Below are 63,549 nucleotides of genomic sequence, written 5' to 3'. Positions count from 1 at the left end.
GGCTAGAAATTGGCCTCAATGATTTGGGATCGAGGGGGATTATCCCTCTTTATCCTGCCTCATCTCGTGTAGGCCTGGACAGCCTTCGTAGGTGGGCCCCATCTGTCGTCTACCCCGACCGCAAATGCGGCCGGTGTAGGCGCTTTGTGGGACCTCCTTTTGTCCTGGCTGGGCCCCGCCGGCAAGGCCCTTTCTTCTGGCGCTCTTCTTGCTTCGCTGGCTAACGCGGGAGGGGCGGGGAGGGGAAAGGAGGGTATGGGGAGTGTGTGTGTGTGTGTGTCGTTGTCTTCGTTTCTTGATCCTGGCGGTCTCTGAAACAGAAAAGGTTAGCGGGCAGGGGGATATCTCTGGTACTGTCCCCTGTTGAAGGCCGCCGTGATGTGCTCGGTAAGGCGAAGGATTTGGAGTTCAGTGGAGTGATTGGTTCGGAAGGCGAAGTGCTCGTCGGAAATGACTCGCAGTTCTTGGGAGAGGGTTCTTAGACGGGTTAGGATAATTTTTTCTACCACTTTGCTCATAGCCGAAAGCAGGCTAGTGGGCCGGTAGTTGGATGGGATGGTGTGATCTTTGTTGGGTTTTGGGCTAAGGATTAAGTTTGCTGTTTTCCAGCGGGAAGGGAAGTGTCTTAGTCTGAGTGTCTCGTTTGTTATGTTTAGAAGGGCCTTGAGGCCCTTGTGTGGTAGTCGTTTAAGAGTCGTGTTATGTATATTGTTGGGTCCGGGGGCTTTTCTGTTTTTAAGTCTACGTATTGTCAGCCTTAGTTCGTCAGGAATTGCGGGGTGAATTATGTCATTGTCTGGCTCTCTGTCGACGCGTCGGGCCGCGCACTCAGTCACTATTTCGAATTCCTCGTCTTCGTTGGGCAGCTGAGGCAGTCTACACTGCAGTTCCAGGCTGTCGGCGAAAGCCTCGGCTTTTTCCTGGTTCGTGTAAACCACCCCCACACTACCTTAGATTGGAGGAAGTTTACGGCGAGCGGATCGAGGCTGTTGTCTTGTGGATCCAGCGACTCCAGGTGCCCAGCTCAGTTGTCCTAGGCCAGTTCACACAGAGCCGCCTTCACACGTCTGTAAAGTACGTTTAAGTCATGTCTGTGTCGGGGGAGGCGGGTGCGGGTGGCAAACCGTTTCACACGTCGTCTGTCACGTATTAAGTTTTTTATGTCATCGGGGAGGGTGCCCCGGGGGTTTGTCAGTCGGGGAACAATAGTCTCCGTCGTAGTCTGAGTCAGGGCGTTTTTAATGTCAATCTCATGGGAGAGGATTGCCGCCTCCAGATCATGGGTGGTCCTGATGACTGGGAGCGCCATGTTTCCTTGCATTACTGTTCGGAAACGCTCCCAGTCAGTGAACCTCCTCGTGAAGGTGCCTTCATATCTCTGTCTTCGCCCCAGATCCAGAAATATTGGATTGTGGGCGGAAGACCCTTCGTATTGGGTGGATATTTGGGCATTTAACGGTATAGATTTTAAGAGGGCAATGTCGATAACGTCGGGGCGTCCTACGGGTCCGTAATGTGTCGGTTCTGTCGGTCCGAGTATAGTCAAGTCGTCGTGTCTGTCTTGGTAATTCAGCAGGACGCGACCTCTTGTGGTCGTCGTCCCGCTGTGCCATATGGGGGACTTCGCGTTGAAGTCCCCGATGGCAATTGTCTGGGGCCAGGAAAGGATTTTGTCTAAGTCATTGTCAAGTAGTGGTAGTCTGGGTGGGTGGTAACAGGACACCACCGCAACGTCTCCATGCCGTAGCGATCTCACCGCTATCGCCACGGCCTCTGTGTTTTGAGTTTGGAGCCGCTGCAGCGGATAGTGGTCGATGCACTTCTTTACTATGAGTGCAACACCACCCCCGTTACGGTTTCTGTCATGTCTGTATATGTCATAGTCAGGGATGGAGGTACGGGATGCCTCGCTGAGGTAGGTCTCCTGGACAGCCATAACGTCTATGTTTAGACGGTTCAAGATGTCCACGAGTTCCGTTTTTTTGGCCCGGAACCCGTCAAGGTTCCAGGACGAAATTCTCAGCGAGGAGGGTTGGGAGGGCCGACGAGCCATTAGAAGTCGAATAATTTTTGCATATTCGACACCATGGTCGTCAGCTGGACGCAGAAGTCCTGAAGACGCTTTGTTGCGTCAATCAGGGCCGCCGCGCCCGGTTGGGAGGGTGTCGTGTCTGTGTGTGCGTGTGGTGAGGTGTTGTGTTTTTGTTTTTGTGTGTTTTGTGTTTTTCTGGTCATGTCAGCGTATGTGAGTCCCGGGGTTGTGTTTGGGGTGGGTAGAAGTTGTTGTCTGTGTGTTTGTGTAGTGTTTAGTGTCGTGTGTGTGTGTTTTGTGTCGTGTGTGTGTGTGTGTTTTGTGTGTTTGTGTTTTTAGCTTTGGGGTACAGAGGTCACCCTCTATAGCTGGCGGGGTGTGGCCCGGCCCAATTTACACACCTGGCGGGCGTGTCTTTGGCCTTTTTGCATACGTGCGTGCTGTGGTTTTCGCCACATTTTACGCACTTTGGCTCAGCTGTGCACCGGGTCTGGCCGTGGCCGAACCGCTGGCACCGGTGGCACTGTGTGACAACCCCCTGCTTTCGCTGCAGCTCTACTCGAACCACGAGCGAGCAGCAGCGGTTTACCTTCAGGATGTCCTCCTGGCCCTGTGGGGTTTGAACTAGAACCAGGGGCATTTCCTGTTTATTTTGCCTGCTCGTCATGCGGTGTACTATTGCACCGGGGAACCCTTGTCTTGCGAGGTCGAGTTGGACCTCACTTGGCGAAACACCCGCAGGTATTCCGCGTATCACCACCCTCAGCGTTTTTTCTTCGCTGAGGATGAAGGTGTGGTATTCCTCGCCTTTTCCTGTCAGTGTTTTTGTCAATAGTCTGTGATATTTAGGTGTGTTTGGGTATATGGCTATACCGGCTTTAGTCAGTTTGACTTTTGTGTAATTAATGTTAAGTGTCGTGAGTATTTTTTGTAATTGCGTCCACCGTTCTTGCTTTCGCAAGATTACCGGTGGGACTTGTTTGGTTTTGTCTGTCTGTTTTTGTGTGTTTTGTGGGGTGTTTTGTAGGGCGCTTGTGGGTTTAGGTGTTGAGGGGCGCGTGTTTGGTGTTTGTGGTCGTGTTTTGTTTGTTTTGCCTGATTTTTTATGACTGGGGGCTTTGTCCTCGCTAGAGGATTCCGCCGTGTTTTTTTGCGTTTCCCTGTGCGTATGTGTGTGCCTGTCTGTGGTATATTATTTGTCATTTGTTTGTTGATGAGTTTGTCGAGTTTTTGGTGTTATTTAGTGGTGTTTTGGTTCGAAAGTTTAATTGTTTTTTGCAAATCGACGATTTGCTGTGTCATGGTTAGTATTTGTTGGTATTGTCGGGTGTTTTGCTCTGTGAGTTCGTGTATTTGTTGTTTTAGCGTTTCGTTTTCTTGTTTTTGTGATAGCTGTTCGTATAAAACTGTTTTAGTGGTCATGTTTTTTGGTGAAGCAGAAACCCTTGAAGTGGGTCTTTCGCTGTCTCGTCCATGTATATGCATATGTTCTCCTCGTGTTCGGAATTCGACATTTTGTGTGTGTGTGTTTACGTGTTAGTCGTGTGGGGATGCCTCCTTACGGAGGCGTACGTGTATTTTAGTGTATTTGTCTGTATGGTATATTGTTTGTCGGGGATCGCAATTTTAAAGAAATGTATTCTAAAGTAATGCAAATAACTGATCAATAAGTTAAAGTGGGACTTATCTGAGCATAATCCCGGCACAGGTACCTGTAACAAAGATTCCGACGGCCTCTATGCTTAAGCCGGGGATTAGGTCGGTGATTAAGAGAAAAGAAAGAGATTCTTTCCAGGTAACCTTAATAAAGGCAGGTAGATCTTGCTCCTTGCACTGCATTTCTCTTCACGAACACGTCTGCTCAGCTCGGATGCTCGCTCGGAACAACTTTTTAACCCTGGCTGACCACCCCAACGACATCCCCCCCTGCCGCTAACCTTTTCTGTTTCAGATACCGCCAGGATCAAGACACGAAGACGACACACACACACACACACACACACATACACACCTCCCCATACCCTCCTTACCCCTCCCCTCCCGCGCTAGCCTAAGGGCCACCTTAGCAAAGCGCATTTCAGGCTGCATAGCCGCACTACCCTACCCAACCATAGTACACATAATCATGACACCACCCCCGGGGTTTACACAGACGAGCCGGCGAGGCAAGAAAAGCGCCAAAAGAAAGGGCCCTAACCGGCGGGGCCCAGCCAGGACAAAAGGAGGTCCCACAAAGCGTCTACACCGGTCGCATTTGCGGTCGGGGTAGACGACGGATGGAGTCCACCTACGAAGGCTGTCCAGACCTACACGAGATGAGGCAGGATAAAAAGGGAAAATCCCCCTCGATGCCAAATCATTGAGGCCAATTTCTAGCCATGGAATAATGGCGCGGTTATAACTTTCAAACGCTTTGGAGTATGAAGTTGAAATTTTCAGGACCTTGTAAGAGAATTCTACCATCATATTTAGTTGTAAATTGAAGAGGTTCCCCATTGGGGTTTGTTATGCTAGGCAGATTTCATTCTTTCTTCCCCCAATTTTTTATTTTCAACTCTGCAAGAATCATCTACATAAAATTTTCAGTTCATATAATATAGGTAATCTTGCTCAAAATTGGTAAATCGAACCATTTACGACTAATTTTAGTTGTTTAAAAGCTGGGTTTGCATAACTGCATATCAGTAATATCTCATTGTCGAGGTAGCCATGAAAATTTCTTCGTAAATAATAAAAATAAAATTGTAATAATTGGGCAAATTTTGACAAGGAAACTAAACTATATCTGCTAACAACAACATTGGCATTGGCCCAGCATTAACCCAATATTAACAACATATCTGTGTATTTCTGCAGTGTATTGTCCCAAATTTCCAAAAGCAACGATATTTTCAGATCCTTAATGACTTTAAACACAAATATCTTAGTATTGTTTAAATCCTATCAGCTGCCTCGTCAATACATTATTCCGCAGCTATGCAAACCTAGCCTTTAAAATCAGTTACTGTTAAAGGGTTTACTTTACCGGTTTCGAATAAGAATATCTAATGTAAAACTAATGAACTAAATTTAATGGTAGCACACCCTTAACATGTCCTCATTTATGACTCCAAAGGGTTTCAGAAGTTATAACTAAATAAGTTTCATCCTCTATTTTTAATTTTCGAAGTTCCGTCACCTCTTAAAATATTTGTAGGTATTGCATTTTGAATCATTTTGTAAACTACATCGTACCATTAGATAATAGAGTTCAATTATGAATGTAACCTAACAAAATGCATACACATACATCTAAGTTTACATCTGTGGCTTTAAATTAACAATACTAGAACTATACAATTTTATTCAATATTTAAATATAGATATAAGCTAGATTTTCTACATTTTTGTAGTAGTTAATGATGATCTTCTTTATAAAACCTCAGTCCGCAGTAACCACAAGCGTGATTTCCGGGTTTATCCTAAAATATAGATTAGAAAGAGTAACTTATTTAATAGTTGTTGTCTATTGACTTACAAGATTAATATATACTTTTGGATGGCCTGTTGGGCCACTTCCTCCATCACACCATACGACACGCTCTTTACAAGGTTTTGGAGGAATTTCATCTATAAGACTTATGGCAAAATTAGGATTAACATGTTTTGGTCGATCAACAAATCGTGCTAGTCGATAATCATCTTCATCCCATTTCTAGAAGATATTGTTACAAAAATTTGTTAATTCATTGGACCAGACAAAGTATAATAACTGCATTTAACAATAGTCAAAGAACAAAATTTACTATACTTTATATTACAAGTTAATAACCTGTTACATATGCTGTTTTATTCAGTTGTCAATTCTTTCTAGGTATAAATAATACAGATAGATATATTTCTTTTATGTTGAAAGTGCACAATATGATCAGAATTGGTGATTATACTTAGCATTGTCTAGGGGTCCACAATTACAATTCCCTTTTTTATATACATACTAACCTGACCAGTGTGAGTTTCTTTTTCCTTTGGTACCCAGTCTGATGCACATCTTAAAATATTAATTGATTTTACTTTCTTATTAAGGTCTTTATAGACTCTTAAGAACAATATACTCCTAGACATGTTTAATTTTAATGAAATAATACCTTCAGCCTTCAGATCCCCTGTTGGTAGGTACAGGTAGGTATTTCGATTTCGTAATAAAATAAAATAAAATAAAAAATAAATAACCATAGATAATATCCTGCCCAGAATAAAATTTCTAAAGGTTGCGAGTTGCGACATCTATTATATAAATTTAAAATCAATCTAACTGAAAAACTCGTTTCATCGGTTTATACATACATACATACATACATACATACATACATACATACATACATACATACATACATACATACATACATACATACATACATACATGTCACTTTAAATACAGAAACTGTAGGAATAGATTAGTTGACAAAAAATAAGTATAGTTAAAGTAATATTAACCTCGCGGCATTAACCAGTGGCGTGCTACAGGAGGTACTGCTCCGATTTCTCTAGAAAAAGATAGGCCACAGGTGGTTTTTTTGTATGTTAAATTCAGATACTGTTAACTACATTAAATAAATGAAAAGTATTTCTTTTATTTGCCGACCATACATGCTCAAATTTAGTCGGCGATGTTATGCACAGTCAACCAGCAGTTTCAGTCAAGGTACCCCGCAACGTTCGTCAAAACGAGGGCGATGTTATGCACGGTCAACCCGCCGCCAGACAACGCCGCTGCCGCACCACGNCACAGGTGCTGTAACAAAGATGCCGACGGCGTCTATGCTTAAGCCGGGGATTAGGTCGGTGATTAAAAGGAAAGAAAGGGATTCTTTCCAGGTAGCCTTAATAAAGGCAGGTAGAATTTGCTCCTTGCACTACACTTTCACAGAACACGTGTTCTCTGGTCGGCTGCCCGCTAGGAACTGACTAAATACAACTATGCCTAGCAAATTGTAATACTTACTCTGTTAATGTTTTTTTTCTTTCATTTAAAAAATCAAATAAAATATTTCGCAGCAACAACGCAATAATAAAAGATAACATCTCAAAGATCCACACAAGAAATAACTACAATCGCACCTGCTCTAGTCCGAATCCATATAAGTACTAAAATGTAGAATATAATATGAAATATGTAAAACTTTTAGTTGGTTGCAAATGTTATAAATTTGTACAACCACTTGCCATCCTCCTTTTATGTAAATATATACATAATAATATGTAGAGGATAGAAAATAGAAATATTTTCAGAACAAAAAACCGGCGACTGCAAATTAGAGTTTTTATTATTTTATTACCCTTCTTTTTTCGCGTGCAATTATGCGATGGTAAGAGAGTGGGATGGACGTATAGGTCAGACAACTCATCATCGTGCACGTGCACATGACGTCCCGTCATTTTCTCATTTTATTTAGGTGTATTTTGCCGGAATTAGAATGAATGAAATAATTGTACTATTTTTCTATAAACGTATTTCCCGTAGCGACATCTATATGAATATTGTAGTACTTTGTTATATGAAACGGGACTTCAATTTCCGTTCTTAAGAAATTATATATAAATTAGCTGAGTACTCACAAACGCGGGAGAATATACAGTTCTTATTATATATTTTTTAAAAATACTTACATTTTCCTAATGCAGCATCCGTGTGTAAAATATTCTGAATAATTTATATTCAATAAAAATGTAGTATAATATTTTTTTTTGATAGGATAATTTGATTTTAAAAATTTATATAATTATTGTTTGAACAAATTTTGAATGTTTAAACAAATTGAATACAATGTACGGATAAAAACTATATAAATTTGAGTAATATTCATTAATAGAATAAAGAAAAATACGAGATAAGTAAAGCAAATTAAAAAGTAGTAATTATCAATATGTTAATAGGTCGATAATTAACAATAATTCGCATTTGAAAATGCACTATTCGGACTTTTCAGCTCGCGAGACATCGATTTAAAAAAAAACATCAAAATCGGACCACTAGAAGAAATTTACTCCCGGAAAGTACTCGGAATGACAAAGGTATTTGTTTAAAAAAAAAAACAGCCTTCCAGACCTCGTATGCAGATGCCGGTCAACTTTGATCGACTATAACTCTGGAACCAATTAACGAATCACCACGTTTTTTTTTTAAAGTAAAGAAGCGTCTTACCGAGTACTTTAAAAGCAATAATTATAATGAATTTCTAAAATTATTCTATTTGTTTATAAGCGCAAAAATTACGCATATCTTTAAACAATTATCACGGCTCTCCTAATTAACGGATTTAAATTTTCCTGGTTTGAGTGCCTTTTTTTATGTGATAAAATTTTCAAGTGTCTAGAAGTCTTAATTTAGGCTCTGTTAAATTTGCAAAAATTCGTTTTTTTTTCAAAAATCTGGATTGCAAAATTATTACTCGAAAACTATAGGACCGATTTTAACGAAAATTGGAGTGATGTTTTATTATATCAAAGATTTTTTTGGCCTACTATGAAGATTCTACCTATAATATAAGTACTTTTAAAAATATCGCAAAAATATTGTAACTTTTCCACTTTTTTTTTGTTGTTTTTGCTATATTTGCAATAATTATGTTATTTTTGAACTGTGCCGAAAAAAAGAGAAAAAAAAATGGATTTTTTTCCCATTTTTTCACTATTTGTTTAATAATAAGTGTAGCACACGTTTTGAAGCGTGCGCATAGTGAAATTATGTTTTGTTATATCATTTTAGAGACATTAAAGCAAAAGATAGCGATACTATATAAAACATCCATACATGGGTGTTTTGAAACAGATCCCGCCTGGTCTACATGAATTCTTCCATGATGAAAGCTGCTTTCTCACAATTCAAGGTATAATGGGAAAACGTGAAAACTATCTCACCGTCGCTGTTAGATACGAACTGAAAAACAAATCTTACTAGGTTTATTATTTGTAAACTACTCCACAATATTCGAGGTAATGAATAACGAATTTGTAATTTTTTCTCGGTCGAGGCGCGATGCCAGGTTCTGGTAACTTGATTACTTTAGTCTAACGGTTCACCAGGATCGGAATCTGACAGTACCCTGTGTGCGTTTGTTTAATGATTGATTTTTTATGTGTTTATATACGTATGTATTATTTTGAAATTATGCATATATATCTATATAGTGCTTACTAGAGCAAGGTAAAAGAAAGTTATTTATTTTTAAACGTTGTAATGAACCACTTTTAGGTTTCATTTTTATGCAGGGTTTTGTCATTTATTTTCTTTAATTAGTTTAACCCGGGATGTTGATTAACAGTAATTATTAAAACCGCCCTACTCTGGCGAGTACCGCGCGCACAATCCCACCACGACTCCTGCTAGTCAGGCGAGGATTGAAGCGACAAAACTACGTTTCCTGGACGAAAATCCTCAGTTTACAACCAGAACTCAAAGAGCTCCAGCACCACCCTGAGGAGTACCTCGGGGACCTGAAACCGCCATCGGAGACCAGGAAGGAGTTAGCAGTCGGGCACAGCGATCCGGAATAAGTAAGCAAGTTGTATTTTCCTATTTCTACTTATCCTGTATTGCTATAAGTCCTGCCGAGTTTGAACTCTAAGTGCGGCGACGGGGTTGTCAGACGGGCGGGTTGACTGTGAATAACATGGCCCTCGTTTTGACGAACGTTGTTTGGACACATTAACTGAAACCGCTAGTTGGCGGTGAGTAACACCGCCAGTGGAAGATGTTAAGTGCTGGTCGTGCCGACGGATAGACTCAGAAAGTTGGCTGTGAGTAACACGGCTTCCAGAAGAAATCTGCGACCGATCGCACTACAGTACGTACGTCTCGAATAGACTTTGCTTCCCTTTAACCCAAAATATTCCTTTTCCTGGTTGCCGTTTGCTTATTTATGCTATTTGTGTACTGTGCTGCTACGCTTTCTCTTTCGCTGGTTTCAACTCCGCTTAATTTCCATTGTTTGTTAAAAACTGCCGACTAAATTTATTTGTAGAGTTAGAGTAGCCCATAGGTATTGTTTTTTTATGTTTCAGAGCCGTTTGGAACAGGTATATATGTCGGTTATTAACTACTCTGCATTGTTAAACATTTTTCTAGCATCAACCGCAACTAAAACCGAATATATTATCACTTACCGATTTTTGAGTATTAGATTGTTTATTAATAAATAAACCTAATTTCTAATATTGGATTTATTTTCAGCACCGAATAAACCGAGTAGAATATCAAATTTATTATTAATTAGCGTCTGTAAGGATGTAATAAATAAATGGCTCTTGTTTATTTTTAGAACCGTTGGTGATTATTTTGTATTTGTTAATAATAATAATAAATAGAACTGATTTTATTTTTGATTGTTTCAATTTCTGTAGGCCTTAGTAATAGAAATAAATCTAGTAAAATATATTTCCAATTGTATTCATTTTAAACACATACAAGATTGATAATATTCCGATCAGTAAAAAGTCTTACTATCTCTTTGCGGTATACATTGATAATTTCGTTCATTTGCGAAAGGAATTTGCACTACACGCAGAAATCTACTTTTGGGTATTGTTACAATGGAGAAAATAGAACATACACCTGGAATTAAACTTTCTTCACTGTAGCTGCCCGAGTACTGACTAAACCAAGGGTAAGGTTTACGTGGAGTTTCCCCCACATAAAAGATAGGGAAACTGGCGCTCGAGACTAACCGAACAAAAAGAATATAATCCGGAGTACGTTCCTGTGACGTCACTCACCGCCACCGGCTGCCGAACACTGCCGCTGATAAAATAGTAGTCAAGGGTCGCCCCGAGCAGAGACGTCAGTGACGCCTATAATGCCCGATTGCACCAACTTCAGTTTAAGCAAAGATTACCAGAGGAATTCATAAAGATAAGTTGTCCTTAATTTATTGTTTGGTTGCACCATCACTTCTTCAGGTTTCCTTAGCTAAGTATCTGTTACACTTGGCAACGCTGTAAAAATCTAGTAAATCTTATCTTTTTTAAATTCGTGTTGAGCACACTGGTGAGAAAATTAACCCCACTTTTTTGTTGTTAATATTTGTCAATATTTGTCAAGTTTTTTCGGTTTTCTATATTTTGTGAAAAAGTGGAAAAAGTATCTTACATATTTCACGATGAGTGAAACTGAAAATGAGGCAAGTTGCAGCCAAAATAAGAGAAAAAAACGAAGTGCCAATTTCACTCCCAACGAAACAATGTTATTGATGTCCCTTATCAGTGATTTCAAATACATTATAGAAAATAAAAAACAGATGGTGTGTCGGTACAAGAAAAAAACCAAGCTTGGAAAAAAATAACAAATGCATTTAATTCAGCCTGTCCTGAGGGTCGGCTCCGAACCACAGAATCTTTAAAAAAATTATATGACAATAAGAAAAGGGAAACCAGAAAGCAAAAAGCAGAAGACAGAAAAGAAATTTTGTTAACTGGAGGTGGAACAATAAAAAAATGTATTAAAGATCCGATCCAGGAATTGATTTTGTCTATAGTTGATCCCCTTTCTGTGGTTGGAGGTACCAGCTTATATGGTTCTGACAGCTTACCATTATTGCCACCTAGTAATAATCCCAATGACGACTATTTCACATTTAAGCTCGAAAATCCAAATGACCTTAATGAAAATGTAAACAAAAATAACAGCAAGAATATAATTGTAATTAATGAGGTAGGTATGAATACACTGCAAATATATATTACTTTTTGTCCAAACTAGCTCTTTTTTGTCATTTAAGTCCTTATTTAAGGGCGTAAAATTATACTACACTCTAGTCTAAAGCATTAGTGGCCTACCTACTATTTTAAACTTAAATGTATTTTTCATTGAATTCTTGTTGAAACCAAAATTTTGATAAAATATAGTATGACATATTTAAATGTTGTAGGATACGAGGAACCAACAAAAACTTGATGTATGTGAACGTAAACAAACTAATTGGAAAAAAGGGTCAGATTTGCTAAGACCCATATCAACACCTTTATGTGGTCCCAGAGAAGAACTAGTAAGTAGCAGTATGGTTGAAAAAAATGTTTCAATTTAATCTGAATTTTAATTATGTTAATTTTTTTTTAGCCATCACATAATCTTGGTACTAATGATATCAACTTGGATATAAATAAAAATGTATGCAATACAACTCGGAGGCCACTTAATAGAAGAAGACCAACTGAAACTGTTGTCTGAAAGTTTGGCCTCAAACCAGCTAGCTGAAAAATACAACGTACTTGCAGACAAGAAAAATGTGATTGCAGGTTACACACTGAAAAAACTCAAACTGGATATAGAGCATTCAAATGTAGAACACAATCTCAGAACTCAGGCTCTTAAATTAGATATCGAAAAAAAAACTGGAAGTTGAGATAAAAAAACAACAAATAGGCTTGCCAGCGATACAAAATAATAATAATAAATACTTTTTATTATATGTAAAAAATGTATAGGACTTGTTCAACTTACAACCAGACACTGTACGATATGCTGTTATACAAGATTTTTGAAAACATTAGTTGACGTTACAAATTTCACGGAAACATAAGGCTTTTACATATTGCTATCTTTATCAATTTTAAATATATTGATTTTTAAGATCAATCACTATCTGGTGAAAGTAGTACTTTTGAAATACTGTTTACTATTTTTTCAAACTTGTTACCTTTAATTTTGTTTATTTTTTTGCCATTTAGTTTTCACAAAAAGTGTTTATACATGTTACTTGTTCATTTAAATAAAAAATAATGGACCAAGTAGGAATTTTTGCAATATTGTTTATTTGTTTTAACTTTACACTACCCAACAGAGTATTCCAATAAGATAACAAATGATACAACTTTACCTAATACATACATATGTCTACATACATATTTTATCAACTATAAAAATCTAATTTTATCTTCATAAACCCCCAAAAAAGTGAATAATCTCTTGTTGGACATGATTTACATTCAAATTTCTAACTACAGGTATTTCAATATTCTCGGTTTCTATTAAATAATTTAGCTCATTTAAATTGATATTTTCTGGATGTAGTGGTTCTGGCTCATTCATTTGTCTGGCAATATTGTGCAGCACTGTTGTTGCAATTATTATTGCTTTTGTGGTTTCTAAGTTTAATCTCATTCCATATGCAACTATAGGAAATCTTCTTTTCTATATTCCTATAATCCTTTCAAATTATATTTCTAGATCGCACTAATGATTCGTTATACATTTGTTCAGCTCTTGTTATAGGATTCATTAAAGGAGTAAGAAGATAATTTATCGTTGGGTATCCACTGTCTCCTGTAATAAAAAATTTACAAATAAATACACATGGATACTGTTGGGAAAATGTCCTGCTTCCAAACGTATTCTTAAATTACTGTGACCAAATATTGTTGCATCGTGAGCAGATTCAGGCCATCTTTCCACCACATCCAAAAATTTTAGGTCTGCATTTCCGACAACCTGAACATTTAAAGAGTAATAACCTTTTCTATTTTCAAACACCTCGGCATTATCACCTAAAAGCAAAATAGTTTATTGATTGTACAGTCGGTAGAGCTTTTTGGTTGCGACGGAACAAGTGATAGGTGTAAACCATTTTTACAATTGTTCCGATCGTGTAAGTATGCAAAGTTAGTTAAGGAATATACAATTTTAAATATTACAGGATGTATGCCAAAAGCAACTGTTACGTGTTAGTTCTCTCTTACCAAAAATTAAACTAATTATCTTTATTATTTTGATTCATACCAGGAGATTGTATTCTGATGTGAGTGCCATCAACAACTCCTATCACACGGGGAAAGCGAGCAATGTCATACAATTTATTTTGTTCCTGTATAATCTTGTTTTGTTCAGGCATTTTAACGTAACGAGGAAATAAACTTGCTATTATTCCTGACACTTTACTAACAATTCTACAAGCTGTACTTATGTCCATTCCCATAAAGTCGGCTACCTGTCTAAGATGACCTGCACTGGCATAATACCGAAGACAGCACAAGACCTGGTTCATAGGTGAAACACTGTTATTTCTAGAATATGAAATTTGATTAATTTGTAATGAACCGGTATTAATTTCAAGTTTTATGCAAGGCCATTGGCCAGTTATTTATTTAATTAGTTAATTGGGTGAGAGCAATTAACCGCGAGTCGAGCCAAACCGTCCGTTTGCCCCACTTTGTCGAGGGCCGCGCGCATAATCCCACCACGACTCCTGCCTAGTCAATGGGGGATTGAAGCAATAAAACCAACGATCCTGGACTAAAATCCTCAGTTCGCTGCCAGAACTCGAAGAACTCCAACACCAGCCTGAGGACCACCCCGAGGACCTGAAAACCGATCAGAGACCGCCACCCGACCCAAGGAGTTAGCCGCCAGAAGCAACCGTCCGGAATAAGTAAGCAAATTGTATTTTCTTATTTTCACTTGCCTGCTATGGTATAAGTCTGGCCGTTTTGAACTCTGGCAAGACTGTACGACCACAGCGTTGTCGGCGAGGGTTTGGCTGGGTGCTCCACCGCCCTCATTCAACGAACGTTGTCCGTCACGTCAACCGAACTGCTGGATTGGCTGGGTGCTCCACCGCCAGCAGAAGACGTTGAGTGCAGGCTCGTACGGTAGCAGCGTTATCGGCGACGGTTTGGCTGGGTGCTCCACCGCCCTCGTTCGACAAACGCTGTGAGCCCCTTTACTGAAACTGCTGGTTTGGCTGGGTGCTCCACCGCCTAAGCTTGATAAACGCTGTAAGGCACAATAACCGAAACTGCTGGTTCGGCTGGGTGCTCCACCGCCAGTAGAAGACGTTGTGTGTCGGCTGTGCAGCGACGGATAGACCCTCGAAGTTTGGCTGGGTGCTCCACCGCTTCTGGGAGAAATCTGTCGGCCGCCCCGCATTTGAACTCGCACCTCGCCCAGTCTTTGCCTCCTGTTCACCAACAACATCATTTTCCTGATTACCGTTTGCTTATATTTATGCCCGTTGTAAACCGCTTTTTCTCCTAGCTGGTCGCATTTTCGCTTAATTTCCGTCGCTTTGCTAGAAACTGCCGCCGATATTTATTTGTAGAATTAGAGTAACCCGTAATCATTTTTCTGTTTCAGAACCATTGGGGACAATTTATTTATTGATTATTTATTGCTCTAATTTATTAACTTTATTTTTCCCTATCTAGCACCGACCGAAATTTGAAACCGAATATTATTTTGGCGTACCGCTTCTTAAAGTATTAGACCGTTTATTAAATAAACTAAACGCCAAATACTCCGCTTTTCTACCGTACCGATTTTGTGTCCTGATCTTTGACTATGTGCTAATTTGGTATTTATTTACAGCACCGAAAAACCGCATCGGCATTTTAAATCCGTCGTAATAATAATTGCTCTAACCCATTTTGATAATAATTGTAATTAGAATCTATTTTACTTTTGTTTGTTTGTTTCAATAGGCCTTATTAATAGACAATAAACCTAGTATAAATATAATTCCAGTTTGTATTCATTCTTAACGCCGACAAGTTTGATAAAATTCCGATCAGTAAAAAAGAGTTTTCTTATTTTTTTGTGATCTACACTGATAAGACCGTTTATTTTAAAAGTAAAATAACACTACACAGAGAACTACGTTGATTAAAATTAAGAGAAATAACAGACCCCTGGAATTAAACTTTCTTCACTGCAGCTATCCCGAGTACTTACTCTAAACCGAGGGTAGGTTTCACGTGGAGTTTCCCCCACGTAAAAGATAGGAAAACTGGCGCCCGAAACAATCCGCACAGAAAGATTTAATCCGGAGTACGTTTCTCTGACGTCACTCGCCACCGCCGGCTGCCAACCACCGCTGCCGATAAACTAGTAGTCAAGGGTCGTCATAAAATTAGACGTCCAAATAGGGACGTCAGTGACGTCAATAAATCTAGTAAATTAGAATTCGCAATTGTGAATTAAAATTCCATTTAGAGTTGGTAGTATACCGGGGGCGGCCACAAGTAACGTTACTAACCGTCACCACTAAAACCGAAACCCAGCGAAGTACGTTACAAATTCACTTCATTCATTAATTTCTATTATGATAAATTAGGAGCCAAAATGTTTCCAGCGCAGTATCTACTTTAGTACACTACCTATTATGTGGATATTCTAGCTGGTCTTCTATCTGAGGCAAAACATTTATTAAAGTTTCCTTAGTTAACCTAAACCTTCTAAAAAATCCCATAGGATCCATTTCTTCAAAATAATTTGAACGATCATAAATTTTCCTAGGTAATCCTGCTTCAATTATTTCTACAAGTTCCAAATCATCTCCAATGAAATCTAGTTCATCATCTAATTCTAGGTTTTCCATTATCACTATTTATAATTAACTATATTGTCATCCTGAACCAATTAAAAAGTTGATTCCTAATTGTAAAAATGAATAATGAAACATAACCTAACAACTTAAACAAGAATACTTTAAGTGGTCGCTAACGAAGCCTTGGTAAAAGAAAGCTTAAGGATACTATAAGCATTCCTTAATGTTGCAAGCAAAATGTTGATTTTATGGGTTGCTTAGCCGTAAGGATGCCTTAAAACCGTTGGTGCAATCGGCCATATAAATATTGTAAATTATAATTCAAATTTCAAATTAGTTATCGTTTAGAGTTGGTAGACCACCGGGGGCGTCGGGTACGTCATAACGTACTTGTCAAGTTATCCACTAAGCTTGCTATGAGTTATTTTGTAAGAAAACATTTGAAACCGCCAAAATTCTTGGACAATTTTGATATTGTACAGATGTAGTTTACTTCTTTATTTGTAGATCAATTTCAATTTTGAAAAAAAGTATAGACAAATTCAACCTCTATTCAAGTACTGAAAAATATATAATGTATTATGTACTTGCTTTATGTTATGTTATACATTTCTATAAAGTATAAACTCTCTTATATCCAATTCTTATCTGAATTTGTCTAACTGTGGTGACTGAAATACACCCAACTTAAACTGAAAAGCCATTTTAAATGTATTTAAATAAACTACTAAAACCTAAATTTAGTATGATGGTTTTCCGGGTTGTAATGCTGTGGCCTATGTACCTGGTTGCTACCAATTACAGAATTACCTTGTACTTTCTTAATAATAATAATAATAATAATAATAATAATAATAATAATAATAATAATAATAATAATAATAATAATAATAATAATAATAATAATAATATTGTCTTCATTACATAGAGTACCTACATAGTTTGAGCTCTTAGCTAGGAATCTTTGATCAGCCCTTGTTGTTCTCGGGCTAGGCTGTGTGGAAAGAGATCCGCTATCAGAACAGTTCTCGATTATTCTGATATTCGTTTCGGTTCTCTCAACAAGAACCAAAATTAACATCAGGGGAGTCCGCCTTAGCCTGGCCTAACAACAGTAAGAGCAGATCAAAGATTCCTAGGTTAAGGAAGTGCAATGTAATTATATAACTGGTGCGACGGCGACATAGGTCACGGCATAACAACCCAGAAAACCATCGTATTTTAAATATCAGCACCTAAATTTAAACTTGAAATTATATTAATAATTATTTTTCAGTATCCTCCTGAACATCAAAGTAATGTAGGGGCTCCAAAATTAGAATATCCAGGTCAATTACCAAGACTGACACCTCCTGAAAAGCATTTTGTTACTCAGTTACTATCGGATATACCTAAAGATGGAGTGAGTATATAATTTATTTTGTTACAAATGCAATCGAGCATTATTATTTTGGGAATGGATGCCTATAATTTTTTTGTTTATTCTGTACAGGCTATATTTAGATGAAGGAGCATAAATGGTACTTTGATAATATTGAGTTCAAAATATATTAATTGAATATTCACTTCAGTACATAGTTGCTTTATGTGCAAGTTACAAGGTGTTTAGTTTTTAAAAAACATATTTTTTTTAAAATGCAAATGTCATGGAAAATGTTTGACTTTTACTAATGAAACTCGAGGTGGCGACAACTAATATAAGTCAAGGAAAAAATTAACTGTAGCAGAAATACTGGGCGACAGTGTCAGTAACGTCAGAATTACGACTCCACTGAAAATATTGTAAATTTTAGAAGGTCGTTTGATTCCCAATTGTATATCATAGAAAAATATCTTTTTTATTAGTAAAATGACCAATTTTTGAGTTATTACTTATTTTGGTTTTAAATCAGCTTCTTACACAGTCGATTAAAAAGAAAGTCACTCTATGTGTCTTTATGTTAGGAGCAACACAGGAACTGATCCGGGAATTCTGACTTTAAATTCGGATTCAATAATTGTTAATTTTATTTATTATTCCATTACAAACGTATCTTTCAGGCGTCACATTGGATCCATCATGTTGAATATTTTTCAGAGGCCACGTTGCTTTTGAAAACACACAGATACATACATTTTGAGACCATACACACTTTTTTCGAATGTAGCAAATTTTGTCTGCGGAACTGTTCCGATTGAGGTGGAATCAATCAGTCATGTATTGGTTGATGAATAATAATCAGAAAATTACGTTCATTTAAAATTAGATAAAATCCAAACTGGCGTTCATAAAAAAAAATAAAGTTATTTTCTCAAGAATTATTGGTTAAAAAAAGGAAACTACTCTACTGCACATTTCATAAAAAGCAGATTTTCCAAAACGGCAATTTTCAATTTTTTCTAAATAAAATCCAAATGAATATGACTTCAATTATTTTTATAGTGGAAAGTTGATATATATTACATTCTACACTACTTTACCTATTTAATGATATAAAAAAATAGTTTACTTTTTATAAACATTTACTGTTATACTTTAACTTTTTCTAGCTTATGAAAAAAACAGCTTTACAGATTTTAAATTCTGATACTTCGCCTCATACAAACATTGATTTTTCGTTAATCCAGTTAAGTGTAGCTGAGAAGCAATCTGAATTGCCCCAGACTTATAAAACTGGAATTCCAGTCATATTATCCATCCCGGAAAAAACTTCAAACAGGTAGGAAGTGCATGTTAATTATATTTAATAACCATAAAATTTGTATCCTGTAGGTATAAAGGTTAAAAAGATAGTCGGCCACAAATTTTTGGGTCAAAGTAAGATCATTTAGAACAACCAGAGATATAGAGTAGGGAGAAGGCTCATTGACTTCTGCGCATCCCATTTTTGAGGGACACTACCAATGCCGTCATTTTGAACATGAATTTTGTTTTGTTTTGATTTTTGAGGAGTGAGCAAGGTTATATTTCGTGAATTATTTATTACTATTGTAGGATAAGAGCCGTGTCGCCTTATCGTTCATACGTGATGTTTATATAAACCTAATCCCGTCTGTCCTCAGATGTCGTAAATAAATATTTGAACGACGAAGACCGCAACCTTCAGTATACTATCATAACAATCAGCGTATTGAACTGGTCAGTTTCAAAGAATGCTCAACATTACAAAACGTTTGTACTGAGTGTACGCAACACTACATTTGATATATATTTGAAGTTAACATTTGAGGAAAAGGCCGCAGCTCCAAAATGTAGCGATTTGCGTCTTTAGCAGGTCAATATTAAGAAGTGCTCAGCTCCATAAAACGTTTAAGTATAATATTCTGTTTGAAATATTAGTACGCATCTCCTTTTATTGCTTTACATTTAAATGTTTGCATCAGTTCGTGTACTATAAGCGTATGCAACGCTTCATATTTTCATTTGAAGTGCATTACTTGTACTGCATATTTCATTTGAAGTGGAGTACACAACTCCTACGTTACTTATACTGCAAGCGTACGCAACGCTTCTCATTTTCGTTTGAAGTGCAGTACGCACCTCCTACATTTCTTGTACTGTAAGCGTACGCAACGCTTCACAATTCATTTGAAGTGGAGTACGCAACTCCTGCATTTAAACGTCTATAGTCAACAACTAATCGATGATCACCAGTCTTTTTCTTAACTAACATTATTGGGCTAGCATAAGGGGAGCATGACTCACGAATAATTTCATTGTTTAGCAACACTTTCATCATTTCACGCAAAATTGCCTTTTCTGACTGGCATGCGATATGGTCGATATACAATAGGTTCATCTGTTACACATTTTATGTTGATAGTTATTGCGTTTGTTTTGCCTAGACTACTCGTTGAAAATGCTACACAGTCTGCAAATTTGTTAAGTAACTTAATGCACTCAGTCTTATCGTCATCTTTGATGTCACCGAACACTATATCATTCGTTTTAAGAACATCACTAGCACAAACACTGATGATCTCCTGAGAGACCTTGTGCTTTAAGTCCGGCAACGCACGCAAAATTACACAATCTCGTCGTTTTACGAGTAAAACGTGTTTCTGATCCAAAAAGTCTCGCCCTATTATAACATCATGCAGAAGTTCCTCGTCATTCATGATAATTACACATTGTAGCTGCCACGTCCATTACATGGATATTTACATTGGCTTTTGTATCACTTATCGTGGTTGTTCCCATGAAGCTGCGTATTATGTTTTTTGTTCCGCGGACTAAATTCAAATTTAGTTTTTGTGCCACCGATAGTCTACTTGAACTACCTGAATCAATTAGACACTTCACTTTTACTTTATTGATTCTTGCTGACACAATAAACATATTTTTTATTGGCTCTTTATCTACTGCAGTTACATCTACTTCGTTTGTATTTTCTATAAATTTCTTTCAGCACTTTTCAGCCAAATACCCTAGCCTGTGACATTTCTTACATTGCAAACGTGGCCTTGGACAATTTCCAGCTTTATGTCCTGCTTGCTTACAATTGAAACAAGTAACTGGGAAAATTTCTGTTCCCTGGCGATCTCTGTAAGCGTCCCGGTGATTGACCTGTTACATTACCTTGTTGCGTAGATTCAATTCCACGCTTTTGTGTCAATAGATGTGGCACTTGTCCCATTGCGCGTATTCTGGAATACATATCATCTGTATCAACAAACTGCATTGAACTTAAAGTACGTGCTACATTTTCGTCTTTAATCCCCCCTATAACAGCATCAATCAATCACTCGTCACTAACATCACATCGTAGTGCTGTCCTCGAACGAGCGCTTTCTCGATGTAGACGGCTGTGGTTCAGGTGTACTCATTGTCAGGCACTATATTTACTGGCACGTGAGTTTACACAAACAATAAACAATCCCACTTCTGACTTTGTAGGATAATTGGAATTCTCCAATTAATAAAAGGTAGATAAACTGATATACATATATTACTTAATTGTACAGAAAACACATCTTATGCCAACTAATGCTAAGAATTCACTAACTGTTCTCGCGCTTTTTCATTGCCTCTCTATTGCCTCTCTCAGCCGTGACGCCTTATCGTTCATACGTGATGTTTATATAAACTTAATTTTGGCGGGTGAACACTATTCCTACATTATTTGTTTATAAACGTATAATTTACGCCTGGGGCGGCAAATTGCGCTGTGGACGTTTTTTAAATATTCAATACATCGTTTCTACACTAAAGAAAACATTTATCGTTTATTGTTTTTGTTATGTCGTGTGCTGTGAGAGGGTGCTTTTTAATATAAGGAGCTTTAAACCAAAAGGAATTACATTTCATCGGTATGAGTGGTTTTATGAATTTATTTCTTGCAACAACTGTTTAAATTATGTTATAGCTTTCCAAGGGGTGATATGTTTATAAAATGGGTAGAAAGTCTGAGACTTGATCACGAATTTAAATGGTCAGAGAATAAATTTGTTTGTTCATGTCTCTTTAAAGTAACATATTTCGTGAAAACTGGAAGTCAAGTTCGCCTAAAGTCTGATGCAGTTCCAAATTTAGAAGTCTATTTAACTAATAAAGCCGATTCTCCATCCACAAGTTCAGTTGAAATATTACATACCATACAAAAAATGCTCCATTGATATCATCATCAGATGATACGTCAGAGCGTTCTAAGCTTAACCGGAACCTTTGGTAATTTTATTTTTTTGTTGATACTTTTTTAAATAAATATTAATTATTTTCCCTGGCAGTCTATATTATTATTTTAGTGAATTGTCATCTAGTCAAGATACGAAGAGTGTTGTTTCTGCATATACGCGTATAAGATTTTTTAATTTAGGCAAAAATATACTGAAAAAATTCAGGGACATCAAATACGGAAACAACTAAGTTAATATTTAATCATCAATGAATAAAATATGTAAAATCATTATTATTTGTTTGTACTAGTTTATCTTTATATTTCAGAATAGAATAGGGTGTTTTCTATATACAAAACTTTGTCTAGAAATGTATTTTAATACAAAGTATAACATGTACATAAACACCTAAAAGAGTTTAAGTTACCTATTTCATGAGAATTTACTAAATATTTAATAATAAAAACCTATATAAAATTCAAATTTCAAAACGATTTGTAAAACATCATCTCATTGGTTGTGACATTGATTACGTCACTACTCATATAAATGGCGGATGGTCTATGTCAAGTCATATGACAGGTATATACCTGCCTTGTATTAAGTTTTGATTTGAGAATTATTATTATTACGATTATTCTTAAAAGCTTATCAGGTGTTTTGTGATTATCAGTGATTGTGTTGTACATTCGCAAAACGAGAAATGGCTTCTCAGAGTTTTGTTAAAGCGTCGACGAACAATTTGCCATGTGTTTATATTTTTATGGTTACCGAATTTATAAAGAATGACAGAACATGTGGTTTCGCCTGTATATCCACACTTTTAGCCTTCCCAATTGCTTTTGTATTTTCCACAATATATTCATCCCTTTCTAACCTGGCTTGACCTGAGCTTGTACTGGGCCCATCAAAATCCATTACTGTTGGTAAAAAATCTTCAACATTTGTTTCTCTTATTCTCTAGGTTATAGCTTCTTCTACTAACTGTTTTCTTTGTCATTTTAAAACAACAGTTCGCTGTGGTGCAGATGCAGCTCTTTTTCTGTCTTGTTGGCAATCAAATATATGTGGAACCACGTCCTGTTTTAATAAAACTTTTCCTCCAATAAGTTTATAGCGAACAAAATTTTCCATATCTTCTTGAGGCTAAAAAAAACAATAATAAGTAAACCAAGTATAAAATAATATATAAGATTATACATATTTAAATAATATATCATTAAAATATTTACTTTTAAATTTTAAAGCAATAAAAAAAGTTTGTTAATACAAATTAACCTCAAAATTTAGAACATTGTCCTTAAGGTACATAATTGATATTTACTTACGTTAAAATGATCCTCGCAACAAAAAAATGTTGATTTTGATTTAGGAACATCTCGCCTGGCTGCTTTAAACCATTTAACTTTGCGTGAAGAATTCTGCGGTACACTTATAAATGTTTTATTAGGGGCACTTATTGAAGTATTTTTACATCCGGGCACAAAACACCACTTATTTTGTGATTCATACATGTCCTACTTTTTGTATTATATAATTATTATTTAAAAAAAAGTAAATAAACTTGGCAAAATCTCAATAAAAACAGGAGTAAATACAATAACCTCAACAGGTACTTGTACTTGGCTTTGTTGATATGAGTTCCTACGTCACAATAGTCTAGGCAACCAGTCGTACTCGATTAGGCATTTTTCCTGCCAAATATTTTACTTAAATTTATAATTGTTTTAAAACTATTATAGCGATTTTTTTTAAACAAAAAAAGTTTTCATTAGTTATATATGGCTTAAGTACTTTCTATTTTTTAAGTAAAAAAAAAAATGTGAAAATACCCTATTGTTTTTAGATATTTACCAATTTCTGAAAAAAAATCTATTAAAATAAAAAATGTTGCTCATATAATTTGAATATTTATTTTTGGTATTGTATTTCAAATTTGCCTCTCCCTGTTCCTATTTAAATTTCCCTAAAATTTATCTTTGTTGGCAACCATTATGTTCAAAATGGCGACCATTGTTATTAGCCGCACGCGCAGGTTGTAAGAGAATTCTTCCCACTATATATCTCTGAGAACAACTTACCTATATTATAAAAGAAGTTTAAAGTCGAAGCCTATTGAGGTAATGTTATCTCTGAATGTGATAATGTGAAATAATACTTTTTTATTATAGCTTTTAAATGGTTTTAATTTTAAATAGAAATCGTATACCTACTTTGTACATGTCTTTATTTACTTCAATCTAACTTTTCTACAATTTAAAGATTAAGTAGGTAGTAGAATATGTATTGAAATATTGATTTTCTACTAAATATCCACTGTAAATTTTTTTGTCGAAAAAGAAAGTAAAAAAATAATATTGTTAGTGCTTCGCTAATGGTTTTTAGTGCTTCATTTAGTTCCAGCAATATTTGATTTTTTATATATCAAGGTTAATCCCAAAGGTTTCAGATTCGAAATGAAATTGCTTCAATCATTGCGACTTAGTTCGCTTTTGGGATATTATTTTTTTTCTATTTGAATGACAATAATTGTCAGTAGTGATTATTCACCGGTTCAAAAACGCCGCCACATTTTTTCACAGTGCCAGCGCTGATTCTATACAGAGAAGGTCCAGAATCGGTGGCCATTTTTAACACGTCGCTTCATAGAACCTGCGCGGCGACCGTTTCTAATACACTTCATATCAGGTGACGTCATACATTCTCGCATTGTCTCGCAAGTCTGCAATTACATATCGTAATTGAATAGTGATATTGATCATTGAAGAGATGTAATAGAATACTTATTTAATACATTAAGATTTTTCATAATCAAATTATTTATAATTGCATTAACATTGAACGGTTGCAGCATATATTGATATTGTTTTGAATATGTGATATACAGGGTGTCTCATAATTAGCTGCCAACCCTGAACAGGCCGATTCTATGATCAAAACTAAGTAAAAAAGTTCATATGAACATGGGTCCGGAAATGCTTCCTAAGGGCACAGGGACCCATTGAAGAGGGAGGAATGGAAATCATTTTTTTGCAATATCTCTCAATCGCGTTGTGATAAATGAATGAAATTTGGTATACACAGCTAAATTTTGATGAGCAATTTGATGGACTAATCCATTTATTTCCACAAGGTCCATTGGGGTGGGTACGGGGGGGCCCTTGGTACTTTGCGTGTGTAACTTTTTCATCTTTGACTTTTTAACAAATTGGACAGCAAATTCCGTTTTCCCGAACTGTTTTACGTTAAAAAGGTACTCTTGTTTCAAATCGTTATCTTTAACGGTTTCTGAGAAAATCGCTCTTGAATTAATCCCACTTTGGTCAATTTCATAGTAATTTAAACAAAATTATCAAGGTATTCTTATGTCAAAGTATTGTCAACCCGATTGCCAATTTAATAGTTCTAAGCGAAAAAAATGGAAGAGTTTACGGGACAAGAGTTAGTTGATATGATATTTATTTATGGCTTTTGCGATGGTAATGCTGCAGCGGCAGAACGCGAGTACGGGAGAAGGTTTCCAAACCGAAGGCTGCCATCAAGGAGGACATTCCCTACGGTATTCCGCAACTTAGCTGCAACCGCCACTTTTCGAAAGGCACCGGGTCAAGGACGTCCCAGGATTAATAGGGAAGCGGAGGTCCTTGACGCTATTGAACAAGATCCTACGACTAGCATACGGAACATTTCAAGGCAAATAAATGTTCCTCGGCCAACGGTACTACATATCTTAAAGATTTCCTTAACAGAATTGATTAGATGTGCTACTAACATTTCAGGTTGGAAGAATATTAAAGCGACAAGGTCTACATGCCTATCACTATCGACGTGTACATGGCTTGATACCAGAAGATTTTGCGCCACGTATGCAATTTTGTCGCTGGATTTTGTCGCTGGACAACGAGCAAGCTTCCAAAATTTTGTGGTGTGACGAAGCTACTTTTACCCGAAATGGAAAATTAAATTTTCATAATTCTCATTATTGGGAAGAAGAGAACCCACATGTTGTTCGGAGAACAAACTTCCAGCAACGGTTTTCCATAAATTTATGGGCGGGAATAATTCACGACACTCTGATTGGACCTATTGAAATTCCACAACGTCTCAATTCAAATCTTTATTTAAACTTACTTCAAGAAAATCTTCCCCAAATTCTCGATGATCTGCCTCTAAATTTACGACGTAACATGTTTTTTCAACACGATGGAGCCCCGGCACATAGTGGTCGCAATGTTCTAAATTTCCTAAACGAAAATTTCGCTGGACGGTGGATAGGGAGGCACGGACCGGTAGCTTGGCCGCCGCGTTCTCCCGACCTAACCCCGCTGGACTTCTTTTTCTGGGGATATCTAAATCAAAAAGTTTACGCCACCGAAGTCGATACCCGTGAGGAATTGCTGCAGCGTATCAATGATGCAGCCAATGAAATTCGTCAAAACCGTTTTAGCATCTTAATAGCTTCGAGAAGTGTTACACGTAGGGCAAGACTTTGTATCAGAGAAGGTGGAGGGTTTTTTGAACAGTTTTTAAAATAGCTTGTTGTCTGTTATCAAAATTAAGTTTCCATCTTATGATCCCTTCGAAAAGTGACGGTTGCAGCTAAATTGCGGAATACAGTGAGGAATGTCCTCCTTGATGTCAGCCTTCTGTTTGGAAACCTTCTGCCGTACTCGCGTTCTGCCGCGCAGCATTACCATCGCAAAAGCCATAAACAAATCATCATATCATAATTGTTCTACATCAATAATGTGTATTACTGATTACGTATTAAATTATTATTATTATTTTTTGTTTAAATTACTATGAAATTGACCAAAGTGGGATTAATTCAAGAGCGATTTTCTCAGAAACCGTTAAAGATAACGATTTGAAACAAGAGTACCTTTTTAACGTAAAACAGTTCGGGAAAACGGAATTTGCTGTCCAATTTGTTAAAAAGTCAAAGATGAAAAAGTTACACACGCAAAGTACCAAGGGCCCCCCCGTACCCACCCCAATGGACCTTGTGGAAATAAATGGATTAGTCCATCAAATTGCTCATCAAAATTTAGCTGTGTATACCAAATTTCATTCATTTATCACAACGCGATTGAGAGATATTGCAAAAAAATGATTTCCATTCCTCCCTCTTCAATGGGTCCCTGTGCCCTTAGGAAGCATTTCCGGGCCCATGTTCATATGAACTTTTTTACTTAGTTTTGATCATAGAATCGGCCTGTTCAGGGTTGGCAGCTAATTATGAGACACCCTGTATACATTTAATAAGTTTGTTTTGTGTAAATTCAATTAGAGGAGAGAGATATTTGACGATTATTGCGTATTTTGTTGGATAAAAAAAACTTTTCAAGTCTGGTTACAAGTCAAATTTCTTATGAGAATCATAAAAAATTTTCTGTGATGGTTGTATATCTTATTTTGCTAGCGAAAGATAACTGCTGCCAAAGTAATGATTGCAGTCATGCCTGCATAACTGCACCCACCAATAAACCTCGAATAGGTAAACTTGGTAAAAGTGTCCCTGAAAATATATTAAAATATAGAAGTTTCGAAAAATAGATGAATGTACCTTTTGTAGTTTATGCTGATTTCGAATCTATTTTAAAACCCGTTAATATAAACTAATATAAAAAATTAAAGGGCCAAAACTATTTTCCGAATTTTTTTATTTTTTGACACTGTATTTAGGCGAAAAATGGTCGTATCGGGAACTAGAAAAAAGCATTTTGAAGCTAAGATTATAGTTTTTAGATCTTTCGGTCGAAATTTTTTAGGAACTACGGTTATCATGCAATTCTAATAACCCGACAAAAAAATTTTGAAATTTTTTTCAGAGAAAAAAAGGGTAGTTTGGAAAAACAGTTTTCACTCAATTATTTTTCATTAGTTTCGCTGTGTAGGAGTTGATTAAAAAAATATATTTACAATTAGTAGCGTATTTACGTACCAGTATTAGTAAATATTTAATAAATGTAAATCTTTATTTAAAAAAAAACTAGTTTTTTTACAGGTTCGGCTTTTCTGTCACAATGATATCAAAACAATGTGATGGATTTTAAATGACAAGTCATTAAATTATACAAAAACAATCTGATTTGTTAAATTATTTTATAACTTCGCACAATGTAGTTGGTATAAAAGCAACTGGCAACGCCGCGCCGGCAGTGAGGAATATAACTTCATAAATTCCGGGAGCGCTGGTTTACTCTTTTCAGTGGCGGCGTAGACAATAATTAAAGCGCAGTTTAAAGAACTAATTATAACTCGAGTATTGATTTGATTAAAAAAAAAGAATTTCAGATTCACTATTGCACGTAAAAAACTGACCCCCACTTAAAGTTACACCCTGTGTTAAATACAATTATTTTTTGTTTTAGTTATTCTCAGAATTTTGGAACAGACGATATTATCATAAAAAAACTTGCTAGTGGTGATAATGCTCCAGTAAACAAAATTTATAAACCAGAATTTGTAACATTAGCACCGCCATTACTAAATTGCGAAGATGAAGTAAGTATTATATTTTAAATATTTATATAGGATATCTAAAAAATTAACACGTACTATGTCTTCAGCATGCGATATGGCAGAAAAAAAGTGGTGATGTAAAATATTTGTGGTTAGTCGCACAACAAACGCCTTGTATAATTTATTTATACTGATCGACCAGGCAGTTCATAGATTCTCAAAACATACACCTACTAAGTTTCATAAAGATATGTCGGTTACTTTTCGGAGATATGAGCAAAATTCATAAAATGACTCATGCCTTGTACCTTGATAACAAAAGAATAGACCCATATCTGTCAAATATAGAATAATAATGTTATTTATGTACCCCGTCACTAATGTCATTCATTACTTAACGAGTCTGAAGTTATAAACCGAGCGAGCCAAACGAGCCAAGCAAGCGAGGCGAGTAACAGGCGAGTTATTGATGTGGTGCGTACAAAATTTTATCGCCAACCTTAAAAATTTATAAATAAAAAAACTGGAGATAATATAATCAAATTTTATCATGACAAAATAAACAGAAAAATAACAGCAAATACAAAACGAATCTACTTATTTTTTGTTAAATAGGTTTTAAACGTGAACGTACACCCTGACGCATTATAAAAATTAATTCCTGAAGTCAAAGTTTCAAATGGAAATCTTACGCGCCGAAATCCGCTCTATGCAACCCAATTTTACTGTAGTATTAAGCCAAAAATAAACAATAAAATCCAATATTTCGTTAAATATTGTCCGAATTAGATTCTCTCCTAATAGTCCAATAATTAAAAAGCCTTTAAATCGAAATTTTGGTCAACTTGGCTGAATTTCTGATATGAGTTAGTTTAAAGTATATTATAACAATAAGTGAGAGTAATTTTTTGTTCAACCCCCGGCCAAGGGTGAAAAAAGATAAAACAAAGGGGGTTTTCAAGATAACTCAAAAAGGGTAAGGGCTAGAAAAAAAGTTATAAAGCATACAATTCTACATAAAAATCGCCTCTTGACTTTTTCTTGTACTATTAAAATTAAACAGAGTTAGGGAGGCTAGAAGTTAAGGGAAGATTTCAGAAATTTAAAAAAATCATAACAAACAGAAAAATTAATGAATTTTGTATTTTTTTTTTCAATCTGCTCTAAATAATGTAACTTTTCTTTTCAGAGAAATAGATATACTTTTTAATTTTTAATAAGAAAGTTATAACAAAATCAAATTTTTAATCATTAATTTTAATGATTTAACAAAACTAAAACAATGTTTTTTCTATACTATTCGATTGATTATTTAAAATAATGAAAAGTTGCCTTCGAATTTTTTTTTACGTTGGTTTCTTAGACGGCTGCAAATTTATTTACCTTTTTATCTTCTAAATTTTATTTAGCTCCTACGACACTGCCAAGACAAAGACAAAAAAATCACGTTCGCTTTGTCGCACCATGGTACCAAAGTCGTGGACATAGTATGCCTATGACAAAGATAGATTATTTCGTTCGCTATTGTCAATGCGCGTGCGTTAGTAAACGTGTGTTTCTTTGAATTATTGTAAGCTCAATATCTATTGTTAATTTCAAAAAGGTAAATATTAATGAGGATTAATATTTTTGTTGATTAAATTTTGTAAAAGCTCGATATTTTTACGCATTCTTGTCTATGTAAAACGTGGAAATTTATTTATTAATACTTGTAGACTTGTAGTTTGAATTGTATTAGTAATAACATAATGATAACAATAACATACACACACAATCAGGCCGAGTATGTATCCCATTTTAAAACGTTATGTTAGAAATAACGTTTGTATAACAAGTCGTAAACGGCCGCTATTTTACGTTGTACGTAGGTACCTGTTATTTGCACTCTACGTTGTATTTGTTTCATGTTTCATAACCTAAAAGAAGAAAGAGTTGTATGTGTTTTTGTCTATTGAGTCGGGTACTTATCATAATTCTGCATTATTATTATCAGGGTTGTTAACGTTAACTGTTAAGATATAACGTGCATGTTATTGAGGAATTAAGACCATTTTTAGCAAATACTGGTTTTACAATTTTGTTGTTTTTTGAAGACGCTTTTGTTTCGACATTTTTAATAATAATTATGCAAAATTATTATAAACTAGAGTCAGTATTAGACAAAAACACATATAACTGACATGTCTTTTAGGTTATGAAACATGAATCAAATGCAAACTCGTAAATAACAGGTAAGTACAACATAAAATAGTTTATCCACGACTATTGTATAATGTACCCATTATACGTCTGTTTGCTCGACCTTATTAATACCCATTAATCACGGCAGTGATTAATGAGTCATTAATCACTACTGTCAGATGCTTCCTTGATTTAGCTATAATATTATATTGTTCTGCTACAAACAATCGGTTTTTAAAATTTTATCGTGTAAACCACTAAATATTTTCAATTCAGTGCTGTACATATAAAAAAAAATTAAAAAAGTGAATTTTCCTAGACCAGATTCGAACCCGGAACCCGCGGTTAGAAGGGAAGAAGCATCTACACTAAGCCATCAGCGACTTCGTTTGTGCGTGTCGTATATCTGTTTCTTAACATACCATGTTTTTCGAAACATTTCATAAATCTAAGTAGCTTTTAAAACAAAACAAATTTGACTCAAACCTGTCTACATTATTGTTTGTGTGCATAGATTTCTCAGTGTTTTGATATTTTGTGTTAAATTGTGTTAAAAAACGAACTAAAAATGGATATAGAAAATGAAAATGACTTTTCTTTAACACCGCCAGAAATTAGAGAAGCTGCTGAAGTTGCCTCATTAAATTTATTGCCGGAAAAGTCAAGGAAAGTATATAGTATGGCCTATGAATATTTTTTGAAGTGGCAAAAGGAAAAGAAAACCACTTCATTTTCTGAATCGACTTTGTTAGTATACTTCACTGAATTATTCACAAAATATAAATCTTCAACACTATGGACCCTATTATTCAATGCTTAGAAGTACGATCACCTTACATCAAGATATAAATTTAGAAGATTACGAGCATTACTAAAACGAAAATTATAAGGTTTTTAGCCTAAAAAGCGAAAACTTTTTCTGGCGAAGATATCAATAACTTTTTAACTAAAGCATCTGATAATAAATACCTAGCAACAAAGGTAAGATATTAAGTAAATCTTGCACATAGTTATTTCATTACATTCTGTAATTTAAGGTTGCTTTAATAATGGGAGTAATGGGTGCATGCAGAAGTAATGAGTTGTATGAAATGAAAATAACCCATTTACAAGATTTTGGATCAGCTTTTTTGGTTAATGTGCCAAATACCAAGACAAAAATTTGCCGAAAATTTACTGTTACGGATAACTTTTACAAAATATGCAAGACATATATAAGTCTTCGACCAAGTCAGGTAACTAGTGACACATTCTTTTTAAATTTCCAAAATGGTAAATGTACAACTCAGAGAATTGGGATAAACAAATTTACAAAAATGGGAAAGGATATCGCTGCTTTCCTCAAATTGCCGAATCCAGAACAATATTATGGGCACAGTTTCCGCAGATCTTCTGCAACAATACTGGTTGACGCAGGCGGGGATATTACTGCTCTCAAAAGACACGGTGGATGGAAGTCCACCGCCGTAGCAGAAGGCTATATAGACGAATCCGTCAAAAATAAAACCAATACGGCCAACAAAATATCATCTTCAATTCAACCAAAACTAAACCAAACGAATCAATGTACATATAATTCAAATGTTTCAAGTCACCAAAACATTAGTTTTGATGTTAATTCTATCCCCCCGATTAACTTGACCAATTGTTCAAATATTACAATTATTAATAACTATAAATAAATAGCATCATCTTGTAAAATTAAACACGTAATATTTGTTAAGCTAAATATATAGATTTTTGTATTACTTATTATGAGATATTATACGATTATTATAATTTTTGATAACTATGTACTGTGTATAAATGAACAATAATGTAATGTATGAAATATTTATTAGAAAAAAATAATAGTGTTTCTTAAAATGTGTATGTAATATAACAAAATTTTCCAACAAAAAAAACTTCAACAAAAATATTTAGTAGTCGTGGATAAAGTATAGGATTCTACTCCCGTATAATGGCTATTATCCACTCGGTGATTTAGGCCACTCGCCTGCGGCTCGTGGCCGTAAACTTCACCTCGTGAATAAAACCCATCATTATACGCTCGTTGAATAATATACTATTGTAACACGTTATCTTAAATTATAACAGAGTTTCTTAAAGGCAAGGAATTTGGTGTTGCTATAGTTTAACGTAGGTGTTATTTGTCTAATGAAACTGAACGGCTTGTAAAATTTCCATTTACTTGCCGGTTTTATAAACGCACATCGAAGGTAAGTTGTAAAATTTAAGTACAGCAGGGCCTCGATAATCCGAACACCGAAAATTTATACCCTGTTCGGATTCACGAAGCGTTCGGATTATAGTATGTAGACATTTTGAAAGGGAATTTTCGAAATAAAACAAAAATATTTTACATTATAATGTATTTATTTAAGTATGTACGTTAGATGTATGTTAGATACAATGCTATTAATCACACTTTTTTAAAGAATTCCAATATAGTGCATTGACGAGTAGTATTTAGCGACATAGAAAATGCTTTATCCCTTAATTTACGTAACAGCATTTTTTCCGGAATAGAAATGTCGACTTCATCTGCCCATTCCAAACAAAAAACGCACTGCGTGGCACTGGCGAGACAGAAACTGTGAGAAACGGCGGTTGCGCAGGGGTAAGGGGGGTCGTTCGGATTATAGAGGCGTTCGGACTAGCTGGGGTACGGATTATCAAGGCCCTGCTGTATNTGCTGTGGATTTATTTTACTTGAGTTAAAATCCGCTGCATTGTTTTCAGTCATGTTTTGAGCAGCTTTAATATTTATATTTTCAGCACCTTTATGACATGTAGATTCCTCGTTGAATGTTTTATTCTTATTCATTCGCTTCATTGCATTACGCTTTGTAGGCTTGCTTTTATTATTTTTTCTTAGGTAGCGTTGAGCCAAAAAATTATTATAATTCATGTTTTATGTTCGACATTTTACTATAAATATTAAAGGATTAACGTTTTAGGATCATCTTCAGGTAATGAGAGTAATGAAATACACTCACTAATTGAAGACGCTCGTGGAACTGTTGACCTATTAAAATTCCTCACTGATGTTTTTGACAGCCTCAATAGTTCTGCAAAAAAAGACAAAAGGTAAGGCATTAAAAACTCCTGGCTTAACTGGAGAGAGCAGCATACATGACGTCTTGTAGAGAAGCGCTATATAAATTTTTGATAGCATGTATGTGATAGAGAATAGGCAGAAAAAAATTATTCCCTGTTTTAAAAATTGGTGGATAACATTACGTTAAATGACATATTTTTTTTATCGGCGGAAAAACATATTTAGGGGGTGAAATACATCCTCAAAGTTCACCCCCAAAACAGTTTTTTCTAAATATCTGGGGTTCTAATCAATACTTTGGAATGAAAAAAAAATGTAAATTGCTTCTTATAAAAAACAAATGTTTCACATTAGATTCCGTGTTTGGAGGCTGCTACCCTTATTTTTTATTTCAGAAAAACTATTTTTCAAACATTTTTTATATATAAAAAAATTCATATTAAAAAAATAAAAAATATGATTTATGTAAACAAATTGACATAATAAAGTTCTCTTTTAGGGGGTGAACAACCCTCTAGTGTGCTAAAAATGTATGTACGATTGGAATTAACATTGCAAAATAAAAAGTTTTTACTTTATCTCTAATCATACGAATAATTTGTTCTATTAGCCGCTAACAGATCTAAACGGATGGAAACTACCCCTCATGTTCACCCCCAAAATATTTCTGACATCTCAATATTTTGAAATGAAATAAAATGGAAATTACTTTTAAAAAAATAAAATGTTTCATAAGTGATTTCGTGATTGGGGGTTGCAACCCTTATTTTTAATTTCAGGAAAACTAAGTATATTTTTAAACATTTTTTATATATAAAAAATTCATATTGATTCAAAATATTAAAAATATGATTTATGTAAACAAATTGACAAAAATAATTTCTCATTTTAGGGGGCGAACAACCCCCTAGTAATCCCCTAGTGTGCGAAAAATGTCTTAACTTTTTCTCTAATCATACGAATAATTTTTCTCTTGGTCTAAATCGGTTTTAAACAGATTGAAACTGCCCCTGATGTTCACCCCCAAAAACTGTATATCCGTAATATCTCGGGTTCTAATATTTTTTTTTGGAATGAAACAAAATAGAAATTACTTCTTTTAAAAAAATAAAATGTTTCACAAGTGATTTCGTGTTTGGGGGTTGCAACTCTTATTTTTTATTTCAGGAAAACAGTATATTTTCAAACATTTTTAAATAAACAAAATATTAAAAATATGATTTATGTAAACAAATTGACAAAATAAAGTTCTCTTTTTAGGGGGTGAACAACCCTCTAGTGTGCTAAAAATGTCTGTACGATTAGAATTAACATTGCAAAATAAAAAGTTTTTACTTTTTCTCTAATCATACGAATAATTTGTTCTATTAGCCGCAAACAGATTTAAACGGATGCAAACTACCCCTCATGTTCACCCCCAAAATATTTCTGTGACATCTCAATATTTTGAAATGAAATAAAATGGAAATTACTTCTTTTAAAAAAAAAAAATGTTTCACAAGTGATTCCGTGTTTGGGGGTTGCAACCCTTATTTTTTATTTCAGGAAAACTAAGTATATTTTCAAACATTTTTTATATATAAAAAATTCATATTGATTCAAAATATTAAAAATATGATTTATGTAAACAAATTGACAAAAATAATTTCTCATTTTAGGGGGCGAACAACCCCCTAGTAATCCCCTAGTGTGCGAAAAATGTCTTAACTTTTTCTCTAATCATACGAATAATTTTTCTCTTGGTCTAAATCGGTTTTAAACAGATTGAAACTGCCCCTGATGTTCACCCCCAAAAACTGTATATCCGTAATATCTCGGGTTCTAATATTTTTTTTTGGAATGAAACAAAATAGAAATTACTTCTTTTAAAAAAATAAAATGTTTCACAAGTGATTTCGTGTTTGGGGGTTGCAACTCTTATTTTTTATTTCAGGAAAACAGTATATTTTCAAACATTTTTAAATAAACAAAATATTAAAAATATGATTTATGTAAACAAATTGACAAAAAATTTCTCATTTTAGGGGGCGAACAACCCCCTAGTAATCCCCTAGTGTGCGAAAAATGTCTTAACTTTTTCTCTAATCATACGAATAATTTTTCTCTTGGTCTAAATCGGTTTTAAACAGATTGAAACTGCCCCTGATGTTCACCCCCAAAAACAGTATATCCGTGATATCTCGGGTTCTGATAAATATTTTGGAATGAAACTAATTGTAAATTACCGAACCCGTTTTTTGGGGGATGAACAGCAGGGGTAGTTTGCATCAGTTTAAATCCGTTTTAGACCAATAGAAAAAATTATTTGTGAAATATCTATTTTTTTATAAGAAATAATTTACATTTCGTTTAATTCCAAAATATTGATCAGAACCCGAGATGTCACAGAATACTGTTTTTGGAGGTGAACATGAGGGATAGTTTGCATCCGTTTAAATCCGTTTGAGGCTAATAGAACAATTATTACGTATTCAACAATTATTCGTATGATTAGAGAAAAAGCAAAAACTTTTTATTTTGTACTGTTAATTCTAATTGTATAGACATTTTTCACTCATTAGGGGATTGTTCGAGAACATAAATTTGCCAATTTGTTTACATAAGTTATATTTTTAATTTTTTTTTAACAAATATGAATTTTTTAGATACAAAAAATGTTTGAAAAATATATATACAATTCTAATCGTACAGACATTTTTAGCACACTAGAGGGTTGTTCACTCCCTAAAATGAAAACTTTATTTTGTCAATTTGTTTACATAAATCATATTTTTTATTTTTTTTAATATGAATTTTTTTATATATAAAAAATGTTTGAAAAATATAGTTTTTCTGAAATAAAAAATAAGGGTAGCAGCCTCCAAACACGGAATCTAATGTGAAACATTTGTTTTTTATAATAAGCAATTTAAATTTTTTTTTCATTCCAAAATATTGATTAGAACCCCAGATATTTCACCCCCTAAATATGTTTTTCCGCCGATAAAAAAATATGTCATTTAATTTTTTTGTTCTACAACCGAGTCTACAACATATATAAACATATGGGAAATCGGAGAGTTCGTGTTGGGGTAATTTCCTTGTTAGATCCTTCTTCGTTTGATTTAACCTAACAACAATTTTAGGGTAAATACTTATACAGGGTGGTCCCGAGGTAATGGGCCAAAAATCATTGATAGATTCCTGAGGCAAAAATATTGCGATTTAGCAGAACTTACCTTAGTCCAAAAGTTGATAGTTAAAGGATACAGGGTGTTAAATATAAAATATTATTTTAGTTTATTTCCATTTATTTCTTAATAAATGCGAATATCTTGTCCACGAACGCGGACGTTTCGGACCCGTTTGGGGATGGCGACGTGGTTGGGGGTATCCCTAAGAATCCCCAGGACACGCTGGATGCGTGCAGGAAGCTTTTCTGCATGGCCGTGGCTGCTTCTGCGGATGTCGGGTTCGGCTCGCGTTGTGGAACGATAGGTGTAGGGTTCCCCTTAATTAATAAGTAAAGGGGAACTTGTTAACGAATTCTTTTTTCCCTATTTTGTGGAATGGCAGACCAAGCTGAGGGGAACAGCTTTAATATACCCCGAAGGGTCGCTGATACTCAGTACTACTACTATTTAAAAATTGGTAGCGACTACTCGTCACTAAAGGAGCGAACAATGAGAGGTTATTCTATTCAAACACTATAATACAAGTGTAAAGACCAACTCAGAGATGCTTCTCGTGTCAAGTCTCGACTGAGAGTGAGCTACCGAGGCAAAACTCGGCTGTCGTATTCCACCCTTCGAGCGAGCTTCAGGATTTCAGAACACCCCGTATATTCATAGAAGTCATAATCTTGTACCTACGGATATGCCGGAGACCGCTGAATTGAAAAGGAGGCGAAACAATCATATTCACCTACCTTTCCAATTCAAACCAAAAACCCGCCACGGTTGTGAAATCAATCGCCGTCGGCCGGGCAGAATGAAAAAGCCTCTATAGGAGTCTTGAGACATCGATCCTCACGGCGATAGCGCTCCCAGAGCGTTAAAGACCAATTTCACCGACCTTTCCAGTGTCACCCGCATCGCGACCGATCTCGCCTGGGTCTGCCATCCCGGCGCGCAGTGACCACTGCCGCTGCTCTCGCAACCTGCAGTCGAACCCCGGGACGCTTCACGATGACATTTGGAAATGGCCATTAGAAATTTCACCACCCTTTTGAATTGGTCAAGGACGCTATCGCCAATAACTCCAAAAGTTATTGAGCGATCGGTGTCAAAATTTAATGCAGCACTCCTCAAGTCGCTAGCATTATCTTACTAAATTTTCGTCCGAATCGGATGAGCCAAAACGCCGTTATACGGGGAAACGCGGATTTCACGTTTTCCGCGTTTTCAGCCGTTCCGCTCATTCGATCTCGGCCGAACCCTCCAACCACACTAGAGTATCGCTAGGTGGTTGTCATATCCAAATTCGAACCGAATCGCCCGACTACTAACGGCCAGCTAAGCCATAATAGGTTTTCACGCCTTTAGAGCTGCCGCCGAAAGTATCCGCGCGATCTCGGTCGAACCCTCCAACCACGGCACTATGTCATGCCGTGTATCAACAGACAAAATTTCAAATGAATCCATCAAGAAATAAGACCTCCGTAAGCCCTTTTACGAAGACGGGGAAAATTTCACCGATGTTTCCAATTTCCCCGTCTTTGGGCCGAAAGGACCGTCTTCCGAAGGTTCCACCGCTCTGGCGGTTGGATGCGATGCTCGGCAGCCTAAGCCGAGACCGCGGGTAGAGTTTTTCCCAAACCGGGAAAAAACTCCAAAATCCCCGACGCCGACATCGACAATCCGTAGAGGCCAGAGGGGAACGAGTCCCGGCGTTGATGGGGACGATGGATGATTTTGGTTCGAGATTTTGGCGGACAATTCAAGGCCCGGTCCGCCAAAAGTATGGAAATCCCACAAAAGTGATCGAACGTCTACTTTTGACGTTTACAGTACTTCAGTGGGAGTACATGAGACGGAAAGCGATACAGAGCAATTGTGTAACAAATCTTATTCATGGTAAATAACTTGTATATGTTAATTGTGAATCTTTATTGTTTGTTAATTCTGTTCAATATATACTTTTAACATATCTTCCACGGTTTGATTGAAAAAACCCTGTCATCAAGCTCAAGAACTTTGGAGCTCAAGCTCACAGGCTCGCTTCACGAGGCTTCCGTCGAGGCTGCCATTCCTCGACGTGATATTGATAGTGCTTTGCAACCACTACTCGCTTAACGAGACAACCACCCGAGGTAGCCTAGCCTGAGGTGAAGACCCTGTTCGATAGCCCCCTGCATCGAAACAGCGGTAAACTCCAGGATCCACTTGCGACCTGCGAAACCGTCCGAGACTGACCACCTCCGACGAAGATCCTGTGCGATAGCCATTCGCATCGACACAGCGATACTCCAGGCTCCTCCAGAGACCTGCGTCCCGCCCGAGGTAGCCCAACCTGAGGCGAAGATCCTGTTCGATCGCCCCCTGCGACGAAACAGCGATACTTTCAGGCTCCTCCAGAGACCTGCATACCGTCCGAGGCTTGCGACCCTCCGACGAAGACTTTGATTCCGACTGTGCCGGCTCCATCGAGAGACCCGCACCTCGGTACAAAGTACACACATAGGCTCCTACGAGACCTACAATTCAGACTCCATTGAGATCTGCAAATCCGAGGCAATCTTCCTCGTCAAACTTCTAGGCGGTCACTCGTCGAGGCAACCTTCCTCGTCAAACCCCTACGAGGCATTTACTTTGTGACCCACGGGCACAAAGCAATAGTACGCACGTTATTGTGGCGGCGTACTTCCAAATTTAGTAAAGAAGTTATCCTTACTTCTAGGGCTCCCTCGAGAGACCCACATTTAATAGTAGAGTCAGTGCTTACTACAAGACGTCTACAAGACTTTCGGAGCAAAAGAGCTTGCTCCGACATTGTCGTACGGGGAAGATGAACCCCTGCGACGCGACTACGAAATCCAGTGCTACGAGGATTGGTGCCCTCGAAGGTAATACTACGAATAATAAATTAGATCGTGTGAGTATGATCAAGACTGAGCTGGACGAGACCTCGTCCCAAATCGGAGAGACCAGCGGTCACACGAACTGCCCTCACACCTGTTTGCCGGCGAAAGATCTCTCGACATTCGGGGTGAAAGAGGAAATGGCCTCTCCTGCCAACGCTATATCGATGCTCCGCGAAGAGTCTGAGGGACCGAAGATGGTGGCTCGCGGAAGTACGCGGCACGGCGCAGCCACAGCGCCGTACGCGTTGAGGTCCGCTGCTACGCGAGTTACTGGCACCATCTCGACCACCCCTCACGACGCACTCGCGGATCCGAGTAGCAACCAAGAGTTACCACGAAGTGGGTCACCCACAGATACTCGGGACGAGGTTCAACCTACGTACCAACTGGTAGGGTCCGGGGAATCCCATGAGTCCAACCACGGTTCACGGTCTGGCCCCGGTAGTGGAATACTTCCGATGTCGGGTGATTCGGAACGTGAGCTAGCCGTCGGTGACGACGCTACAGTTCATTCAGCTTTTTTACGAAGTGGTATCCAGCGGGAGCAATGCGCATCGCGTTCGGGTGCCATAGTAAGCGAAAACCCCTTAGCCGACTACGTCATAGGTGACGAAGCCGGCCTTTTTTATCAAAACAATACTTGTACGTCGCCCGTCCATTCTCATGATTTCCCCCGAACATACGATCATCGCCTAAGTGGTCCATATCAAGAAAGTCTAACCCGACACAGCGCTCAACGCGGAGCTCGACATTCTTCGTCGAGATCTCCCCCACGAGCTCGTGTCCTAGACACCACGTCTGTAGGTCACATACACCACAGATTCCAGTTGTCAGAGAATATAGTGCGACCGGGCGTCGATAGCGACGATCCCCGTGAACTCCGTGCATTTCTGCCGCGGAACGCGGTCAAGGGAACTGACATCCCAGATCACAGGTTGCGACATGGTTTCCAACGTGGAGCTCGATTAGAACTCCCGAGGTCTCCACCGAGGGCCCATGCCGTCGTTACCAATACAATCGGTCATACTCCACGACACGGCAGTTATTTAATGAATAGCGGTCGGACTGCGGACTGGACGTCGAGTGCGCCGTAGCCTGTTGTTCCAAAAGGCCCCTGGCAGGAAATCACGGGGCGCAATGTTGGATTTTTCTTGCGTCCCGTGACAATCTACACAAAATTTTGGGGTTTGGGGTTCTTTGGATAGAGGAATTGAAATTTGTTCACATTTTGGTTATAGTTCATAGAGGGCGCCAGCTGCCGTAGATTGAAGGTGTTGGAAACGACATAACTTTTTTATACTTAAAGGTATCTCATCTTTGGTAACAAATTCTTATTTTTCAACTCTTTCTACACAAAAAAGGTATACTTTTTTAAAGCAGCTATCTCGCACCGTATTCGAGATATTTGTCTTTGAAACTTCCAATGCTGTTGCATTAAATTACAATTAAGTACCTACAGGTATTATTAATTTAGTGATAAAGTTTCTTAAGTAGGATTTGGACGAAAATCAAATAATTGACGTCTTCCACTTGTCTTATTGCTGTCATTTGTATGCTAATTTCTATTAAGTATTATTCGTATCTAATTAAAATTACATCTTAGCTTACAAATTAAATTGTATACTCGTATACATATATGTGAGATAGAATGCCGAGGTTTTCGTTTTTGGAGTTACATGAAATCAGTTGTTTAAGGAAAAACTATAAACACTTGAGAAGAACTTTAGTAGCAGATTATAAATACTGCAGTCATTTCGCATTGAGAATTTGTACTTTAAAATAAGACAATATTTTAATAAACGTGTTGATAAATGTATTGAAGTTAGAGATGGGCTTTTTGAGCAATTATTGTCAAAAAAGCATATTTTTTTTACTAATGTTTTTATAATTTATAAAAAAAGGACTAACAAGGGAATCACCATAGATACCAGCCCAAACATTTAATTTTTCTGTGTGTTGAGTATGCTGTTCGTGGAATATTCTTGGATTGGAGTCTGTCCAGTAACGGTAATTATGGCGGTTGACGGTGCCATTTAGGAAAAAGCTGCACTCATCGGAAAAACAAATGTTGAAAAGAAAATTTGGATTATGCATCGCCCGTTCAGTCATGACCTCGCAAAATTGTACCCGGCGGTCAAAGTCATCTTCGTGAAGTTCATGGAGAAGGTGAATTTTATAAGGATGGAACTTGTAATGTTTTAAAATTCGTTGTACACTACCCCGACTTACACCGCTTACAGAAGCCAATTGCCGTGTACTTAGCCTATGATCTAAAGCAACGTGTCCCAGAACTGCAACCTCCACAGCTTCATTACGTACAGGGCGTTCATTGTTTCGCTTTTTATTGCCCACAGATCCCGTCTCCCGGAATTTTCTTACTAACTCCAAGACAATTTTGCGATGGACGGGTTTATTGGCATGTCGTTCAGTAAACAACTGAGCTGCACTCGAAGCACATTCGTTATTTTTATAAAATAATTCAATTATTTCCACCCTGTCTTGCATCGAATAAACCATTTTTAATTATTTTGTATTTAATGCGAAAGAGCCACTAAAACCACTAACACCACTTTACGACAAAATCGCTTACTGAAAAATAGTCTCTTATCTATACCGTTTTTAGTGGAATTTGTGAAAGAAATAACTGCAAACAATCTAACAACACGTTGGAGTAAGTAATGAGAATAGTTCACGTAAAATTATTTATTATTGAATGGAAGTTGTTGGTCAATTATTTCCAGCCATTTGAATATGTTTAGACGCTTATTTAACTTAATGATTTTGAAATTAATAGCGAACTGGATAGCGAATTTTAATTAGAGAATAATTTGTAGAGATAATAGGAAATTTTGTATGTGTTAAGTTCTGCACCCTTTATCTTTAAAAAAATGGGTTGATTTTCAAAAGGGACCCATGACTGTGTAGAGAATCAAAAGAGCTTTTCAACGATAAGCAACTTGACCACCCTTCCTATTTAAAAATTTGGAGGGGATGTTTACCCCGCTCGGGGTAAGTTAGAACCATCTAATTCATGCAAAAAGATGTCCCCCTCGCAAACAAAATCGACGGGTTTTTGCATTTTTCCAAAAAAAGTTTTTCCTAGCCACCAAGGGCTCTGTTACGATTTCGTTGGGCCATCCTATATATATTATATAGTAGTATATACGTATACGTATATACTACCTAAGTTACTTAAATTTTACAACTTACCTTCGATGTGCGTTTATAAAACCGGCAAGTAAATGGAAATTAACAAGCCGTTCATTTTCATTAGACAAATAACACCTACGTTAAACTACAGCAACACCAAATTCCTTGCCTTTAAGAAACTCTGTTATAATTTAAGATAACGTGTTACAAACTATTTTATGTTGTACTTACCGGTTATTTACGAGTTTGCATGTGTTTCATGTTTCATAACCTAAAAGACATCTGTCAGTTATATGTGTTTTTGTCTAATACTGACTTGTTTATAATAATTTTGCATAATTATTATTAAAAATGTCAACACAAAAGCGTCTTCAAAAAACAATAAAATTGCAATACGAGTATTTGCTAAAAATGGTCTTAATTCCTCAATAACGTGCACGTTATATCTTAACAGTTAACGTTAACATCCCTAAAATAACATAACTGTTATTATGATAAAATGGGATACATACTCGGCCTGAATATATCATATAATTTTTTGTCCAACATTGAGAAAACAAGAAATTTTCTTACAAGGAAACTACTCCAACCCGAACACTCCGATTTTCAAAGATTTTTATATATGTTGGTAGAACATAAAAGATTAAGAGACACGTATTTTTATATCGGCGGAAAAATATTTTTACGGGGTGAATACACCCTCAAAGTTCGACCCCAAAACAGTTTTTTCTAAATATCTGGGGTTCTAATCAATATTTTGAAATGAAACAAAATGGAAATTACTTATTATAAAAAATAAATATTTCGGAAGTGATTCCGTGTTTGGGGGTTGCTATCCTTATTTTTTAATTCAGAAAAACTATATCTTTTTATAAAAAAATTCATATTTACTCAAAGAGAGTTAAAAATATGATTTATGTAAACAAATTGACAAAATTAAATTGACCTGTTTCAGGGTTTTCGTTAAAATTCCTTGTTTGAAGGGTGAACAACCCCTTAATGAGAAAAATAAATGCCTGTACGATTAGAATTAACATTGTAAAATAAAAAAAATGCTTTTTCTCTAACCATACGAATAATTTTTTGTTTTAGACTAAAACGGATTTAAACGGATACAAACTACCCCTCGTGTTCACCCCCAAAAATAATATTTCCGTGACAACTCGAGTTCTAATCAATATTTTGGAATGAAACAAAATGGAAATTACTTATTATAAAAAAAACATATGTTTCACAAGTGATTCCGTGTTTGGGGGTTGCAACCCTTATTTTTTATTTCGGGAAAACTAGGTATTTTTCAAATATTTTTTATATATAAAAAATTCATTTTTGCTCAAAAAAATTAAAAATATGATTTATGTAAACAAATTTACAAAATTAAGTTCTCTCTTTAGGGGGGTGAACTACCCCACCCCATAGTGTGCGAAAGATGTCTGTATGATTAGAATTAACACTTTACAATAAAAAGTTTTTACTTTTTCTCTAATACGAATAATTTTTTCTTTTAGCCTAAAACGAATTTAAACGGATGCAAACTACACCCCTGACGTTCACCCTCCAAAAAAGGCTGTTTTCTAAATATTTCGGGTTCTAATCAATATTTTGGAATGAAACAAAATGGAAATTACTTCTTATAAAAAAAAACATATGTTTCACAAGTGATTCCGTGTTTGGGGGTTGCAACCCTTATTTTTTATTTCGGGAAAACTATAGGTATTTTTCAAATATTTTTTATATATAAAAAATTCATATTTGCTCAAAAAAATTATAAAATATGATATATGTAAACAAATTTACAAAATTAAGTTCTCTCTTTAGGGGGGTGAACTACCCCACCCCATAGTATGCGAAAGATGTCTGTATGATTAGAATTAACACTTTACAATAAAAAGTTTTTACTTTTTCTCTAATACGAATAATTTTTTCTTTTAGCCTAAAACGAATTTAAACGGATGCAAACTACACCCCTGACGTTCACCCTCCAAAAAAGGCTGTTTTCTAAATATTTCGGGTTCTAATCAATATTTTGGAATGAAACAAAATGGAAATTACTTCTTATAAAAAAAACATATGTTTCACAAGTGATTCCGTGTTGGGGGGTTGCAACCCTTTTTTTTATTTCGGAAAAAATGTTTTTTTGCACTTTTTTATAAAAAATTTATATTTGCTCAAAAAAAAAATTAAAAATCATTTATGTAAACAAATTGACAAAATTAAGTTGACCTGTTTTTTATCGGCGGAAAAACATATTTACGGGGTGAAATACAGCCTCAAAGTATGCCCCTAAAACAGTTTTTTCTAAATATCTGGGGTTCTAATCAATATTTTGGAATTTAATAAAATGGAAATTATTTTTATTATACAGAACGAATGATTCACAAGCAATTTTGTCTGTAGTCTTTATTTTTTGTGAAAATTTACGAAAATAAAAAAATAAGTATAATTTTACTACTAGTTTAGTAGTAGTTTACTAGTAAAACTCATGGTAACTGTTTATTGACAAGTATTTACCAAACTAATAATCCAGATTTACAAAGATATCCTCGTAAAAAGTGTTTTGTAAAACTGAAGGAGAGGTTTGAAAGAACAATAAATGCAAATTATGAGAAGACAATAAGAACACACGCATGCAGTATCCAAAACAGTAAATTAACATCGTGCATTTCTAACAAAAGTAATAAAGACCTAGTTAAATTAGTAATTAACAGGTAATCGCTCAAAATGTCTGCCAATTTTCTCTAGACATTGAGCAATTCTGCGACGAAAATTGGTAAATACTTGTCAATAAACAGTTACCATGAGTTTTACTAATTATTCTATTATTTATTTCCTAATTCTTCTTTAGAGTAATTCATTTCACTATTATTACTGTCGCTTTTCTATTAAACCTTATGTGAATCGAAAATTTTCGAGAATATCCTTTGACAGGAGCCTACTACGTTATTTTATAACGAGCGTTCAAATAAAAACGTGGTCAAGTTGGTTCTGAAAATTTGGACGTAGGGTGTAGCGTATAGCAAATGAACTTAAACGTCATCTGCCAAAGCGCTATATGGCCGCTATCAATTTGAATATTTTCGTTTTAAAAAGCGTTTAAAATGGTGTTTTCTCAAGAACAAAAAGTGTTTATCATAGAGTCCTACTTTAGAAATGGACGCAAGATTGATGGAGTATGGAAGTATTCTATTGAGGAATGTTTCATAGAATTTCAAAATCAATTTCCCGGCGTTGTTGAGTACAAAATTTTTCAAAGTGCAGTGCAGTGTTGTGTTAATGTTTTTCGTGAAACGGGCAGTGTAACAAGAAAAGAAGGAAGCGGCCGACCTAAAAAGCGGACTGAAGAATTAAAAGAAAATGTCCAACAAATAATGGAAAATGCGCCAAGAACTTCTGTACGTGTTTTATCACAAATGGTGGGAGTATCAGTCGGTACCTGCCACACAGTGTTAAAAAAAGATTTGCGTTTGTTCTCCTATCGTTTAACTTGTCAGCAAGAACTTCATGAAGTTGATTTTCCGCGACGGGCTGTATTTTGTGAATGGTTTTTAAACAACTACGGTGAACTTCATAATATCACCTTTTTTTCTGATGAAGCCTGGTTTCATTTAAGTGGTTACGGAAACTCACAGAATATGAATGTGGTCTTCTGAAAAACCAGATAACTTTTTTGTCGGGGGCCCTCTACACGCTCAAAAAATTGGAGTTTGGTGTGCTCTCAATCGAAGGAGGATTTATGGACATATTTTTTTTTAATGGTACTCTTACTGCGCAAAGGTATAGAGAAGAAATTATCGCTCCTTTTGTTAACCAGCTGGAAGAAAACGAAATTACAAACTTTTACTTTCAACAAGATGGCGCAAGGGCACATACGGCAGGCGAGACGATGAATATGTTGAGGGAAGTTTTCCAAAATCGACTAATAAGTTTCAATGCTGAACATGAATTTCCACCGAGGTCATGTGATATTACGCCGTGTGATTTCTTTTTGTGGCCTTACCTTAAAAACACTATTTTTGAACTGCCTATTCCTGATTTAAACCATCTGCAGGCTCGACTTATAGACAAGATTCGTGAAATTAACAATACCCCGAGCATCTTAGAAAATGTCTTTAATTCTTTGAGGAACGGGTGTGAAAAGTGCTTGGAACAAGGAGGGGGACACTTTCAGCAGCTGCTTTAATTTATTGTTATAACAAGGAGGGGGACACTTTCCGCAGCTCCTTTAATTGTTTGTTATTGTTATCACGATTATTCTTTAAAATAAAGTTATATAGTCATTAACGTTATTGAAACTGACAGCTGCTATACAGCTCGTTGAGAAATGAGGTTAAGTTGGTCGCTATAAGCTACTCCCTACGTCCAATGTGTCAGAGCCAACTTCGACCACGTTTTTATTTGAACGCTCGTTATATAAGCTATTTGTAAACTTCGCATTTTTTCGTAAAAATGAGATTTCATGAAAAACTAATGAATTTTGGTATAGGAGCGGGTATAGCAAAGTTGTAGAGAATTTAATTCTGCGTCTCATGGTATGAAAATATACAGGGTGTTGCATTTAAAAAATTCGAGGTTTTTCAATTTTTCAATTGGCAATTTTGACATGATATTTTGGTCACCCTGTATAACGCAGGCCAGTTTTTGGAGTATGATTCGGAAGAGTCATCCTTAATAAACATCTGATAAAAAATGGGCTTGGTAGCTATTAGTATAACCTGTCAGTATCAGAAAATGTAAGCAACCAATATCGACTAGAAAAACCTTTCAAGCGAGATATCTCAAAAACTGTGAATATTTTAATAGAACTATTCTACACAAAGTACCCTTTATTTTTTATGTAGAATCCGAAAAAAATATAAAAAATGTGTGTTTCCATTTAAAAAACCAAAGTTGGTGTCTGGCCAGGAAAAGTGGAACACCTTGTATAGTTGAATATATTTTTAATTTGTACATTCCGAGAAATGTGGCAACACAGTAAAAAGAAAAATTCATATATTCCTCATTTTAACATAGATATTGGACTTTCCCGCACTAGTGGGACACGCTGTATACTGTATACCCTGCATAGCATCTGTATACCTGAATGGATGGCTGATTTGGATTCAGTAACCCCGACAATTTAAGAAATATGTGTTGGACAGATTGCACGGCTTCTCTTCATTTGACCTTACAATGAGTTTTCTTCAATTTATACCTCGCGGTATTATAACTCCTACTTTTCGGCGACTATATCTCGGAAAATATAATTTTCTCAGCTTAGTGCCTATGACAACTTTTTATCTACGCTTCGAGAACTATTCAAATCCAAATTTTCAGAGCTATCGGCTGGAAGCCATTTTCCATAAGGAACCTGCGGGGTCCTTTCTTGTTTTCCTAATGTTTTGGACAAAAAATTATATGATATATATTTATGTTATTGTTATCACTTTGTTATTATTAATACAATTCAAACTACAAGTCTACAAGTATTAATAAATAAATTTCCACGTTTTACATACACAAGAATGCGTAAAAATATCGAGCTTTTACAAAATTTAATCAATAAAAATACTAGAAAGGTAGGCAAACTTCGCTGACGCGAAGTTTGACCTTTCTCTCGGGCCTTCGGCCCTCGGGCCGCGCTGCGCACGGCCCGTGCACCGCTCCGCGGTGCTCTCTTCGCTGGTTAGTAGATATAACATTTTTTGAAACACTCTCTACTTTGGTTTTTTACACACCCTGTATATAAAAGTTTGATGAGAATGTTTTTCAAAAAAGAGTAGGCCCCGCTGGAGAAAAGAATAAGAAAAGTTTCTTCCAAACTTCCAAAAAAGGCATCTGGTTAGTAAATATAAAATTTTTCATCCAAAGACTACGTAGGTGAGTCAGAAATGGTAAAATAATAAGTTAAAACATCTGCTTAATAAATATACAAATTTTCATTAAAAGACTGTAGTAAATAAAGACAAAGCTAAAAGTGAAAAGAAACAAAACTGCCCTTAATTCTTTAGAACATCTAGTATATGGATTTTAAAAAAAGCGACTTTTCTTCAAAAGATTTAAAGAAAAAATTAAAAAAATGAAAAATGAAAAATCTAATCCACCTGTGTAAGTTTTACGAATCATCCTGTACATAAGTTGCAAAAAACACCTGATTGGTAGGGTATAAGATTTTTCATAAAAATATTCCAGATTTCAGTACAAAATATGAAAATGGAAAAAACAATAAGGAAAGTTTCCTTCTACTCATAATTTTAATCTGCATCAGTATTGTGGAACATTCAATATAAAGATTCAAAAAGACATCCGGTTATTAAATATACAATTTTTCATTAAAAGATTTTAGTATAAAAACAAAGTTAAAAGTGAAAAGGGAAAAAAATTGCCCGTTTCGGATGTGGGTCAATTTTGTAGATCACCCAGTACATATATGGATTTTCTAAAAAGCGGCTGCTCAATAAATATACAACTTTTCTTCAAAAGATTTAATGAAAAAATTAACAAAATGAATAAGAGAAAATCTGGTCCACCTGTGTCAGTTTTATGAAACATCCTGTACATAAATTGCAAAAAAACATTTGACACCGTGTGTAGAAATATCTATTTGAAAATTTAGGTAGGTAGTGAAATGAGAAAAAAATCCTAGTCCGTCTGTGTCATTTTTGAAACACAGTATATAAATTTGCAAAATGAGTTCTACAATATAAAATTTTTCATAAAAATATTGCCACAATAAATTTCTGAAATATACAGAAACCTCTACACCGATAATTTTAACTTGGGTCAGTTATGTAGAACATGCAGTATATGGATTTTCAAAAAAACCCTTTGGTTAGTAACTATATAACTTTTCATGTAAATATTTCAATAAAAAATTTGGAAAATTGAAAAGATAAGTAAAATCAAAGTTCACCTGTGTAATTTTTATGAAACATTCAGTACATACCTTTGTAGAAAGCATATGATTACTACGATATCAGATTTTTCATAAAAATATTGCAATCAATAAACTGAAACATTTTTTTTTTAGACGCCCTATATATAGAAACCTATTTGAAATTTTATATTTTTTTGTTATGGAAAGGTTTAAAAAGATGAATCCATATATAAAATTAAATTGCGGCGTTAAATAAAAAAAATAATCTTAGGTTACCTCGTCTGAGATTGAACCCCGACCTAACGAATACAACGGGCCGTTTTTACCAATGCGCTATCTACCGCTTCAGCGACAATTCGTCTGTATTGATATTTTAATTGTCATTCACAGCTGAAGTAATTAAAAATTTTTGTAATGTTAAATTTGCATTTTTCTAACACAAAGTCGTCTCGCAAAAGATCCACAATGGGATAAAACAGATAAATAACATTCCATGACTCGGAAGAGTAGTTTAGCCCCAATTTATTTCTATAATTCGCAACTTTTGATGTTTGGGGAGTAAGTAATACTAATGCAATGCAATGTACATATAGTAGGTAACTAACGAATCAAATGTACTAATATAAAGGGTTTAGGTATTATGAATTGTAGTATGCAGTTTTAGAGGGCAAGTACTTACGTTAATTCGGGGGACAGGTATCGTAATCGTAGGCATGTCAAACGGTAGAGCTGCGAAAATGTAAATAACAACCTAACCTAATAATAAGAAATACCTTTGTATGTCGTGGCGTAGCAATGTATTAAGGTTAAATAACGGTCCGCCGCGACCCTACAGACGTCTTTCGCGTTTGGCGTGAAATTATTTTGACATAATCTGACGTTTCTAACGACGTTTGAATTTTCTCCGGGTGGGCGTGTCTTAAAGCTTCAATCTTACGGCTCGCGAAATGGCCATCTGTGGTCGAGCAGACCCCAAAAAGAAGGCAAAATTAAATATGAAAAAGCGAAAAAAACGTTACAAAAATGCCCCCGACCGACTAAGGAGGAACGACTGAGTATCTGTGCCAAGTCACACGCCGTTTCGAGGCTCGCACAGAAGGAATTTTATGGGGTAAACTTCACATTTTTCGGCCTTCGTAGACAGCGCATTTTAACGTATTTACGGCCACATATCGAATCCCGCGTTTGATTTCGCGGAATGTTGTACATAAAAAGTTGGAAGAAGGCACCCGGTCGATAAATATGAGCATTTTCGGCACGGTTTTAAATAAAATGTCGTAGAAAATGGGGGAAATAAAAAATAAAAAAGCCGTACCCGCGCGCGATTCGAGGCGATCGGCGACCGCCAGATTTCAGGGGGTGGGCGTGTCGGACTATTGCTTTTCACACAAAAATTGGGCCGCGCCCCTCGCAGAGCCCGAGGAAAGCTCAAAATTCACCTCGAAGACGGCAAAAAATCGCCATCGAAATACGCCGTTCGGACGGAGGAAGGCAGGCGGGGGGCTTCGCCCCCCGCGGGTCGCCGCTTCGCGGCTTCCCCGAAAAGCCTATGTGGCAATAAGTCGGCGCTTTTTCGGGGCGATCGTGCGACGCAGACGGAGCTATCAGATTTTAATATATATTGATTAGCCCTCATTAATATTTATCTTTTTGAAATTAACAATGGATATTGAGATGAGCTTACAATAATTCAAAGAAACACACGTTTACTAACGCACGCGCATTGACAATAGCGAACGAAATAGTCTTTGTCATAGGCATACTATGTCCACGACTTCGGTACCATGGTGCGACAAAGCGAACGTGATTTTTTTGTCTTTGCCTTGGCAGTGTCGTAGGAGCTAAATAAAATTCAGAAGATAAAAAGGTAATTAAATTTGTAGCTGTCTAAGAAACCAACGTAAAAAAAATTCGAAACATTTCATTATTTTAAATAATCAATCGAATAGTATAGAAAAATAGTATATTATTTAACGAGCGTATAATGTAGGCTATATTACACGAGCCGTAGGCGAGTGTAATATAGCCATTATACGCGAGGCAAATACTATACTTTATCTACGACTACTCACTCATCATATTGTTTAAAAAAAATTATAATTTGTAGATTGGGAAACATTTATTTAAAATTAGAAATTTTTATAATGAATTATTTAAAATTAGCGTATGATTGGATTGCTGTTACTAGGGCAACTAAAGTTTAATTATTTATAAAATTAATTCTAAGGTTATGACAATTATTAAAATGTATGGTTGGAGGTGTTTTCGTAGTATTAATATTTACATCACTGGTCTTATTGGTAATGGCAAAATTTGGTCAGAAGCTATAAGGGATACGTATAAAAATTCATATTCCACACCTGTGGAATATGAAACTCATATTCCACGGGTGTGTAATATGAGTTACATTATGTACTTACTATCACAATTATAATGCGTCTATTATTAAATAGTCGTAGATAAACGTTTTAATTTTGTTAAATCATTAAAATTAACGATTAAAAATTTGATTTTGTTATAACTTTCTCATTAAAAATTAAAAAATATATCTATTTCTCTGAAAAGAAAAGTTACATTTTTTAGAGCAGATTGAAAAAAAAATTACAAAATTCATTCATTTTTCTGTTTGTTATGATTTTTTTAAATTTCTGAAATCTTCCCTTAACTTCTAGCCTCCCTAACTCTGTTAATTTTAATAGTACAAGAAAAAGTCAAGAGGCCATTTTTATGTAGAATTGTATGCTTTACAACTTTTTTTCTAGCCCTTACCCTTTTTGAGTTATCTTGAAAAACCCCTTTGTTTTATATTTTTTCACCCTTGGCCGGGGGTTGAACAAAAAATTACTCTCACTTATTGTTATAATATACCTTAAACTAACTCATATCAAAAATTCAGCCAAGTTGACCAAAATTTCGATTTAAAGGCTTATTTAATTGGACTATAAGCAATCACTAAACGAGCTCTTTAGCTCGCAGCTCCTCAAGCTTCCCTCCTAGATCCGTCCTACCTACGGTGTAGACCCCCAGAGTGACTCAGTATTAAGCTCTGCTATAGTAAACAGCGATAGGTTCTCTACGAAGACTTCGAATATAAGCTATAGTGCCTAGTTTCTTCGATCCTCCATGGTACCGTTATTGAGGGACATTGTTTCGCTTGATGCCTGCCCCTGCTTCCTAGAGCCCTCCCCTGTGCCGGTGGTACGAGCACAGCGAAGTTCTCTAAACGCGAACGCAAATTTCTTCACCACCTCATCGGTTCCCGGGAACAGGCCGGAACGTAAGCCCGTTTTACGTCGTGCCGGCAGAGCACGAAGCAAAATTCCTTTTCACCGTTGGTCGTTTTTTTCATGGTTGGGCCTAGTGACTTCCTCGAGGGCGTCTTATGGTCACACCCCGTTATAAGAATGCTGGCTCTGTCTTGATGCTTCTGTGGCTTAGGGTTGGAGCCGGCGGCAAACCCAGTGCAAGGCCTACTGGTGGATTGCTCCTGTTCTTACTTCTGTGGTGTTAGACAGCCGTAAATTCCTTACAGGCGCTCGGCAACGGTTGAATAATTCCACCGGTGGTTATTCCCTCATTGAGGCACCCGTTTGGCACATAGATGGGAGTTTAAAGTCCGCAATAAAAATTGCAGACTAGTGAATTCTTTAAATGCTGCAATGAAAATTGCAGACTTGTTATTTCATTGCGTACACTTTCCCTCTTTGCAAGAGTTTGATCGAATTCTTTTTGTAGAGTCAATTGCTGGCCGGTGCTCAGCCAACTGACTCTTGGAGTACCCTTTATATCGCGAAATCGGACTTTAATAAAGTCACGACCTGGGTTGCGAATTTAATTTGGAATAATATTAAGTTAGGATGCGCATTAAAAACAGGCGAGACCCTCACGCGTTGATGGTTGGTAGTCTAAAGACGTTCTGTCGCGCCAATATCCTTGGCAGGAAAAATTACCTCGGATGGAGCGGGGCCGAGCGGGATTATCGCTCTTTACCCACTTCATCGCTGTAGGCCCGGACGCCTCGTAGAGGTAGGCCCTTTCCCCGTCATTCCGGGCCGCCAACGCGGCCGGATTCAATCGGTTCATGGGGCCTCCTCCTGTCCTGGCTGGGCCCTTTCTACTGGCGCTCTTCTTTCTTCACCGGCACGTCTGTGTATACCCCCAGGGGGGTCGTATATCGATCGCAAACGACTGGGTGTGGTGGTTTTGGGTGAGGTCGTGCAGCTATGCAGCTTAGGAAGCGCTTTGCTGTTTGCTGGCGTTCCAGCGGAAGCATGTTTGCTGGATGTTCCTCACTTCCTCGGGTGTCGCCGGCCTAATGTCGTCCCTGTCGGGTTGGCGTCTGTAGCGCCGTACGTGTCGTTCCACCTCGTCGGCGTGATCCTCGTCTTCGTCGTCGAGAAGGTTTTCCCTACACTAATTCGAGGCTGTCGGCGAATGCCTCGGCCTTTTCATACCTAGTGTAGACGATCCCGTTCTCTCCGTGAATCGGAGGCATAGGCTTCCGGGTGGTCCTCAGCGTCCGTTGCATCGTCCACAGGCTGCGGTCTTCGGGGTTCAGTGACTCCAGATGTCGTTGCCACGAGTCCTGGTAGTGCTCCTTTAGGGCCGCTTTTACCCTCCGGTTCAGCTGGTTTAACGTCTGCTTATCCCGGGGGTGTGCTGTCCTCCTCTCCGTCGTTTCCGTGGTGCTGGCTTCCAAGGCGGTGTGGATATCCGTCTCAAGGCTCGCGAGGGTAGCTTCGAGGTCCGCCGCGTCGCGTACGACCTGAATGGGTGCGCATATTCGTTGCATTTCTGCGCGGAATAGGCCCCAGTCGGTCCGCCGCTTGGCAACGGTGTCCTCGCCGCGACGCTCGTCTCCTAGAGTTAGGAGAATAGGAGCATGGTTTGTCGCCCCCTCGTAGTGCGTCGTCAGATCGGCGTCCATCGGTATTGCCCTGAGCAAAGCGATATCCAACACGTCTGGTCTTCCAACTGCACCGTATTACGTCGGTCCATCTGGTCCATACGCTGCAAGTCCTCGTGGTTCTGCAAGAATTGCAGAAGCACCCTGCCACGCGTGGTGGTAGCGGGAGCTGGGGGGCTGATAACAGGTCGCCACGGCGATGTCTCCATACCTGCGAGTACGGATCGATACGGCGGCGGCTTCTATGTTTTCTAGCTGAGGAACCTGCAATATATGGTGATCTATACCTCTTTTTATCAACAGGGCCACGCTTCCTCCGTGTCTGTTTCGGTCCCTGTGATACACTAGGGAGCCAGGAATCCTAACAGTGTTTGTGTCCTCTACTTTGGTCTCTTGTATCGCCTTCACGTTCACGTCTAGACGGGGCAAGAGCTCCTTGAGTTCGATTTTTCGCCCCCGGAATCCATCAACATTCCAGGAGGTACTTCTGAGGGACTGCACACAAGTCAGAGGGTCCATTTACTCCTATAACAGAGATGGCATTTTACTGAAAAAAGCCGACATCGCGAAGTACATCTCCCGCATTTGTGCCAGCATACTGGCCACATTTACGGGTTCCGTGCTCCTGTCGGTTTTGGGCCCCCCTTGGGTGCCGCGGCGAGGCCCTGCTTCAATTTGGCGGCATCGGCGAAGCTTTTCGCCGCCGTTACCTTCGGGGTGTGTGCCAACTTAGCCTGTTGTTTGTCGGCTTGGGGGTCCTCTTTGCGCTGCTACTTCTTGCTCCTGTCGTATTTTTTGGGAAGCTAGGGCATCTGCGGCAGCTGGCGGGATGTTCCCCGCCGCAGTTGGCGCACTTTGCCGGGGTCTCGCGCTTCTTAATGCAGTCTACCGAGTGGTGACCCTCGCCGCACTTCACAGACTTGACAGTTGTGGTGCAACGGCTCTGCGCGTGACCGAAGCGCTGGCAGCGATGGCACTGCGTCGGCTCGATTCTCGCCTTCTGCGGTTCCACCCTGACGGCTAGGTGGCAACATCTTGTCACCTTGAGCAGGTCCAATTGCTCCTGGGGGACTTGTACAAGTACTAAGGGCATGGAGGCCTTGTTCCTCCGGCTCTTCATTCTGAAAACAGATGTTATTTTGAAGCCCTGTACTTCGAGGTCAGACCGAATTTCCTCGTTGGAAATTCCGTCTGGTAGCCCTCTGATCACGGCCCTCAGCAGCCGCTCGCTTGGGAGAGAGAAGTTGTGAAATTCCTTCCCCTCATCGGCGAGGACACGTGTGAGGCGTCGATAATCATCAGGCGTTTGCGGGTGAATGGCGATGCCTTCACCCGTTAACCTGGCCCTTGTGTAATTTATTTTTCTGTTTGTCAGACTCCTGCTGACCTCCGTCTACTGCTCCTTCTTGCGAAGGATGACAGGCGGTATCCTCTCGGCTTTCTCGGCAGGGGCCGCGTGCTCTGATGTTGTCGCTGGTACAATCTCGGGGACCTACACCTGTTTATATGCTTTGCCGGGGGAATAACGGTCGTTTTCGCGCGGGAAACAATCAGAACGCGCCAAAATTGTAACGGTTTTTCGAGACTCGGTGTGGTCCCGTCCACGTCGCGTTGAACGGATCGGCGGATTGACCTGGCCAGCCACGTGTCATGACCTCTTCACCGCGAATTCTAGCGGAGCGTCTCGGGGTTCAAGGTAGAGGTTTCGCTGAAAGACTTGTTGATCTGATCCTCTCTTCTTTTTCGGCTGCGGTGCGTGTTGGCGGTGGTGCGACCTGCGGTGGTATTGCCCATTCGCTTGGGCGCTTGAGCAATCCCCCGTCATGATCTTACTGGGCATCATCCCCGTAGAGGCGTTAGTCCGATTACGTAGTACGAAAAGCGTCTCGTTAATGTAGGCATCCCACCTATGTGCCGATTGACGTCTTGTTCGTTTCTTAAACTCTTGGACTCTTCGCTCTACTGGGTTTGCCCTCTGGTGATAAATCGCGGAATAATATGGCGTGATCTTCAACTCTTCAAGACACCTTAATCAGAACGTCTATGCTCCAGGTGTGTGCCGCATCCGTAGGCACACGAGGGCGGAGGGGAGCTCTAGGCTGACTACTTTGGTCAACGCACATACGAGGCACCCTTTTACGTGGTCTCTCATGCCGGGCCAGTCATTGTACCTTTGGATGGACCTTAACGTTACATCCCGTCCAGGATGTACGGCGAGCACAGAGTCGTGCTACTCTTCTATTACTTCTGCCTGTATCGTACTCGGGACGTACAAGGCTCTTCGGTCGCCATGCTTCCATATAAATGGGAGAGCAAACAAAACATTTTTTCTTAATCCTTCAAAGATTGAAATGCATTTAAAAATATACGTTATTTTTTAGATAACATAAATGAGAATTTTTCATAAAATGTATTTGTTTCAATCATAGGTGAGATAATAACTGATAATTACTTCCAAAATAATTAGCTAATCATCCGTAATTACCATCAAAATGTATGTAACATTTTGTCTTAAAAAATTACATTTTCCATTGCTATTGAATATTCAACTATTCAAATCAGTAGAATTGAGTTAGATAAAATATAACGCGAAACACAATATGATTCTGACGAAACAATAACATATTTTAATATAAAAGGACATAAAGATTCTACTTACAAATATGTTGAAGATAATTGTTACACTTCATAAAACTTTGATTCCAATAGAAACAGTTGTCTGTATATACAAGGTGTCCCAGAATAACGTGTACAACGAAAGACCACAGCTTTGTGGCCTCAAAATAGGCAGATCTAGGCTAATTCACCTATATCCGAAATCGATTAGTTTAGGTACTAGATACCCTCAAAGTTGGTGAATATTTTTTTAATTTTGTATTTAACTCGAATATCTATTAATCGATATTGATTATTTTTGGGGGTGTGGACTTTTGCTTTCAATCTACACAATTTGGTGTTATACAGAGTGTTTTTTTTTAATCTACAACTCCTGCAAAATTGATGTATGGTGATAATATCCGTTCATAACTTTTTCCTCTTTCGGGCAATAATGACAACTACTTTTTATCTGATAGGTGATACCATTTGGAAGTTTCTGGGCCTCTTGTAGAATTTTGACTAAATGAGCGGTTTGCGTACAAAAAAATATTTTTTAAATGTCTACATTATCGTGCCACCCTTATTACAGTACTTAAGAAAGAAAAACCAGTTATATGGCTTTACAAATTATTATGTAGCTCATTCGTTTATAGGCAGTGGCCTGTTGCTTAATAACGATGGCGGTTTTACGTTTCAATTTCATAATTTTAACTGCAGTACTACAAAATGTGTTATATGTACATGATATACACAACGTAGAAGAAATGTATGTGTGCTACCGAAATGCCAGCGAAAGTGATACGTGTCCGCATACGTTAACTCAGATGAGGCATACAGTAGTTAATGGTGGAAAGTTGAGGGTCTTCGGGGCACCAATTCCGGAAGATTCTAAATTCTACAAGTTGAGAATAACATTTCAAGATAAATCGATTGGAGATTTCGATGTCTGGAGACCATTACCTATTTTAAACTGCTCCGATTATGAAGATGTATATGTAGACGCACTCATCGTGGCGTCTGAGGCTACGAAAACAGATATGAATACAATTTCTGGGCTTATTTACTTTATAACAGTTGCTACAATTGCGTTAGTACTGAAGAGCATCGCAAAAATCATTCAAAAGTATTATGGTATTAAGTTAATGTAGCGAAAACAGCATAAACGCCACATCTTTGCCGCAGCTCTCCAGATTGATTGGTATCAACAACAACATACGGTTTAGTAGCGCAGCACCTTCAAGAATTACAATCCTACCACCTCCATTGTATAATACCACTGATTGTAACAACTTACAATGGGCAATATTCAAATTGTTATCAAGGAACAGAGCGACTAAAAACACAACTTTTGTTCTGTAAATTTAATCATTAGATGTTCGATTATTCTTCAGTATATCATAATCATGTGTAGCAATAAGTGCTTTTAGCATCTTTAGTGTCTGGTAGGAGGCCAATCGAAGTAATGCGAAATTCCATTCCTGAGGACGAATGTTGGGGACCGCCTGAAAAGGTTTGCCGGATATGTCGAAGGCGAGAACGAAACGTAATTTTTCTACCTTGCGGTCACTTGGAAGTCTGTTGTATTTGTGGAATGCATATAAAATTTTGTACTTTCTGTTAAAAAGAACTTGATGCCATTGTAGTAATTTAACTGTGTATTATAATAAGCTATAAAAATAAAATAATAAATATATATATTTCTTGTTTCTATTAGATTACAATTTTTGCTGACTTGGGGATTTTAATGGAAATAAGATACTAATTACAAGTATGTTCTGCGCATGTATTAAACATATTTTATTTTTGTTCATATTTAACGTTGAATCTCAATATCAACGATCGATCACGTGACCTCAATCGAATGATGCAATACCTGATGGGATTGATGTAATACTGTTTGGAGTTCATTGATCTCTTTTACTCTCTTGTAGATTACAATATATGCCAACGTGGTAATTTTAATGGAATTAAGTTATTAAGTTACAAGTATGTTCTGCGCATGATAAGAAGATGTAATGCTGTTTGCAGTTTATTTCTTTAGTCGCACATGGAATACATTTTGTGTTCGGTAGTTCCGTTTCATCAACACATTTGATACATTTGTATTTAACTGGAACAGACATATTGCACAAAATCATTAGAGCACTCGCCGTTATTACCTTTTGAAATAAATGAAATACATTACAGTTATAAGAATTTATCACTTCCCTCTCCAAAATTCTATTCCTCTCACCTCTCGATAAGCACGTTTTAAACGAAATTCCCTGTATGTACTTTTAATATAAAATAATGTCCTAATTTCTTCTTGCATGCTTAAGACTCGTATCTGGATTAAACTATTAGGTATCTAATTACACTTCTTACTGAGATAACATATTAATTTTATTATTATATTTTCTGTTAATTTATAATTTTGAACTTACCGCCAGCTCCGTCTAATCAAATGCTTATTCGCATGCTTTATAATTTCAATACATATGCTATTTCCATTATTCATCTTTAGTTTTAAATTTTTCGCTAATTCCACTCATATGCTGATATTGATGCAATTCCGAGTAAGAACGATGTAATGCTGTTTGGAGTTCATTGATCTCCCTTATAGGTATGATTTGTGTTGACTTATTGACTTTATAGTAATTAATTACATGTTCTGCACATATATTTTCTCACATTATTTTAGTTTTTGAATTTACCTCCAATCCCCTTATGCCGAGATCTACTATGCAGGCATTTAAATTTTAATGTTACATATATTTTATTTCTTTTGTTAACAAATAATTTTGAATTTACCGCCAATTCTATTAAACTAATTTCCTAAATAGCATAGAATTCTTCTAGTAATTAAATTTTTTATTAGATAGACAATACCCGCGCCATCTACTAGCAGCGCCATATTGGCTACGTAATAAAAGATCGAAAGAACTTATGCGATATTATGCATCAGAAAGTGCTGGGGACTATTATCCCTTACAAACAGCAACAGGTAATAAGAACCCCGTATACAATACGATTATTTCTGGGACGTATGTGCGAGAAGAGTTGTTCCTGGATATTGCTTGCTGGTTATCTCAGGAATTCTACATGAAATGCGGTAAAATAATTGAATTTCGTAAACGAATTCAAGGTCAAGCACCAACAAGATAATGAAGCCGGGAATTTTGTTCTATCAGTTTATTATTACGTAGATCGATAATCATGTTGAATTTTTTCATATCATGATAGCCATCGAAATAATTATGAAAATCATAAGATAATACTTCTAAATTTTGATTTGAATTTCCCGCTAATTCCACTCATATGCTGATATTGATGCAATTCCGAATAAGAATGATGTAATACTGTTTGGAGTTCATTGACCTTCCTTATAAGTATGATTTGTGTTGACTTACTGATTTTAAAGTAATTAATTACACGTTTTACACATATATTTTGTCACATATATATTATTTCTATTATTTCAGTTTTTGAATTTACCGCCAATCCCCATCATCCCGAGATCTACTATGCAGCCATTTTTTTAATATTACATATATTTTAAATCCCCCATCAATTTCAATGTGGTGCTGATCGAACCTAAATCGAATGATGCAATACCGTATTAGAATGATGTAATGCTGTTTGGAGTTCATTGACCTCTCTTATCATGATTTATGCTAACATTGCGATTTTGAAGAAACTAAGGCACTAATTACAAGTATGTTCTGCGCATGCATTAAACATATTTTTTATTTTTGTCCATATTCTAAACATCAATCTCAATGGTTGCTCATGTGATCTCAGTTCATAATGTGATCTTTATATTTACCAAGTTCAGCTCGAATGTCATTTTGCACCAGGAATTTGTGAAATAGAATCTGTTATTCAAGTTTGGACAAGCATTTTGGTTACACCTCGTATAAATATATGTATTCTTTAAATGTTTAATCTAGGATAAATCTAGTAGTATTAAACTAGATAAACACTTTTACTAAGGAACTTTAATTGTTGACGATAATATATGTATAGTATATTATCATTAAATTACTTGAAAATTAATATTCTCAACGTAACATATACAACATAACAAACATTTCGACTTTTACAAAACCATCAATTTGTAGTAAAACGGCAAATCTTATGTAAATGAATTATTTTCGTTCAAAATAATGTTTATATAAAAAGCGGTACAATAACTTTATCTTTTCCTACAACTTTTTGAAAAATAATCAAAATCCTTCATAACTGCATCATTAATTAAATTAGTGATTTAACTTGTTCTATTTTGTCATTTTACTCATACGACATAGATGTAGATCTGAAGTTGAAATAAAAACTAAATATCTGGAATTATTATTATTTTTGCTCCAATTTTAGTCTAAAGCATAGCGATCTTGAGGTTTTACTTATATCATGTTTAAGAGAAAAAATCAGTAATGAAAAAATATTCTACATCTCACCCTTTACCTAACAATTTATGCAACAAATATAATAGCCACTTTTTATATTATAACTGATATTCCATCCAACGGCATTTCTTCTCCATATTTATAGTGTATTTTTATAAAAAAATAGATGTAATGGTCTTTACACATACTCCCATAACTAAGGTATATATGAAGGGATCGAATTTACCATTCAGTAACAATCTAACAATTCAATTCCCCCATTTTCTCTCAATCATACAACTTGTATATAAGTTACAAGAGTTGTGTTACTTAAAAAAAACATCCGGTAGATGTACAAATATGCGCATGTCTGTTGCTCGGATTTTGTATACGTGGATGATGCTTTTACGTCAGTGACACAGATATTTATTTCAAACCGTTAGCGAAATATAAGATATCTTGTGCTAATGCACATGTTTTTTCGTTCAAGAGACCTGAACGGAGTTTGAATTTTTGATATTTGTTTCATATACCCACTCAATTTCTGGCGAATGAACCCCGGCTGTTGTCGTGCTTTGTGATGACACATGTATAAAGGTAACAATACCATTTTTTCTCTCTCTCTCTCTCTCTCTCGTTCTAATATTAAACTAGTACCTATTGAATCTGAATTTTTAACAGATTTAAGAAGCAGTCTTAATAAACGGTGTACACATACTGAGATTTTCTTTCTCATTCCATTCCTCTCCTCTAGGTACCTACATTCTTCAGACCACTAGCAGCAGCAGCAGTCTACAGGATGTTCTTAAAGAAGCGACATGACAACTCTTAGATTTTAAAAGGTTTTTATATCTGTTGGTTTGTTCCTTAATACGTTCTCTCCCAGACTTAGGCTGAACTTTTGCTTTTTCAATACAATTTAATATTTAAAAGAATAAGTAGTTAGCGTTGGTCACATGGGCTTTAATATGAACTTAAGATATATATATATACAGATGACACGGCAGTATTAAGATCGGTTTCTATTAAACTCATTTCCTAAATAGCATAGAATTCTTCTAGTAATTAAATAGATAATGCTGCTTCTGAAGTGGTCTGAAGAATGTAGGTACCTAGAGGAGAGGAATGGAATGAGAAAGAAAATCTCAGTTTGTGTACACCGTTTATTAAGACTGCTTCCTAAATCTGTTAAAAATTCAGATTCAATAGGTACTAGTTTAATATTAGAACGAGAGAGAGAGAGNCCTATTTGTATTGTCTTGTGCCGCACTGTTTACACTAGCGTCAACAAAAGTTTCAATAAGACGTTCCAAACGATCTAATCTTTCAGTGCACAACCGATATGGGGCCGGTAACTCAGGTGTTGTCGACCGATCACTGTTTTCCGGTGCAGACGCCCCTTCACGTTCGTTCATAAAACGACTCGTGCGTTGTTCCATAATAATAACAACTGTTCTTATTATTTTAATAATTACTAATAATTGTTTTAAATCACTGTGGCACACGGGATAATATCCCACCGCTGCTTGAAGTAAATTCAAGTCAGAAACTATTTTATTTAGATTTTATTGAAAAGTAACAAGAACACGACCAAGCTTACTTCACAGTTGGTATCGAATTAATATATTCCAATCGTTTTATCCTATTGCTAAAACTTGATACATCAGCTTATTCATATATATAGATTAATGTTTAGAAACCCGGGGCCTGATTGCTGCGCTGGTCTTGTTGAATAAACATCATCATAATTTCCGAATAGTGTATCCAACTTGACCTTCGCATGGGAATCCGTTACAGTTTCGGCCAGGCTACCATGTATCTATATCCTCGTAGATGTTTTCCCTGTAAAATCAAATCTTTTGTAATTCAAACATGCGACATATAGAACCCCGTCGGTCAATTTATTTCGTGTAGACCCCGTCGGTCAATTTATTTCGTATAAACCCGTAGGTCAATTTATTTCGTGTAGACCCCGTAGGTCAATTTATT

General features: G+C 36.7%; 2 protein-coding genes and 1 pseudogene across 2 annotated transcripts; 1 reads left to right on the top strand and 2 right to left on the bottom strand.

Moving 5' to 3' along the window:
* Window positions 1–5,358: 5,358 nt before the first annotated feature.
* Window positions 5,359–6,229, bottom strand: LOC108911532 (probable NADH dehydrogenase [ubiquinone] iron-sulfur protein 6, mitochondrial). The gene is made up of 3 exons (XM_018716499.2): window positions 6,014–6,229; window positions 5,550–5,726; window positions 5,359–5,493 (listed from the first exon to the last, which is right to left on the bottom strand). The coding sequence occupies exons 1-3, from the start codon at window positions 6,134–6,136 to the stop codon at window positions 5,428–5,430; spliced, it is 366 nt and encodes a 121-aa protein (XP_018572015.1). The 5' UTR covers window positions 6,137–6,229; the 3' UTR covers window positions 5,359–5,427.
* Window positions 6,230–12,944: 6,715 nt separating this feature from the next.
* On the bottom strand, window positions 12,945–16,377 carry LOC111692013 (annotated as a pseudogene).
* Window positions 16,378–16,742: 365 nt separating this feature from the next.
* LOC108911530 (CCR4-NOT transcription complex subunit 11) lies at window positions 16,743–44,425 on the top strand. The gene is made up of 5 exons (XM_018716497.2): window positions 16,743–16,754; window positions 17,603–17,728; window positions 18,856–19,025; window positions 28,296–28,428; window positions 44,348–44,425. The coding sequence occupies exons 1-5, from the start codon at window positions 16,743–16,745 to the stop codon at window positions 44,384–44,386; spliced, it is 480 nt and encodes a 159-aa protein (XP_018572013.2). The 3' UTR covers window positions 44,387–44,425.
* The last annotated feature ends 19,124 nt before the right edge of the window (window positions 44,426–63,549 follow it).

The sequence above is a fragment of the Anoplophora glabripennis genome, unplaced genomic scaffold (genome assembly GCF_000390285.2).
Source record: "Anoplophora glabripennis isolate ALB-LARVAE unplaced genomic scaffold, Agla_2.0 scaffold606, whole genome shotgun sequence".
Taxonomy (NCBI): Eukaryota; Metazoa; Arthropoda; class Insecta; order Coleoptera; family Cerambycidae; genus Anoplophora; species Anoplophora glabripennis.
This window is presented reverse-complemented; position numbering and strand designations above follow the sequence as displayed.

Bases quoted from the DNA above. Each gene is read 5' to 3' on its own strand.
- LOC108911530 (XM_018716497.2), top strand. The intron at 19,026-28,295 runs GTAGGAAGTGCA...TTTTTGTTTTAG, and splicing joins CCGGAAAAAACTTCAAACAG to TTATTCTCAGAATTTTGGAA. The intron at 28,429-44,347 runs GTAAGTATTATA...TTTTTCTTTTAG, and splicing joins TACTAAATTGCGAAGATGAA to CCTAAAACGAATTTAAACGG.
- LOC108911532 (XM_018716499.2), bottom strand. From the start codon at position 6,136: ATGTCTAGGAGTATATTGTTCTTAAGAGTCTATAAAGACCTTAATAAG. The intron at 5,727-6,013 runs GTTAGTATGTAT...AATATCTTCTAG, and splicing joins AAGAAACTCACACTGGTCAG to AAATGGGATGAAGATGATTA. The intron at 5,494-5,549 runs GTAAGTCAATAG...TCTATATTTTAG, and splicing joins CAAAAGTATATATTAATCTT to GATAAACCCGGAAATCACGC.